We start from the raw sequence: 60,948 nt of genomic DNA on the forward strand, positions 1-60,948 counted from the left end.
CTTATGTAAATGCTTGTTTGTTCAGTATAGATAATCAGTCGCCTAGATAGCCAAAGCAAGTTCCTAGGCCCTAGTACTAGTTTTTCAAAGGCTGGATAACGCTGTCCACCGCCATCCACCTTTCAGGGGACCGCCATCGCCGGTTCGCATCTCGCACCCCTTCACTAAAATCCTACATCTGCCCCAGGCCGTAGCATTTTTCCGGGAACTAAGTGAGGCCTAACGACTTCAATAAACGCATTTAAATTTCAGGAGGAAAGGAAACGAACAGCAGTTACAAACATTACAAATAGACAACGCATGGTCTAAACTATATTAACTTGACGTTTCGTCACAAGTTCTACCTGAGGAATAACTGAAGTAAAAAAATGGGAACCAACAACAAACCTAACCCATATATGGCCTCAGGCCGGCGTCAAAATCCGGGCCACATTGGTTGGAGGGGATTGCTCTCACCACGCATTGTGCCATCCCTGCATGCTCCTGAAACGAGCTTCGTCCAAAGATATTGTTATTGAATGGAGTTTTCAGTTGACAACGGTTAACCACGAGGGGCGAACACATTTCAGTGTTTTTATGGTTACAAGTGGGAGGTGAGATGGTCTGATATTCCCTTCATCTAGGAGTATAAACGGGAACCGGCTGACAAAAAACGTTAAGATCCAACTTGGACGTGACAAGCATCCCATTAAGGTCATTAAGGGGGCTGAGGGTGAAGACATTTTCGTCTTTTTATGGTTACAAGTGGAAGGTGAGATGGCCTGATATTCTCTTCATCTGGGAGTATAAATAGGTACCGGCTGACCGCCAAAAAACGTTAAGATCCAAGCTGGGACGAGACAAGCATCCCATTAAGGTCATTAAGGGGGCTGAGGGTGAAGACATTTTCGTCTTTTTATGGTTACAAGTGGAAGGTGAGATGGCCTGATATTCTCTTCATCTGGGAGTATAAATAGGTACCAGCTGACCGCCAAAAAACGTTAAGATCCAAGCTGGGACGAGACAAGCATCCCATTAAGGTCATTAAGGGGGCTGAGGGTGAAGACATTTTCGTCTTTTTATGGTTACAAGTGGAAGGTGAGATGGCCTGATATTCTCTTCATCTGGGAGTATAAATAGGTACCGGCTGACCGCCAAAAAACGTTAAGATCCAAGCTGGGACGAGACAAGCATCCATTAAGGGGGGCAGAGGGCGTAGAAATACTCCTAGCTCATTCATGCTACGTCTCATAGGAGAAACTGGGCATTTCAGGCTATAAAATTCGGAATGAAAAGTAAATTTAACAAATTCCCAATCATGATATCTAGAATAAGTTAAGAAGTCCTGGAAACAACTGAACCTGAGCACTCGGGGCATTTGTGATAAAAGAAACAGAAGTAATAATTTGATCAGTTTTATTTTTAGAACTGGATGAAAATTCACACCAACAATGAATCCCAAGATTTAAACCCGTTGGTGTTATAACACCATTGCCCTTATTTTTCTACACCTTTTTCAATGGGATACCCGATCGCTTTGTTGAAGTCTTCCCTGGTCAAATGAACGCGCTCTTAATGATACAGGTTGTCGCGAAGTTTAAGATAAGCCGAATATTCCTCCTCTGAAATGTTGCCCTCGTCACTGAAAAACAAAGAGAGAGAGATTAAAAAATACGTGGTGAACATTTATTTTTAGATGGTTATTGTGGTGCAATTTAAGTCAAGTGTTTTTGTACGGCTGCAGAATAATTCATGAACCTAGGAGCGGGAAAATGGCACCTGTTTAAACCCGCAGCTGTTTTTTTTTTTTTAAATCAGGCTACCTCACTATATATGGTTAATACGTCTCCGGTTTGCTTGCGATAAGTTCCCCTCCCCCCCCCCCCGGTTTGCTTGGGGTTAGATCCACCCCGGCTTACTTGCGGCTAGTTCCCTCCTGGTTTGCTTGCGGTTAGTTTGCCCCGGTTTGCTTGAGATGTCCCCCGCCCCCACCAGTTTGCTTGCGATTAGTTTCTCCCAGGTTTGATTGTGGTTAGTTCCCCCGGTTTGCTTGAGGTTTGTTCTCCCTCCGGTTTGCTTGCGATTAGTTCCACCCCAGTTTGCTCGAGCTTAATTTTCATTTTGTGTTTTGGGCTTCAGTGTGTTAAATATATTTTTGCTTGCTGTATGTATAGTTGAAAAAAAATTGGGTTTTTTACAGTCAACGCTTGGATGGTGTGTAGTGGTAAACGGCTCGACTCCTAATGTCCGCAACAACATTTTTTTCTTTTTCTCTATTTAACTAAGTGTGGAGTGACCTTCGCGTGAAAATAAGTAAGTGTATAATCTGGTTCAGGTCCTTGTGAACTAAGCTTTTCCTGTTATAAGCTTTGCATACTTGAGAAGTCGAAAGGATAGTGGCAAGAGATCTGTGGTTCACTTTGCACTAGTGCCAAGTGTTCCACCAAGATTTTTCGCTGTAAACTGTGTACAACACTGTAAAATCCACGCTCTCTTTGAAAATGCACCCATGTAAGTATTTGGACGCTGGTCGCCCTGTTTGGGGATTTTGAGTGAAAGTCGGCTTATATCACCTGTGTAGCGTCCAGCTCCTGCAGCAGTGCAGACCATTGGCACAATTTAGTTTGTTATCCCCAGGGCAACTAACTGGTAAAGCGCAATGTCCCCAAGGAAATCTACTGCTACCACTAATAAGTGCACATTCTTCTCCATTATTCTTCAATCCACCTGAAGGTTTGGAAGGTTTATTTTTGTTCTTGGGTCTTTTTCCTTTACGGCCTGAATGAAATTAGACAAACATATGCTGATTAGCTGGGATCTTTAGTGACGGCATTTTAAAGCCAGGTGGGGGTGGAATGTGGGAGCAAGTCATTGGTCGCGCTCCAAGATTAGTAGATTTACGTCCAGTGTTATTTCAAATTTTCGATAGACTCGCTACAAAAGAGATATTTTAAAATCTCTTGAGACATGAATAGATCACGAATAGGTCACAAGAGTATCTGACCAATTATGGGCTGTTATCAGTTTATTTACTTACTTATTTATTTATTTATCTATTTATTTATTTATTTATTTATTTTCTTTCTTATTAAGATTACCTTCCACTCCACTACACAGTAAGATTATCAAGACAATGGAAATCAGCACTTTCAAGAAATGGCGCATGATTAAAGATTCCCTGCATAAGAGAAGGAATGGAAAATAATCAGTTATAGAAGAGCAAAGTCTGCAGCTTTCTTAAGGCTGATTGCTACAGGAAGCGTTGGCTACAAACTTAGCTATACTACGATCGATCCTAAAAAGCTATCCCTGCGATCATATCCTGGATCATATCGTACCGACACGGGTGTATTCACGCGTAAAAGTTAAGACGAAACTATGAAATTAATTTTTTAGCAGAAAAATACCAATAATAAGACATACTACAAAGAAAATAAGACTTTTGCGATGGATTGCTGTGTTGGTAGATTTTTTTTTTTTTTTTTTTTTCATTCTGTATTATGTCGCCTTGACTTGTCACAAGTCGGCCTTTGCTTAATTAATCCTTCGCTTATTTATCTCCCTCGAGCGAGAAGGCAGTTAAGGACTTTTAGCGGAAAGTCTATATGTCCCCTTGACTATTTCGACATACCTTTTGTTATTTTATGCCTCAATAACGGACAAAATTAAGGAAAAAAAAAGGTTAGAGTGGCTAGGTCGAAAAAACCTTTTACTTCATAATAAATGAAAAGTCAAAAAAGGCAGAAATACTGATAATTATAGCAATAGTTTTATGAAGCGTATTTTCTACATGTTTATGTTTGGGACATCTTGCTGATGAAAGCTAGCCCTTACCCGCAAAATGGGTTTTACTCCAGTGTTGAGTCCTCTTAGTCTTTAAAGAACTACTTATAGACAATCGGCTCTGTTATTCCATGGCCACACGGACAAGTTTTCCTTTTTTAGCTTGAGGTTTTATTGATTTTATTAATATTGTGACACTTGAGGTGGGGCAACTGTTTGCATATAATTTAAATGATATATTAGGACTAAAAAGTACTTTTAGGGACGTAAATAAAGAACACCGTGTAGTGGGGGTTGCACCATGAGTCTGCTTAAACAGCCTTTATAAGCCACAATTCTGACTAACTGTAAGAGAGGGTGTCGCAAAATGAAATTCTAATATGTCTCAACAGTGGCGCCAATTGTTAACCTCTGAATATGGTCAAATTCTTTACTAGTACAACATTACTCATGTATCTTAACAATCCAATTAAGCGAATTTATATTGCGCCTTTATTTCTTTCCTGTTTTCCAAAATGCTAAAATCATCATGTTAAGGTATATGCTCGATGTTAAAAGAAATGGTGACATAAAATGACTTATTTCAGAGAAAATGTACAGAACAGAATAGACCAGCCTAGAAAAGTGTATTTAATTATACCACCCTGCACAAGCTAGAAGCATGAAACTAGATCCTACGAATATGTATACTACTTAATCCATTGTTGCCAGTTTGCTTCCCCGATATTTTAGTTGTGCTTCGCTTGCTATTAGTAAGCCAAGTTTCGATATGTGACTGAAAAAAGAAAAAAAACTTCAAACACATTCAAGCTGAATAGATACGTAAACTAAGTTGAATTACTGTATGGTAGTTCTCAAATAGATTTTTCATTCCGAGAGGGATCGCCACTTGAGGGATGTTGCTGGTTTAAACAGAAGATGTCATCCATACGGAGATTACTAGAGAAGCGTAAAAAGAAATCGCGGCTAGCTGTTGTGGGGTCTCCGCTTATGAAAATAAAAAAAGAGGAAATCTAAAAGAAGCCATGGTCCTTTACGCTGGGCTAAGCTTACATCAAAACTGCTGTGACCGGCTAAAGTGTTGGTATACTTAATTGAGGGCTCGCTAAAATTCATAATTCTAAACGGTGTTTGACTATCTTTGATGATAACTTCAAATAGTAGCACATAGTTAGAAGAACCGAACAGCGCAATAAACTTAACACTGACAGACTCACAAACATCTAAATCAAAACCAGTGCATATGAAGTTACCTTTTAAGAGAACAATCCCTCTTGTCGACCGTTTCCCCTACAGCAGAGATGAGGAGTTAATGGGACAGTCTGTCACTAAACAGTTTTGCATTTTAAATTGTTAAGATGACACGCATTTCAACTAAACCAATATTTAATCTGCATGTGTAATTCTTTCTCACTATGGTACCTCCGGAGGAATCCTCATGTTGGATGTTTTAAAACTTGGACTGTGGGGGAGAGGGGTTGGTGGGTTTCTCTTTAAATGGAAGTTGACCAGGTATTTGAGCTTCACTAACTAGTTTATCTCATTTGTATCCACTTCAAGTTAATAAATAGCTAGGTATATGTGTACAAAATTTTCATTGCCTTGGATAGTGTAAAATAATTGCGTTTTTAAATGGTTAACAGACTCACAAATGCAAATTCAGATAACTGTCTGACCTGCCTTGTCTTAAATGAACGACTAATTGGTCTCAAACCAAATCAGGGGCATACAAGACGATCCCACCCCACCAAGGTTTAGTTTTGTGTACTGTTTTTACTTCAAGTACCTAGCAACAAAAACAATGGTTTAGCTAACTGCAAATAGTTTGTAACAAGTTGTCTGTAGCCAAGGCATTCGGCACTTAAGCAAATTTTCATTCTCCCCCACCAAGTTCGTCCGAGCAAAAAATATTTTAGCGATAGAAAATAGAAACAAGAGACAGAAAACACAAACAGAAATTAGGAAGTCGATAAAAAAATTCTTGTTTAAGGAATATAAAGCAAATAGCTCATGCAAAACTACGCTCTCCAACGAAGGAAAATTTGTTGATCTAAATCTACGTTTGAAGCCTAAACAAGGACCTCAAAGCAGTATGCCGACAAACAAGTGTTGGCAGTATGTTGACAGAGGAGAAACAACACAGACGGACTCCCTTTTCCGCCTCAATATCATTTTATGTAAACGAGTCCTAACTTGCGTTCTCTTCTTTGTTTGTTGTGTTTCAGGAGTCATCCGGCATTGTATATTGCATGCCTCACTCCTCCTCCTCCTATACAGTGAACATCCACGTATAAGAAACTGAATTTTAAGACCCTGTTGGGCCAAGATTCTTCATTTAGACCCCCCCCCCCCCCGCCCCTACATATGAACCTCTCATGCATTTGTAAATAGAACCTGTTTAGACCAACTGGAAAGATCCAGGTTTGTATACGCTGGTTTTTACTGGAACTGCCGCACATTGGCAGTGTTTAGTTGAGTAGTTCAGCGGTTTTAGTAGTAGCATGTCTTTGTGATTCAATTTCATGAAAAGAGAGCAAAACCAGTACAGCTCATGCCTTGTGTTCATGGCAAAGCATGGGGGGTTGACGTTAAATTCATTACAAATCAATCAAGCTAAACTGACAAATGCACCGTAAATATTGATTTTAGAGCGATTAATTGTTTCTTCATATTTGAATTGCCCTCCACCTTTTGTGACAAGCCGAAACAAACACCTCGAAATTCGTGAAAAATACTCCTCGGCGCGTCGTATTTTTAATTCTCTTCTCGGTTTCTGGAGATGTGGTCAAACGTAGTCACTCGTGTTCGACATAATTTTACTTGAAAAACCTTGCCTTAATTAATTAGGGATCTTGATTAAACGTAATGATAATTATGGCTCTGAGTGAGTGATGTAATATGTTTAAGCTCAAGAGCGCGTATAGTTAATTATATGGAAAAAGGCGGCGGAATTGAACTTCAACACCATCCCACGAATTGACGAAGCGGCTATAGCTATGATTATGCAACTTTGTACTTGTAACAAGTGGAACTGTAAAAAAAATCGTTGTTTTAATTTGGCCAGCCACCTTGAATCAAAGTGCTCTATGAGTAAACTCATGAATTTCACAGTGAATGATGATTGACAAGAGCTAACATTCGCTTTTATTACTCTTTTCATAAAATTATAGGTCGCATTGCGGGGATGAGTTCGTGGCTAACGGCTTATTTTAGTTATAAGAGGTAATTTATCGACTTGCTACTTTGTTGGCTATACCTGTTAAAACAGCGCAGAAATGAGGATAACCAAGTGAATCGTTCCTTGTTTTCATTCCGTTTAACTTGTATTTCAATCTCAAATGACCTTTTTCGTGCATAAAACATTTTGTATAAGAATGGGGAAGCCTCTTTGATTACACTGACATGAACTGCATTGCTCCGATGGATTTACTCATTCTCAATTGGGCCACACTAACTTGTAAGCTTCTCCTTGCTTAATTGAAACTAATAAAGTTTGCTCAAGATTTTTTTCTTGCCACCTGAAGACGAAAACTAGTCTACTTTACTCGCCTCAGCTCCGCTAGATCGAGTTCTCGCAGTCCTGCGCATGTGTGGGTGTTCGGACGATTAAACACAATAGGCTGCGAATAAGATCGAAACAACTCTGCCTTTAGGGTGGCTGCGAAAGATCTTCGAGAATTAAAGATTTTTTTTTAATTAAGCCATCAGATGCGATTTAAGGTCGACTATGTGAAACAGAAAGGTGGTGTAAAATCAAAAGGTGTGTATATGTTCTCCAGCAAAAAGAGGGTTAACTGAACAGGAAAAGATAAAGAAGAAGAGGAAAGAAGAAGAAGAAGAAGAAGAAGAAGAAGAAGACGAAAACGAAGACGAAGACGAAGACGAAGAAGAAGAAGAAGAAGAAGAAGAAGAAGAGACGAAGAAGAAAAAGAAGAAGAAGAAGAAGAAGAAGAAGAAGACGAAGAAGAAGAAGAAGAAGACGAAGAAGAAGAAGAAGAAGACGAAGAAGAAGAAAACGAAGAAGAAGAAGAAGAAGAAGAAGAGGAAGAAGAAGAAGAAGAAGAAGAAGAAGAAGAAGAAGAAGGAGCAGGTTATCAAGGAAAATCCATAGCTGTACGTTTGGAATGTTTAACTTTACTAAACGATATAGTAAATAAAAGTTACATAAGTCAACGTTCCTTGTGTCAATATTTAAAAATTAAGATATATGTTTTACTCTTTACAAAGTAAGCAAATTCTGCTACAAAGCGTTCAAGAGGCAACAGTGCTGTAAGTATTCAATCAATCAAATTTTCTTGAGACTTGTGGCAATATTGTCCAGGCTTTCAAATAATACTTCTACACGTTGCATGTTGAACTTTACGTGCGGGCAAGATACAAATGGTGCTGCACCATCTCCTGTCAAGTACGCTATGAACGCGGGTTCTGTATACTGCACATCTGCACTGTGATGCCCGCAAATATCGTTGAACTCTATCCATTCACGTTGAACGTGAGCGAAAACCTTTTCCACCCCACGTACCAGCGCAGTGACTACAGCAACAACTAATAAGATGCCAGGAAAGCGAAGGTGGTTAGTACTTTTCTCAGCTCCAGCTTGGCTGTTAACTGAGTCGTGTATAACTGTATCTTGAGAATAACCGTAGCAGTCTTGACTCTGATGGTAATGACCGGAAAATATTCTTTCGCCTGAACACTCTCGGCGATGAGGTTCTCTTGAACCTGGAGAAGCTTTCCCCGTGCTGACAAAACTTCCCTTTCTGCGGAAAACAAGTTCTTCAACTGGTGGAGGTTTCATCCGCAAATCTGGTTGTCTTCCAACCTCGCTCCTTTGCTGACAAGTCGGTGTATGTTTCTTTACTTTGCGCGCTTTCTTGTTGTTCTTCTCTCGAGTTGTTTTCTTGAGATAGCGACTTCCAACTTTTTCTGGCCCTGTCTGTTGAGAATGTGCATCAGGGTCTAGGATCTCTCCTTTTATGTACGCTATAAATGCGGGATCTGTATGCTGCTCGACCCCCGCGCTATCTTCTTGAATATCACTGAACTCCTGAAATTCACTTTGAACATAAGCGCAAATCCTCTGCGCCCAGATTGTTGCCGTCTCTGCCAAAACATTTGTTACACAAGAAATACAGAGACAACTGACAACGGACAAATTGCGCAGGACAGACTTTTGGTTTTCCATCTCTGATTCCATTAATCTTGGACTATCTGTACAAGGCTGTCTTTTCAGTTCGTTTGTGACGTTCATATTTCTTCTGTTTTGTCATTTACCGACGAGTTACGCGAGCGCATTGAAAAGCACGCGCGACCTGGTGCGCGCGCTCTTACCCCCGCAAAACAACCGGCTGAAAGTAGGATTTTTTTTTTTGTCCTATTCAGAGGTCACGACGATTTGCTTTAAAGAACGAGGAACTTAATTAATTGAGAAGAAGACCAGTCCATCGGAAGGGGAGGTAGAAACAACTTCAGCACTTGAATCGCGTTAAACCACTTTAGTATAAGTAGCGATAGTTAAAAACTGCTTTCAAACATGCATTTAAGCTTAGGACCAATAAAATTTGACAAACAAAGTCGATAAACAACCACTGAAAGAGTTCTAATTTACTCTTGTTTTTTCGCACGCGATACATAGAGTCATACAAGCGCGCGCTTAAATAAAAGGTATGCGCAGTTCAGTTCTCGTCTAAATTTGTAAAAGCCTTTGATTCAAAATTGTAAAATTTGTAAAAACCTTTGCGGATCCAAAATTGCTCGAAAACCTACCCGGTATAACCCATGATGAAATTTTCACTGTTGATATGTAGGGGTGAATCGTGTATAGAACCAAAATTTTAAAAAAAGTCTGTAAGACAGATTTGGACTGAGCTATTTTTGAAATGGTCAAAATTTCACATTGTTTCAGTTTGCGAAAAATCTGTCTAACAGATTTTTATTTTCTCTCCTTAGGCATTCGGTCGTTCATTTTGGCCATTTATTTAGGTTTAAATTGTTCAAATTTCACATAAAATGAAAAATAGCTTAAGCAAATGGTAAATATAGAGAGGAAAAACATCTTGGAACATTTTTCAAAAGAATGTGCTCTTATACTCAATCAAAACTGTAGTAAGCCACCTTAAGGGTTATAGGCAAGTTAAAGTGATTCCTCAGTATTGCTTTTTACGAAAGTCACCGTGTGTTTGAAGGCAGATAAGTACCTAAGCTTTCTCTTTCCGCGAACCGAGAACGTTCTATACCGGAAGTCAAAAGAAAGAAAACTAAATTTCCTGACGATGCCCAGTTCCTTCTTAATGATTCCCTGCCAGGACATCTCATGGCATGAACTGGGCATTTCTCTAGCTATAAAATTCGGAATAAGAAGAAAAATTAATAAATCCCCAATAATGATTCCTGAAAACTGAAGGTAAGCCCTCGTAAATGATAGAATAAGCAGGAGTAATCAATTGCTCAGTTTTATTTTTAGAAATGGATTAAAATTCACACCAACATTGCATGAATCCCAAGATTTAAACCCGTGGTCTTATAACACCATCGCCCTTTATTTTTCCAATCCTGTTTCCAAGGGAAACCAGATCGTTGAGTCGAAGGCTTGAATTTTTTACATGAACACGCTCTTGATGGTGCAGGCTATATATATCTATATATATATCGTGAAGTTTAAGTGAGAAACTGAATATTCCTCCTGACTTTATAGTGCTCTCGTCCCTGAAAAGCAAAGAGAGAGAGAGAGAGAAAAATACGTACGTAAACATTTATTCTTTAAAAAAGGGGAACTATCATGAATTGCGCATGTGCGAGCTTTCGATCCACAGTTTGAGAACGTCCCCCGACGATTTCAATCTCATATGCCAAATTTAAAATGGCGTCGACAAGCAGAGACTACTCAGTAAATGTACCACCAAATCATAATTTTCTTAAGAATCTACATTCACTTAGTTTTCTACGGACGTACTGAAGGTAGAATTTTGTGCAGATATGCTGCAAAAAGCAGGTTACTTATAACATAATATTTAAAGATGCATAGAAAGAGTTGCAATTTGATGGTAATTTTGTTGAAAAACTATACATGATGTTTTAGCTATTTAACTTATCATGGCCTGTCAATTTTAAAGTACTGCGGAACTTGCATTCACATGCTCTCAAATGGCGTATTTATCTTAAAAATCTTTGGAGATGTAATGGAGAAAAAAATTATTTACCCGAGTCGGTTAGCCCTATGAGCATTTGTGAAGTTGAAAAATAAATGGTTCGTGTTGCAATTCGACGGAAACCAGATTCAAATATACGGCATAACTATGATGATGATGATGATGATGATTTCTTGGCTGTTTCACGTATCACTGCCTCCATATCATTACATACTGCGGAATCTACATTCATCTAGCTTTCAAATGCTTTATTTCGCTTAGAAATCGGTGGTGACTTAGTGGAGAAAAAAAAAGTATTTATCTGAGTCGGTTAGTACAGTTAAGGTGAAAGATAAATGGATCGTGTTGCAATTCGTAGGAAAGTAGAGTGAGACACGGTGTGAGTTTTTAGCTGTTTAATAACATACATGAAAAAATTACTCGATTCTGATTGGCTGAGAGCAGTGCAGTTCAAGTGTAACACCAGTGCAAAAAGTGTAACACCAGTGCAAATTACACATCGTAATTCTGGATTATTAGTGGCTGAAAGGCAATAAGAAATTTTCTAAGTCAATAATATCACGTAAAATGATGACGAAAATTTTGTGCGGAAACTTTGAAAAAAGTTTCCTCGAATGAGAAAAATATCTTCCAGAAAGATCTTCTGGCACTTTCTCCACGCGAATTTTTTCATGTTTATAATATTAATAAGTAATCATACGGTTTTTCTCGTTCAGTTTGGAATTAATTTGCACTTGTGAGTTTTTCAAAACGCTGAAATTGCACTCGTCGAATCGGCTGGTGCAATTTGAGCTTTTTGAAAAACTCACTCGTACAAATTAATTCCAAATTAAACTCGAAACCGTATGATTACCTATACTAACGTATCGTGGCCTCTAAAGTATTACGTGCCGTGGAATCTGCATTCACCTTGCTTTAAATGGCGCATTTAACTTAGAAATCTTTGGAGATGTAATGGAAAAAAATTATTTACACGAGACGAGTAGCACTGGTGAATTTATGAACTTTTCATGATCACGCTGCGATCCGATCGACGGGCAAAACTCAAACAGACCTCAAGAGAACTTAGTTTTGACATGGGCTTTCCCTTAGTTACAAAATAACACATTACCTTAGCCAATATGAAAAAGAAGTTTTACACATGCGCAGCTCATGATACTGTTCCTCCAATTATCGTCTGACGCAAATTAAGTGACTTTCCACGGCGGCAAAATAATTCTAAAACCTAACTTGCAGCCGGGAATAATGGCGTCTGTTGATACCAACAACGTCTTCTTATTTTGGCATACTTGATGAACCGAAAAGACAGTGGCAAAAGATGATCTGTAGTCAATTTTGTGCTACAATCGCGGACAAAACTGTTGAGACAATTGAGTCAAATGTACACCTATGAGACATTCGCACTCTTATCACCTACTTTTCCTCGCCCTTTCCCTCTTTCAATGTTGCTTTGTGCGTAAATGGTTCGTCGCAAAAGATATTTTCCAAAAAAACAAACGGCAACATTGAGAAGGGAGGGTGAGAGGGGGCATTTCTGGGCCGGGAGTGTCGTTTTCGCATCGCCGTTTGAGGTCAGCGGCTTTGATATGCCTTTGTCTCAACAGGTTTTGTCCGCGATCGTAGTGCCCAGTATCCCACCCGAATTCGTAACAGCTGTACAGTGTGTACAGTATTATAAAATGCACGCTCCCGTTGAAAATGCGCCTATGTGAGCAGTTTAATTTGACGCTAGTCGCCCTGTTTCAAATGGGTCTTTGAGTGACTGTCTTTTTACATCACCTCTTTTAATATGGCACCCAGTCCTTGCAGCAGTGCAGATCATTGGCACAATTTAGTTGGATATCTCCAGGGCAACTAAATGCTAGTGCGCAATGTCCCCAAGGAAATGTACTCTCACCATCGACAAGTTCACATGCTTCTCCTTCGTTCTTCAATTCATCTGAAATGTTTGGAGGGTGTATTTTATTCTTTGGTCGTCTTCTTTACGGAATCAATGCAATACGAGGCCACTTCCGAGTTGCCTTTTGTCTCTGTGTCAAATCGAGTCTTCGTGCGAAACCATTCACATGGAAATGTGTTTCCCCTACAGGTTCATTTTCATGCAAATCAAAGTCATTTTCATCTGGGCATGAAAGGTTTTACCCGAGGACTCGTTTTGAAACAGAGGCACAAGGTAACTCGGAAATGGCCTACTATAAAAAACATGTTGTGATTACAATAGAGCGTATTTACTCACGTGTCCAGCAGCCATGCAAATTCCTTGGAATGAAAGAAAGTGTTTACATAAGAAAAGAGTTGAACTCCCACAGGATTGGTTTGGTACACCAACATGGCCGCTTCATTGTCTTGGAACACCAATATGGCTGCCATGACTTCATGTGCATACGCTCTATAGATGGGACCCAACATGACGGCATTTCGAAGCGAGGTGTGGAGACGGGGTGGGGGAGCAAGCTCAGCAAATATATTTTCGTCCAGTGTTATTCCAAATTTTCCATAGATGTACACTACAATAGAGATATTTTAAAAGTCTCTTCCATGAGACACGAATAGATAGAAAGAGGAGATCACAAGGTCATCTTAGTAACAACGCTGACCAATTATGGATTGTTATCAGTTAACTATTGGGTTTTTGTTGTTGTTGTTGTTGTTGTTATTGCTGTAGATTACCTTGCCCTCCACTACACAGCAGGATTATCAATGTAATGGAAATCAGTAGTTTCAAGAAATGGGCATGACTCATGATTAAAGATTCCTACACAGGAGATTGAAAGAATGGAAAAATCAGTTATAGAAGATATTAGGGCTGGTTTCCATGTGATCGCTACGAAAAAAAAAAAAAAAAAAAAAGTTGCTATCTTCGGTATGCTGCGTACGATCGCTGCAAAAAATCTTATCATTGACATCATATGGCACCGACGCGCACGTGTATTCACGCCTAAAAGTTAAAGCGAAACTATGGAATTGATTTTTTTTTTGACAGAAAAGTACTAATAAAAAGACATATACTAGAAATGGTTCTTATTCGTCAAATCCTGCGGCGGGAAAAAAATGTCACATAGATCAGAAATATGAATCTGCCATCAACAAGAAAAGCAAGTTTTCAAAACGCTCATTTGTTGGTCATTAGAGGGCAGGGTGGTCGACCGTGAAAAATGTTGACAAATTCCTCGCGCGACTTGCCTGTCCCAGAATTCAACCGAGTGGGGCGCCTTGTTGCAGCCTATTCATGCTATCGTGACGTGTTTTATCTGCGAAATATAACAGATTCTTTGCTGGGGAAAATTCTTGACAAAATAAGGGGAATGTACTCCACTTACGCTTTCCTTAATTTTGTAAATGATTGTATATTGTGACACTTCCATGCATTGGCACTCAGGGTGAGGTAACTGTGTGCATGTAATCTCTACGATATGTTACTGACAATTAAACAAACTCGAGAGGGTGTAGCAAAATGAAACTTTAGTTCCACCTGTATGTTGCAAAAGTGACTCCAGTTGTTATATTCTGAAAATGGTCAAATTCTTTAAAAACATTACTCAAGTACTGAGTGATCATCCATGGCTGTGCAACAGTCAAGGTTAGCCCGCGCGTATGTTGTCAAGGTTCTTAGTTTCCTTGCTCGTTTTGTATCTCGGAGGTTTATTTTTTTAACGATAGCTTCCAACGCTGATCATGTTTGGGTTTGTCTACTGACCTTGTTTAGGCCCTCCACTGAATCTTCTGTTTTGGCATAAGTTTTTAAACGGCTGAGCCTATGCTCGTTGTATCAAGTGCGTTGCTATTCATTTGCTGGAGTCGCCTGAGTTAGGGGTTAGTGTCCTGTGATGATGTTAAGTCCTCCAAGGTCAGTCGTCCTAGGCCTGTATGCCCACAATACACACCTTTGTTAGTCAAGAAGTGGAAGTTAGACAAAGCGGATTGGCAAGACGGTAGTCCAAGAAAGACCCATAAACAAATTCTCGGTACCGATTCTTGTAAACAGGAGCAAACCAAAACCGAAACCATGTAATTAAGCGAATTAATATTTTGCCTCTGTTTGTTCAGTCCAAAATCACCATGCTAAGGTTCATGCACGATGATAAAAGAAATGGTGAGACAAAATCGCGGATATACAAGGTACATCGCTGATTGCATGATGAATATGGCACAGAAACCGAGCAACAAATACTTATAACCTTGAAACTACCAACATAAACACAATATGATTGTGTGTTGTCATTTTGCGTACCCTTTATTCTAGTTGTGCTTTGCTTACTATTAGTGAGCCAACTTTCGACGTGTGACTGACAAAACATATTCGATCGAACACTTGTCAAGCTGAATAGATCAGTCAATCACTGATGGTCCTAATGGATTTTTATTTTGGAGATGGTTCGCAATTAAGGAATGTCGTTAGTTTCAACAGAACGTGTCATCTACGGGAATTACTAGAGAATCGTAGACAAAAAAATCGCGGCTTTTGCGAGGCCTCTGCTTATGGGAATTACTAGAGAAACTCCAAAAGTGTTATTGCTACTTTCACATCCATTCAGAATCCATAGGCCTTACCTATGGGCAGTGCTTGAGGGACATCAATACCGCCATTACTGCCTAAAGTGTTGATATACTTTGAGGACTCCCTAAAACTTGATAACAATTTCAGAGTATAACACAAAACGCCGAGCATACAGTTCATTCATGCCATTAGATAAGTAAATATCCAAATCAAGCTCGCCGGCCCCGGGTTGACAGGTGAGGCCAGGAAGCTTAAGGGAACGCTGACTGTTGCAACATTGTTTAAAACACGCCAAAATAGAAGAATCGTTCGCAGTTATAGGAACAGAGCAGCGGAGTAGGTTTAAGAATAGCAGACGCACAAATATTTGAATCATATCAAAATCAGTGTATATGTAGTTACCTTTTTAGAAGAAAAACTGCTCTTGTTGACCGTTTCCTCTATGGCCTGAGCAAAGATGAGGAGTTAATGGGATAGCCTGTCACAAAACAGTTTTGCATTTTCAACTAAAGCAATAATTAATCTCCATTTGTAATTCTTTCTTGATATAGCACCTCCGGGACGCATTCTCATATTGGGTCGTGGGACTGCGAGGGAGGGGGGAGGGTGGGACGTTAACCAGGTATTTGATCTTCACTAACTTGTTACACCGGTCACCTTATCTTTACCCACCTCAAGTTAATAAATAGCTAAGTATATGAAACATCTGTCTTATTGCCTTAGATAGCCTATAATAGTTGCGTTTTTAAATCGTTAACAGACTCACACTTTCAGGTAACTGTTTTGTCTTAAATAAACGACTAATTGTTCTCAGGCCAAGTTGGTTATGTTTTAGGAGTCTTCAGTGTATTCTGTAACCTCTGTCCTTCTCCAATACTTACATTATTAAAGTGTTGCGCTCGCAAATTGTTTTTTTACCACAAAAAGAGAGCAAAATGAGTAAGTGTCCTGTGAATTCATAGCAAAGCATGGGGAGTTATCGTTACATTCAGTTTAGCAATTAAACGAACTCAACGTACTAGTTAACAAATGCATTGTAAATAGTGTGATTAGAGAGCGCTTAAAATTGTTTCTTTCTTTTTGAATTGCACTCAACTTTCAGCGACAAAACCAAACAAATAACTCTGCGAACAGTTATACCTTTGAAATAGAAGGACGAAAGAACTATCGATAACTTTGCGTCGATCAGGAATTTCAATTCAGGTAAAGTGCAGTTCAGCTCCTAAGATAAAAACCTGTTATTACAATTACTACTTTTTAAATGATGAAAATGTTAACTATGACCATACATTTATCTATTTATTTATTTATTTATTTATTTATTCTTTGTTTAAGTGTCAAGGGAAACTTTCTTTTGGTTTTGGCATTATTTACTACGGTTTTGGAAGCATACACTATTGAAACTTCTGTTATATACAATCCTGCGATTTTTGAATAACTGGAAAGGTTATAACAGCTTATGTTTCTGACTTGGCCTATTATATTTGAATATTCGATATTAACCAAATGATTCTCTCTCCTAGTACGATGTACGTACACAAGAGACGTTATTTTCCTAGCAAACTAATCTTTCCACAAAGTATGTTTTCATTTGGTTACCTTGACCGTTTTGTACATATTTTCCTGGAAATTATCTTACGTTGTAATTTCAATTCGCGTAAATATTTAGTATTGCAAATCGTAAGTATCGTAATTAGATAGATACTCTTGTAGAAATGTGCGTCTATCTGAGTGTTTCTTTGTGAGAATCGTACTCTTGCCTTGATTGATATCCCCTCGGGTGTAATGAAAGTAAACTAAGGTCATGTTTAGGAAAGTGCTCTTTCTGGAAAAAAGTAGTTTTGGTATCTGTGATTTGTTAAAATATTACTATAATTATTTTCATTCAAACTGTGTCCATTTAGGTCCCGTCCACACGTATCCGGATATTTTTGAATCCGCAACTTTTTCTTTCCGGATACGGCTTCCGTCCACACACATCCCGCGAATTCGGCAGCGAATCCGGATATTTTTTAATTCGCTCTCCGGAGTAGGCTCGATTTCCAGGCTTTTTGGGAGTCCGGTTGTTTATCCTTCTCCCGTGGTGTGGGGCAGGGAACGCCGGCTCAGAGTGGAAAAAAAATAAATCCGCAACGAATCCGATAACGTGTGGTCGGCGAATCCGAGATTTTTTCGATTTTTTCTATTTTCCGGGCGCCATATTATACTCATATTAGTGTACAACGGTGGTACACCAATATGGCGTTTTCATACTGGGTTCTGTAAATTTCTACGAAGCATTTGGACGAATATCTGAAGTTCGGTGAAACGCACAGACCTAGAAGTGTCTTCTTTATTTATTTTCTATAACATTAAAAGTTTTTGACTTTCTCCACTGGATGGTTTTCGATGCAACTTTGAACTTGCAACCAGTGAATGTGTAAAATCGTTCTTTTCCTTCGGCTAAAAAGATAGTGAGATTTGATAAAGTAAAGTACTTCGTCACTGCGTATAATATAGATTTTTGTTTTTGTTTTTTTTTTCCCAGACGCATTGAATCTTCATGCGAACTGCGCAGGGCATTACGAAAGCATAGATGACCAAAAATCAATCCCTGAACGTACAAGGCGGGTGCAATCTCCGATTTGGAGAAAAATAGGGCGTGTTAAAAACACCATAATATTAACGAATTCTGTTATCTGATATCTACGGTTAAGAGAATGATAATGTGATTCGTAAGTATGGGAGTAGGACGGGGGAGGGGGAAATTAAAGCTATTTGAAGCTATTTTTCGTTCCCCATGCACTCGCAGAGACAGCATTTTGATGCTCTCTTTGACCAGAAATTCCTCAGATAAGTCATCTCCACAAGAACACATTTTATACCCCCCCCCTTTCCCCACTCCTCACAGGCGTACAGCTCCTGACTCCGTTCGATTATCAACAAAACCGAATCCATTCTCTATTTTCCAATTGCCCATAATCCACTCTGTTTGCCCCTCAAAATTTGCATAAACTTTTGTCGTGAAATGCTCTTGGGAGGTCTGCATATTCCCAAGAGCACTTCACAACAATAGTTTATGCAAAATTAGGGGGGAGGGGGGCAAACAGAGGGGATTATGGGCGATTGGAAAATAGAGAATGGCAAGTAATAAACAAACGTTCCAAAGGTCAGCGTTTCGCGTCCTTTATTGTGAAACATAAACTAACATGCAAACATTGTTAATGTATTTAGCCAAATTCTCTTGACACCTCTGACAGTACTGTCACTTTCATGCCTTACATATTGAACTTCATGTGCGGTTAGGATATGTAAGGTGCTGTACCTTCCCCTTTGAGGTACGCTATAAACGCGGGCTCTGTATACTCCACGTCTACACTTTCATGCCCGTAAATATGATTGAACTCTGTCCATTCGCGCTGAACGTAAGCACAAAACTTCTCCACCACACGTACCAATGCATTAAGTACAGCAACAACTAATAATATGCCAGGAAAGCGAAGGTGATTAGTAACTTCCTCAGCTCTAATGTGCTTGTTAACTGAGTCGCGTGTAGCTGACTCTTGAGAATAATTCTCGTGGCAGTCGACATGACTCTGATGTTCACCAGCAAAATTTCTTTTGCCAGAAGACTTTCGGCGTGGAGATTCTGTTGAACCTGGAGAAACTTTCTCTGTGCTGATATAACTTCTCTTTCTACGGAAAACCGATGGAGGCTTCATCCGCAAATTTGGCCTACCTGTAACCTCGCTCCTTTGCTGGCAAGTTGGTGTGTGTTTGTTTACTTTGCGCGCTTTGTTGTTGATCCTCTCTCGAGTTGTTTTCTTGAGACGGTGACTTTCAGCTTTTTCTGTTGCTGTTTGTTGACAATGTGGAGCAGGGTCTTGGATCTCGCCTTTTATGTACGCTATAAATGCGGGATCTGGATGCTGCCCGAGCGTCGAATTATCCTCTTCAATATCTCTAAACTCCTGAAACTCACTTTGAACGTAATTGTACATCTTCTGCGCCCAGAGTGTTGCCGTCTTCGCTAAAACATTTGTTACACGAGGAATACAGGGACAACTGACAATGGACAAATTACGCGGGACAGACCTTTCGTTTTTCATCTCCGAAGCCATTAATCTTGGACTATCTGAAGAAATTTGTCCTTTCAGTTCGTTTGTGATGTTTCATATCTCTTCTGTTTCGTCATTTACCGACAGCTTGCGCGCGCGCACATTCAAAAGCACGCGCGTCTTTTCGCGCGCTCCGTCTTCACCGGAAATTTTTTACCTCTTTCGTCAGGAATCACGACTTTTTGCTTAAAAGGACGAGAAACATAATTTACTGATAAGAAAGTCGTGCAGTTCTTATGATAAAGGCGACAGCGCAGACAACTGAAGGAGACCGCGTTTTTCCCGAGTTAACCTGGGGAAGTGGCTCGTTAAACCTCTAATCTGCAGCAGAGCATAAGATTTATATCATATTTGAATTTTTTGCAAGGAATCTTAGCCTGTAGTTCACGCAAGCCGGGTACTTTATCATTATTAAAGAGTTGAGAAAAGTTCCCGGTTTAAAACATTATAATCGCTAGACGAACTAACGAAAAGGTATGAAAAATAGTTAATGGGGAATACACAGACTCGTACTAATAGCTTTTCGATTCAGACAAGTCGCTTCAGGCGTCATGTTACGCCTAAGTTCCGTTAAGGGCCGAGCACCGGCAGATTGACTGGCTGTGAACAGACTTTGCCCTGCTACTTCATCGACATTCCATATAGTACTGGTGTGGTCTCATGCTATTTTTATGTGACTCTCTGATTTTCTGCCCCAGATGCCATACCTCGATAGGCCAAGTGTTAAAAACCTTACTGAAATCCCTGGTTTAATACGGAAACCTTCTCATGACTTGTTTCCTTGAGATGGTGACTTTGAACATTTTCTGTTGCTGTCTGCTGATACTGTGCTTCAGGATGGAGGTCCTCGCCTTTTATGTATGCTATAAATGCGAAATCTGTATTCTGCTCGACCGCCGCCCTATATCCTTGAATTTCATTTAACTCCTGAAACTCACTTCAAATGAAACGTAAGTGCAAATCTTCTGCACCCAGAGTGTCGCCGTCTTCGCCAAAGCAATTGTTACAGGAGGAATACAAGGACAACTGACAAAAAACAAATTGCGTGGGACAAACCTTTCGCTTTTCAACTCTGGATCCAACATTCCAGAACTATATGAACTAATCTGTCCTTTAAGTTTGTGTAGGGCGTTTTATATTTCTTCTGTTTCGTCATTTACAGACAACTTGCGCGCGCGTATATTCAAAAGCACGCGCGACTTTACGCGTACTTCGAATTCGTCTTAACCGTGCAAAACTACCGAAGCGTTTTTCCTCTTAATTCGTCCTTGTCCTATTCAGAAATCACCTTGCTTTAAAAGAACGAGAAACATAATTTACTGATAAGAAAGTCATGCACGTTATTGTGACAGAGGTGGCAGTGTAGAACACTGAAAGATAACGCGTTTCTCTCGGGCTAACTTGGGGGAGTGATTCGTTAATCTTCTAATCTGCAGCAAGGCATAAGATTTCTAACATGTTTGAATCCTTTTGTTAGAAATATTAAGCCGTTGTACGTTCATGCGAGTCGAGAACCTCATCGTTAGTTGAGAAAAGTTTCTTGTTTAAAACCATATTATTTCTAGACGAATTAACGAAACGCCGTATGATAAACTGTAAAGGAGAGTACTGATAAGAGAGGGGTGAATAGGTTTTCGGATCGACGGATTTGGCCTTAAAAAGCGCACGGATTGTGGATTTTTGCGGTAAATCGAGCGGATTCGCGGATTTTGAAAACACAGTGTATCGTGGATCAGCTGTGAATTTTGGCGCGGATTCCAGATTGTGCTTGTTTTGATGTTCAGATCTTGGGTCCTAAACGAAATTTGGATCATAGATATTTCTTCAGTCTTGGTCGTTTTGCTAATGAGTTCATCCGAATTATTTCTTTTTTCGAACGAAGCTCATTTAAACTCAGGTGTGAGACTTTTATTGGAACTGTACCGTGTTAAAGTCATCAAGCATGTTGCCTTCTTTACTATTTGTGCGCAATTAACACTGGCATTCACATTCACCAGTTTACCTTTGAACTTTTAAGGCCTGTCCAAACGGGAAATGTTTGGCGACCAAACATCATCAAACGTTGTTTGGTGACCAAACACAGATCAAACACAGATCAAACTATGGATACAAGATGCTGAGCACGCGTGGTGGTGGTGGCCAAACGGTAAAATGTTTGGTCACCAAACAATGTTTGATGATGTTTGGTAGCCAAACATTTCCCGTTTGGACAGGCCTTTACACTTCTGTTTCCGGATGTGGTTGTGATTTCGGATTTGAACAAAAATAGCTGATCGACGGATTTGGCGAAAAAAAAAAGGCACAGATCGAAGGATTTGCATACCCCTCTTCAACACCCCCCCCCCCCCCCCCCGCCCCCCGTAGCAAAGTACTGTAAGTCGCTTCAGGCGTCTGTTACGGGAACCAGTAAAAGGTGAGGTTGTACATGAGTAGGGGTACATTTTTGTTCGAGGGCAGTCTTTATCTGTAACGTTCTTATATTTAACTGGTATGATATAAGTCACACAAATACGTATAACGGGGTGCGAGGCGAAACTTATGAAGTTTTTTTCTCTGAGATAACAGTAGATGGACGGAGTTTGCACCAGCATGTTTTCCAGAAGGCGCTTAATGTTTCCCGTTTCCCATTAATTAATACTTATTGTTAACAAGAGGGACTAAGACACTGAAGAGTTCTTCCCAACTCGCCTCAAAACTCGTTTGATAATGTGATATTTGATCCACCACTGGATCGCCAAGGCTCCCCGTTCCATGACATATTAGCCACACCTATTCGAGTCTATGCGCGCCAAAATGTTTTTCTTGATTTAAAAGGAGCTACGTCACGGTTTTTGCATCTTGAAAAGTTTAGCCTAAATTATTCAAGTCTTGTCGTTTGTAATCCGTGTTTAACTTTTCCATCCTTGACCATTCTTGTTCTTTTATGGTTTATTATCATCCCTTTGGTGTTGTTCTACCTTTAGTCAACTATTATTTTCAGGTTTCCCTCAGTTTAAAGGTAATTTTTAAACGTGGCGCCCAAAATAACTCAAAATACGTGATTGAGCTCCTTTAAACTTTTTACTCTGTGCAGTTAAATTGAATAAACTTCTCCATGGTTGCTTGGAATATTTAATTATACTAAACCATGTAATGAGCAAAAGTTACAAACGTCAGTGTAGGGGGAAGGGTAGTGGGATACCAATATACCCGATTTTTTCCCTCATAAGATAGCATTCTTCCTCAAAATTGTAAAATGCGTGATACTAAATACCTACAAAAATCTTGTACATCTAATTCTGAATACCTAAAATCCAGTTAAGTTAGATATTAACACTAGATACTTTAAACCTGAAATATGACAAAAAAAATATCATGCACTTGAATTAAAGTGGCTCTGGATACCATATACCCAAAAACCTTCACCAGGGATGAAGATTATTTAGTAGGTTTTGCAATTCTCTTTACAGGGCTCCAAGCTTCTGCTGGGTTATGAAAGTATGACAGTTTGACAATAATAAACAAAATTATTCTAATTCCACAATATACTGATATTTCTATGAACATGTTTTAAATAGGTATCTGCTCTCTGCACGCATTGCGCATGTAGGCCCATAATCATAGAGAATAATGTACCTACATGTAGCTCTCTGCACGCATTGCAGGCCTATGATGGTAGAGACTATTGTAACGTAATATTGTGAGAACGTTTAAGTGCATCAATATATCGCACAGAGTACACAGTCATAATAATTTTTTATTTATCTCAAGTCCATTGATAATTGATAACTTCCTATATCATAATTATTACACCTTAGGGAAATTCTCTTACTGATTCAAAGTCTTAAATAAGATCTAATAAGTACACATAAACATACAACATTTATGAATGGATTATCATTTACTGGTAGAAATGGCCGTCATACTATTTTTCAAACACTGAAATTTAAGACTGACCAATAAATCTCTGCACGTTGCATTGTAATAAAAAAAAAGCAATTTTCCTTCTTTTATTCAAAAACATGGCAGTTGCATCTTTGCATGTGGTTTAAATGTCTGCACGGTATCAAACTATTATCTTGTTACGTGTATGTGATCACTACAGTGGAACCTCTACTTTCAAGAGGGACTTTCATTCAAGGGACACGTCCTTACGGTGTACATGGAACAAACTTTTGTCCTTGCAAAACGAATGCTAGCTAATGCTCATGTAAGTCTTTGAATTTACTCCATCTTTTAAAGGGTCACCCGTATTAACCATACCCCTTGAGAGAGGTTCCACTGTTCTCCCACTCTCTTGTTCAGCAATATCATTGAGCTGTATACTCACACAAAGTTTGAATCTAAAACCTTGTAACATTACCAAGCAAACGTTACCAAACAAATACGAGAATAAATAAAAATGCGAATCACTCCACAGGTTTTGTAAATAATCAGCAATAAAAAATGTATGGAAATATTAAAGTAAAGAATATGTGAAGTATGGAAATAAGTAAAGTCAAGAATTTGATATTTTGACCCTAAAAGTAAGAGTTAACTGAAACCTAAAGTTAACCAAATGTTCATGATACAACTCTTTTTTTTTTTTTTTTTTTCACTACCAGATATATTGGCGACCCTGAAGTCTAGACAAAGAAAATCACATTCAGATTGTATTTTAAGATAATAAGTGTGCATGTGATTGCAGACATAGTGGGAAATAAAAATACAAGGTGGCGAGTAAAGGCCAGGACCTAAATTGAAAAAGTAACAAAGCAAGATTTTTCTCAGGTCTTCAGGCTTCATTTCATTCCCTTCAGGGTACCTGCCTGGAGGCAACAAAATAGTACATGTACCTGGAAATTTGCAAGCTATAGCCATGTACATGTACATTGGCTAAAACACACAAAATAATACTCATCCGGAACTGAATGCTCACTTGGGGTACAATGAGGTTAATCCACGATAAAGGTAAATGTCAACTTCAGTTTTGTAAATTCCCAGGATTTGGGGCCAATTATGTACAGGGGCAGATCCAGGATTTTTCTTAGGAGGAAGTGCACCGCTAAGGAATGGCATAACTGACTGGTGAGGTAAACAAATTTTAAAAGTGAATATGAAGAAGAAGGCTTCATCTTGGGGAGGAGGGGGGGGGGGTGCACCCCCTGCACCCTCCCCCTAGATCTGCCCCTGGTGTAAATGACTAGCAAAGGAGGCAATATTTCTCATTAGAATATCTTCTGATTGTATATTCTGACTTCAGTCAAAAAACACCTAGAAATACTTATCAACCTCATGCATCTCAGTAATCACAGATGATACAACTTGTGAATCAAAGCAGGATGACTGAGGCCCAGATTTCAAGGAAGATGTCAATGGACTGACAAACTCTGAAATGTTTCACTTGACTTTTAGTGTTAACCAACAAATGTATTCTTTAGCCTGAAGAATTCTTCCTGGATATGCTCAAGTTATCTACATGTACATAGTTGAGTCCAATTGGTTAAATTGCAAACAAGAGAAGTGATGGGGCTCATGTAATAACTTACACAAATACATCAAACTAAGAACCTTTCCGTTAATATAACAATGTAATGTAGCATTAGCAGACCATAGCGATGGTCTTAGAGAGGCCAGTAGTGAAGAAAAACCATTCTGCTCCCTAGGGGGATGAACAGAAGAACTTTTTCAGTCTGTTGGGTCTTATGTCTAATTACAAGGAGAGTAAGGGTCCATATCTTGGAATATCCACCACTGCATAAAGGAACAAAGGTGAACTTACACATGTACATTAGGACCAATTTACTGAAGAACTACTGAAACACAGTTAAAGTGCGAATGCCACAATTACATGTATGAAACAGCACCACTGTTCACCCACCTAACATGTCCAGAAGTACAGTTGCTGACACACTAGGTGACATGGTAACAGGGCAAGTGTTTCAGTTGACAGTTGATGTTGTTTGACAATACAGTGTACACTGGTTGGACCAAATTCGATGCCTTACCTAAAGACAAAACTAGGGGAGGTAAATGGTACCTAGAAATTTGTGGGTCTACTCTTGGAAACTTTAGACCCGATCTCAAAATCTTGGAATCATTTGTGATAAGTCACAAAGTCTTGTTTTTGTGTGCTTTGTTCTGTTTAGGAGTCTAAACTAACTCAGGTCTCAGTCCCGTCGCACATTTTACCATTCTATGGGCGGCCGTCACCACCAAAAATACAAGATTATTAAATGACACAGACCAAACATAAATGGTTTAGTGATGGTTAGCGAAATGGAATAAATGATTGACAAATGATACTGTCTAAATACAAATAGTTAGGTGTTCTTATGTTAAACGGTCTACTGAAACAGTAAATAATTTAGACGATTTAGAAATAGTTCAGTCACCGATATCAAAATGGAACAAACTAATAAGAATCAGTTTATTTAAATGAGAATCAATCTGATTATGATATGTAGAATGATCAGGTCTGACAACAAACGGTCAAGTGTTCTGTTTCGAAACGGTGTAATTAATGGTGGGACAGTTGAAGTAATTGACAAATCTTTTAATTCACCAAGAAGTGGTTCAACTCACCGACCAATGGTTTAGTGTAGTGCCAACTGATTTAATGCAGACACAAATAGTGCGGTACGAAGTCAAATCATTTGTGCAAACAGCAAATAGCTTAACTTAATGTTGAACTGTTCAGTCATAGAAGGAATGGTCCAGTATGATTAGAAATGATTAAACGAAATTAAAAGTGATTTAGCATGGCATGAAATGAAACGGCCTTCTTTGCGCGCCGAACCGCAAAACATACAACAGTGAAGTGGACAAGTCGGATCATGTGTATTTTGTACACCCCTGGACCGATATATCGGAAAAAAACAGAGACAGGCCTGCACAGACTGCCAATGTGGTTTTTGTGGTTGCGTCGCATTATCAAAAGCCTTCAGACTATAGCTTTGCTCTTACAAGCATGTCTTTTAGAGATTTACCTCTTTTGTAAGATATGATCAGAGACTTTTTAAAAGTTGTTTTCAGCAGAGGCTGATTTTCTATAGAACTCCAGTTTTCCATCACGATTTTGTTAAGTTTCTTTACTGCAGGGTGGTATGTAGTGACAAAAGGCAATAGTCTCTCTGCCGTTTTTTGTTTTTGTGGTTTAAGAGCCGATTGTCTCGAGTTAAAGATGACCTCTGACAGGGACCTTTCTACATATTTCCTCGGATACCTGCGTGCTTCGAGGCGTCGTTTGAAGTTTGCAAGGCACTCTTCAAATGTTGTTTTTGAAGAGTTTGTTCTAACCAGTCTTATTGTTTCGCCTTTGATAAAGCCTCTTTTTACTCCCAGGGGGTGGCACGAGGTAAAATGGGTATATTGAAAGGTTTCGGCTGGCTTGTAGTGAGTCTTGATGTCCAGGATGGATTTTTCTATGAATCTCTCTCCTTTGAACACCACTGTATCAAGGAAAGTTATTTTGTTCTCTGATATTTCGGCCGTGAATTTTATTGTTGGGTGGAATGTGTTAGCTTGTTCAATGAAATGATCCACTTCATTTCTTTTACAGTCCCAAAGGGAGAAAAGGTCATCAATGTAACATTTCCATTCTCTTGGCTTGGTATTGTTTTGTTAGATTATTTTTTTTATTGGATTATTTTGTTGGATTAAGTCTGAAACAAGACAAAGAACAAAGGTGAGTAAACGGGAGGTGTCACCATTTCCTTTGAGTTCAGGCTTGTGACGTTAACCTTCTTTGACCTTGATATAATATCCTATCTGATCTCATAAATATTGTCATAATTTCTAGGTTCCCTCTGGCACTCTCAAAGACATATCTTCTGGACAGAAACGCATTGCAAAATGAAATAAAAAGAAGCAAACTTGCCGAAGTTGTCCGCAACACGCTTGGCCAAGCTCGCCGAGTCGGTGTGACCTGTGTCACGGTCATTCACTCGGCTAGTTTGGCGCCAAATATGATGGTATTACGTCAGACCCCACATTGACTGATCTATTTCAATTTTGACTTGTCCACCTCACTGTTGTATTTTTTGCGGTTCGGTGCACAAAGTAGGCTCTTTCGTTTTGTGCCACGCTAAATCACTTTTAATTTTGTTCAGTCATATCTAATTACACTGGACCATTCCTTCTACATGTATGACTGAACAGTTCAACATTAAGTTAAGCTATTTGCTGTTTGCACAAATGATTTGACTTCGTACTGCACTATTTGTGTCTGCATTAAATCAGTTGGCACTACACTAAACCATCGGTCGGTGAGTTGAACCACTTCTTGGTGAATTAAATGATTTGTCGATTACTTCAACCATCCCACCATTAATTACACCGCTTTGAAACAGAACACTTGACCGTTTGTTGTCAGACCTGATCATCCTACGTATCGTAGTCAGATGGATTCTCATTTAAATAAACTGATTCTTATTAGTTTGTTCCATTTTGATATCAGTGACTGAACCATTTCTAAATCGTCTAAATCATTTACTGTTTCAGTAGACCGTTTAACATAAGAACACCTAACTATTTGTATTTAGACAGTATCATTTGTCAATCATTTATTCCATTTTGCAAACCATCACTAAACCATTTATGTTTGGTCTGTGCCATTTAATAATCTTGTACTTTTGGTGGTGATGGCCGCCCATACCATTCAACACCTCTAGAGCTGCTTATTTCAATCTAGCTGAGTTAGAATAATGCTTATTGGTCAATGCATAGTTTTATAACAGATTGCTTAATCATTGCCTACTTTTTGGAAACTTGCTGGAGCTTCATCTCAAGTTCAGTAATTTTCATGTCTTTTTCTAAGAGCAAAGCTTGCTGTTTTTCAACCTTCTGCTGCAATGAACCTCTTTCCTCCTGAAGTTCAGCAACCATTTTTCCATAGTACTTTTTACACATATCCAACATTGTCCTGTAACTATTAGCATCCATGTCCTCGTTTGACTCTCCTGATTTGTCATTCTGCTGTTCGCAGATAAGTTCTTTTAGATTAAACCTTCTTTGTTCTTCGTTGAGTCGAATCTCTTCCAGATCAAAGACTACCGTTTGTGTCATTGTTTCAATGGTTCCTCTCAGTACCTCATTTTCTTCTCGTAACTTCTCAAGTTTCGGTTCGGATTCTTCACTGTTGCTAGAGGTAACACTAGCTCTGTCCTCGTTAGAATCTGTTGATAGCGGACCATTCATTTTAACCTTCGCCCCAAGTTCGCCCGCCAGCTCCAAAGCCTTGTCTCTTTCATCCTCCAAAGCCCTGATTTGTTCCAGTAAAGTCATTATCAGAGATTCGTTGCTTGAATTCGCCATTTCTCTTGTCTCGTTTGCTGGAGCAAGTCGTATAAACAGGAAGACAACGCCTGGAAATAAGACGCGTAAAATAACACAACACTCTTGAACTTTTCGTCCTAGTTAACAATTAAACAAAATAAACTTCACGTATCGCCAATTACCTTTCAAGTTTTGAAATTTCTAACAGATTTTTCGTCGATACACGTCTTAAATGTTTCGAAGATTAAAATATTTCGCGTTAGTTTAAGTTTCTAATAACTTTCAAGCACGCAACGCACTAGAAAGCACCTTGAGGCGGCCATATTGGAAATGAGTCACGCAATGCATTTTGGGTAAATTGCGTTCAGCGGTTTTTCGCACGAGAATACAAAAGCGAAGCAAAAACTCAAGCAAAAACAGAGCACAAAGATGGAAAATATAATTTTAACTTGCAAGGCGAAATAATACGGAAAAATTGGGGATTATCTAAGCTTACTGTACCAGGAAGAATGTTCGATAACTTTAGAGATCGTTTGCAGACGGTACAGCATGATCTGAGCCAAGGGTAAGAGTTAATTAATTAAATAATAACAGGACCTCGTCTCTTTAAGACACCTCGTCTTGTGGTAGAAAGTTCACGTACACTTTAGTAATGTTGCATCATAGCTGCCTTGTTCGTGCGTTTTTTAAACTATTGTCATTCTCACATTTTCTTTCCTTTTAGCTGGAAATCGATCGCAGATAAGGCCAAGGCCGTTAACAAGAAAATAGTTCGGTTAGTAATGTTTGTGAATTAAATACTCATGACGACTGAACTATAAATGATCAACACTGTAGATTGAGGGAGGGTTGGCAAGCTAAAGCAGTTTAACTGAGGTTGAAAAGCTTAAAAAGAGTCATTTTGTTTGACTGATATAGAAAGACGACTTTTATAACGGATGAAATCATCGAAAGGTAGGTAGATCAATACCCTGAATTTTGTAAAAATTCCCATGCATTTTGCTCAGCTCGGAATCCCCAAATTTCGTATCCTTAAAAATAGATTTTTGAGAGTGTGTAAGTTAATTTTAATAATACTTTGCCACATATACAAAAACAAAAATATGGTGGGATAATGCCAGGGGGAAATTTTTAAAGTAAAAACCCAACTGTATAGATAATTACTTTTTTTTTTAATTGAGACAACAACTATAACCGGAATAAGTTACTGTGAAAATTGCTGGTAGGTGTTTTAATCCTGGCTGCCTCAAAATTTTCCAAAAGTCACTTACGGGTATATTCCATGCAGTCCTTCAATTATAATTTAATAAATCAGTTATTGAAACATACAGTATTACTGTATAACTACCTGTACAATTGTTAAAGAATTATTACAGCTGTAGTGTGACTGTTAAAAGAAAGTTTTGATTGGAAGTCTGAAGAAATTGTGTATATCTACATGCAACTGCATACATACATGTATACACTCACTCTTCTTAATTCCGATTTAAATCTCCTCTCTTAGGTTGCCTGTGCTCGAAGTAGCACTAGTCTAAATTATTATGATTTTTTTTTGTATTTTACCATTTTTAAAATCTCATTTTTATCTCATCTCTCTCATTTTTAAATCTCCTCCCTTAGGTTGCCTGTGCTCGAAGTAGCACTAGTCTAAATTATTATGATTTTTTTTTGTATTTTACCATTTTTAAAATTTGTTTCAATGGTAATTCACATTAGTACTAGTTCTTTTTAGACAAAAATGAAGATGAGAGTAAACTGTATAAACCGCTGGGAGGTATTTAAATACTGGTCACCTCAACGTTTTCCAAAAGTCAGTTACGTTGCACCTAGGGCGTTATTCCACTCACCCCTTCAATTAGAGATTTGCAGGGAAGTGTCTACCCACTAGTTGATCTTTTGTGCTTCTTATTCTCCTGGGTATCTATTTATATGTAAATCTGTCCTAAGCTTTGGGTCACCAAAAAGGTCTTTCAGTGTTTGATGGACAATTTCAATGTTTTTTCAGTGGTGACCAGTGTTTCAGTTGTGATCTTGAGGCAGGCTCTGAAATCCTAAACAAGTAAGTACTCAAGTACTTGTCCAGCCATTTGATGCTATCAATCAAAATGAATTGTAAATACAGTCTAGCACAGTTAACCATTAAAAATACAGTCAGGTAGTCAGACTGTGAAGAAAAATGCATATTAAATAGTTGCATATGCAGAAGACTAGATGGCAAGTCTGCACACGAGCCAAGTGACCCATCAGGTCAGAGCTTATACCAGTTTCTGTTGCATGAAGTGACTAAGAGTACTTCTACTCCCTCCTGGATGGGATGTTAGTACATGGCAGGGTTACACCCAGCATTACACTGTATGTTTGCTGGTACCCATATATACACTGGGGTGGAGAGAGGCACTGTGAGAATAAGTGTCTCACACAATGAATGCAATGCAATGTCCCTGGCCAGGACTGCACAATCCAGAGACGAGTGCACCAATCATGAGGCCACCGCACTTCCCCTTAAGTTTATTAAGTTGCCATGCAAGTTAATTGCTTATACCCAAGACAAGAGTGGTTGAAATGATCTGGTCCTGGACATGTCACCAATTCATATATCTAGAGTACAACTGTAAGGGCCTGTTCACATGGAGGTAGGGGACCCTGGGAAGGTGAGGTACCCTGCCTACATGTTGTATCCATAGTCAAAAAAGCTACAGTGCAGCCTTCACCTGCAATCCCAGGGTCCTGGGATGAGGTGTAAAATGCTATTGTGTGGCACTAAGCAGTATACAAACAAAGATGGTGGATGGAGGACACTTTGTGGCAGTGAATGCAGTAAATGCAATTTTCCTTTCATTGGCATGTTGAGCTTATCAAATTCTGCCATAATTTTGTACAAATGGCTTGCTTTGATTATCATAAAATATTTTATGTTTAGTTTTACTGATCATTAGTGATGAAGTTCCCTTGTACAATGGTTGCAATACATGTACATTTTATTATCAATTCCATCAATTTTCTGATGTGACCACGTACATTGTACTAGGTTTCAGAAAGAATGGGCAGAGCTTCATGAAGCATCAAGGGAATGTGCAGCTAAAGCTCAGGTTTGTAATCTTGATTGCTTGTGTACTGTACATGTACATCTTTCTTGTAAAATGTCTCTATCTCATTCTTTGGGGGGGAAATGACCACATTCTAAGGATGTGTGGGACAAGTTATTCTGGACTCTCAGTCTTTTTCCAAGCTGGGTTCAAATACTATGGGCCGGGAAAGGAAGGATTTGAACAGTGCCTGGACTAATGGCACCTCTACACTTCTGTGGCTTCATACATTTCATTTACATGCTTAATTGTACTGTTTTGAGAGGGTCTGAGTTGTGGGAACAATTGGCTAGATCTGAAGTAAACATACACACATGTAAGTTAGAGTTTATACATTTTTGACAAATTTCTAATTTGACATTTAAAATAAACATTTTTACAATCATTGCAGCAGAAATTCTTGCAGGCTCATTTGGCTAATTTGCATCGTCAATAAGTAGACAGATGCATGAATTTATAATCTATGCGATGTTGACGTGTCGGGGATAATTTGACAATTTGTTATTGTAAAAAACAAATTGACATCACTTTTTGATGCGTCTGTCTTGTTATTGACAATGAATTTCCTCATAACATTGCCAAAAGTAGTCTGCAGATCCACTCGGCTATCACCTCGTGGATCCACAGCTACTTTGACAATGTTACGACGAAATTCATGATCAATAACAGGACAGATGCATGAAAAACTGAGGTCAATTTAAGTTTATTTTCTGTTCTAGAGGGCAGACCAGATTATTTCCGAGTTTTCCAAGAAATGTTCTGAACTCCATACCACAATGAGTGTTTTCCAGAGTGAACTGACTCTACTACCAGAAGTAATAAAAAATATTGAAACAGCTAAGGCAGATATAGGTAGGTTATAATACTAACAATACTTTGTAATGTGCTGTTTCAGAAAATATCCATACTCCCCCCACAGAAGGGATTGCAATTTCCTGGGGGATGGGGGGTTCTGGAAGACCAAAAAATTTAAATGAATTTCCAGGGAGGTGGGGAGGTGTTAGAAAAAAAAAAATCCCTTCTGTGGGGGACTGGTATGGATAATTTTCTGGAACTGCACAATATATATATTATAAATACAATTAAGTTGTAATGTGATTCTGACCTATGCTTTTACCTTGGCCAAACTAAATTGAAATGGTGGTCAATGCACTTAGTACAGGAATGTCAATCAAACCAGTGTCTGATCTAGGATTTCACTTTGGGGGAACATTCTGTCCCAGCCAACAATTTTCTAGGGGACATTCCAGTTTTTTGGGGACACGCTGTTTTTTGTATCGCAACCACTTGAATTTTTCCAACCAGGTACGTGTACATGTAGATTGAAAATTTCTCCTTCGTGCTTTGGCTTTCAGTTCAGCAAAAGGTTCACTTTCATCAGTATCACTCAATTTATCTTCCTCAACGTCATCGATTCTGCTGGTTTCCGTTTGCAGTCTGTGTTCTTCTCTTTTGTTTTCTCAACCAAAGAATGATAATATTCTTTTCTGCTTTGACATGACAATAATATAGCAGAACGACAAAGAAAACAACTGAAATAACACGTCACGTTTCATCAATCAAACGTGAAAAGTAAGGGGTTCGCAATGAGCATGTGCATTTTTTATAAATTGACCCCCCTATAAGAATTATTCTACTTGTTCCCAGGAATTTCATCTCAGCCTCTGGTAGCCATTTTTATTTGTCCGTGTTGTAAACATTCATAAAGCGCACACTGTTTTATATTGTCAATTCTATGAAACTTTAAATCACACAAAGGTTTCGAAAAACTTAGGAAACGAAGGAAAATTACACGTCAGTAGCTGCAGATGTTTGCTGCGCCAAAATGACCCACGTGACGAATATTTGGGGGACATCTTCTATCGAACTGCACCAATCCCGCAATGGCACGCTCTAGATCAGACACTGTAAACTGAAAGAAACAAATATTTCAAATAAACCTATAATAATATAACTGGGTTGAGGCAGACTAGTTGGCTAATTTACAAGTATGGCTGAGGAGTTGAACTACACATGTACATTCTACTGAGAAACAATTCCTGCCCTGAGCTTAGTGGCCAGAATGGGATTTCAACCCATGACCTCCAGATTTCAAACCTAGCGGCCTAACCACTTGACCACACTGCCTCCTTATTAATAAGTAACCTTTAGTTAACACCTTAATAATATTACATGGGCAAGTTTTAAATTGATCTTCTTTAAAATTGCAATAAGCCCATACATTCATGTAGTGATTCAAAACAGGGATACTCAGTGCCCATCCATGAGATTTTACTTGCAGCATCATTTATGTTTTGTTTCAATATCAGGCTATTATTTCATAAGTTGCCTAGCTTAATCTGAAGGGTGGTTTTTGAAATGTAATTGTTTTATTATTATTTTTTTTGTTTGTTTCTATAGATGCCTTTGGAGGTCAGATAGAAGTTTTAGACAACTTGTTTGTGGATTTGGAAGAAGTTTGCGAACAGCTGGACTTGGAAAGAAGAAAAACTGCTCAAGGCCTGAAGCTTAACATGCTTAGACATAACAGAGAGTAAGTCTAACAATATGCTGTCAGTTTAACAAATTGACGTCAGTTTTTCATGCGTCTGTCCTGACTTACTGATCATGAATTTCATCATAACATTCTCAACGTAGCTGTGGATCCACGAGGCTATAGACGAGTGGATCTGCAAACTACTTTGACAATATTATGACGAAATTCATTGTCTATAACAGAACAGACGGGTGAAAAACTGACATCAATTTGTTTTTTACAATACATTGCGTAAATTTTAAGTTCATGTGTTTGTCCTCTTATTGACAATAAAACTTAGCCAATGGATGCGCGAGAATTTCTGCAGTTATTGTAAAAAGGGAAATACTGTACAATGAAACTCAGTCTTTCACTGCACGGGCTATGGCTACAGTATACATGTACATGTATTTCCCTGCTGAAGGTGAATTGTCAAAACAGAATTTACACAATCATACTCTGCCACTGGGCCAATATTAAATCAAGGGGTAAAATGTCTGCAACTTAAAGTACAGACCTCAAACACAGTTAGTAAGAAGTAAATATTACTAATAATTATACACTTTAAAATTATTTTATTTGGAGAATCTTCATTGTTGTAATGAGCTTTTGACCTGTCCGGTAATGCATCCTAATTCCATTTTTCAGGGATGACTTAGATGCCTTGAAAGGTAGGAGAACACCCTGTAGTACATGGTGTACACAGTCAAATTAAAGTACCTCCCACGATAGCCACATACATGTACCTCTCCACAATGGCCAGGTTTCTTTGCTTGTCCGACTTTTTATTCCAACTCTCTACAACAACCACTTTTTGTAACAATATCTAACCCAGTTAATTCTGACTCCAAGCAGGTGGCCTTTCTTTTTTTAGAGAGATTCAACTGCAATTCTGAAGTACTTTAATTCATATTCCATGCTTGCCACTGCTACATACTCTGACTATATGTGCAGTAGCTAAAAGCCAACAAGACACAGCTGTTCAGTTGTTGCTCAACACTGCACAGTGTTGTCGTGTTTTACAATGTGTGGTTTAGTTAGTATTACTAATTAGACATGCCATCTGACAGGCCATCTGGTAGTGTACGATCACTCATCAAATCAGATTGCAACATTTTCATTAGTGTTCTAGTAGAATTCTGCTAATGGCTGTTAGTACACCTGTAAGAGTTACATTTCAACCTGACTTCAAGTTTATATTTTATTTAACAAACTGCATTTGATTATTCTTTCAGAGGAACTTCAATCAGCAAGAGAAAGAAATGATGTCAAACTTCAGCAACTGGAGAGACAGGCCTCTATAGAGAAACAACAAGTGTATGAAGATGCATTTCTTGAACAAATGAACTACTACATACAACATGGCAAGACAGAAGGTATTCAACTTTTATGTGGCTTAAAATTTCATGAGTTTTATTGCACTTGAGAGCAAATTTGTAAATAGTGGTCACCCAATAGGGTTTTAGTCACAAGTAACTCAGGGACAGGTGCGCTGTGGAGCAAGAAACAAACATTCCGACAAACATGCAAAGAATTTAGAACTTTTAAATTAATGAAAGCCAGGCATATCCAGGATGTTTGACAAAGAAAAGTTACCCATTTACCCAATGTTGCCATTTACAGTATATATTTAACCGGTTACCAGTATATGTAATATTATAAATTTTTTGCCTTTTTCATTCATGTGCCAGCTACATTTAGAATCCGCTGCTGTTGACTCAACCTTGTTCCCAGGGTCTCTCTCTTTCCCCTACTCCAGTGGGCAGGAAAAAGACAGACAGGGCTGGGAACAAGGTTACTGTAGACTATGTCAAGTTCAGCATGTAATTTAAGTGGACAGAAACTTTAAAATATAATTTGTTTTGCATTATACATGATTTTAGTATCCAACTGCAGCAAATGCCGTCCAAATAACAGTACAAATATACAGCAATATTGTACAGTTACTTGTACAGTAGTAAACCTGTTTGCCATACAGGTCAGTGTGTGCACACAAAACTGTCACTCTCCCTCTTTCATTGATAAATTTATTGACTACAGCAGTTGGATAACAAATCTCTTATTAGATGTTTTGGTGTGTGGCATCACTTTATATCTTTACTTGTTGTTTGCATTTTGACTCGCCCTACGGGCTCATCAAAATATGGCACAGCTCATAAAATATACAGTGATACTACACACCAAAACATCTTATAAGATATATGTTTATCACCCTTCAGAGCCAATAAGCTTACTTCATGGTCGAAACAGTGGATCATTGGATGATATCATGCTGGAGGATGACACAGACCTGCACAAGGAACTGGATGATTTTTTTGGCCCCGAAGCTGAGGTCAGTGAACAATTTTTGTGGATAAATTATGATGAAAAAACAAAAACAAAAACAAAAACTGTTTAATTAATTTATAGAGACATGTCCCTGCTGCAGGTGGTTATATTAAAAGCTTGTCATGTAATGGACTAGCCTGCTAGTAGTTTCTCTTTTCCTCAAAAATCCATGGGGAAGAATGCAAAACAAGTAAGGATGCAAACGTGACTCTGAGCGTGACATGCGAGCTTGCTCGAAAATCTGAGGGGAAGAACGCAAAACAAGAAAGCATGTGAGCGTGACATGCAAGCTAAGTGACATTAAAGTGCCACTGAAACGAAATTTTCGTATTCTCTTTTATTACCCCAATTTGTAGTTTCAAACGTGCTTAAAATAATGGTGAACTTTATTTCTGTCAAATCCTAACGGAAAGTGCTTTTTTTAGCTGCTGAAATCGACTTTTTGGAGCAAAACTGTGTCCGGGCTCTGGAACCGAATTTAAGGACCTTGTGACGTCACTGGTTGTATTCACGCAAGAAGCGCTATAGATTCTCTCTTGTTTTCACTTGATTTATTCAAGTCTATTTTTCATATTGTCGATACCTGCTAGTTTTCTACCTTGTAATTTCTGTCCAGTCTTGACAGGAAATACATATTATGAACGTTGGAGGGCGCCAAAGAGTGTAGATTCACCAAAATAAATGCTACAGATTAGAACAGCTCAGTTACTTTTCGAACATTTTGAGTACTCGATTGGAGATTTCGAAGACGAGTGTGGCAACTTTTATATCACGTCCTAAAGCCTAAACACGATATTTAGTCGTCTGTTTTCAGCCTGGTTCTGAAATTTGGATTCTCACGTTTATCTAAGTTCTATTACACAAGGTTCGAATATATCCTCGGCAACTTTACTGCAGTAAAAGCCGTAAGCGCATCAGCCATCCGCATAATCACGAAGTTATTAACGGTCCACAAGCTTTGAGTCGAGTACTTCTTTGTACACAGAGGGCATCTTTTTATGATACTAATAAGTGAGAGTTCTTGTGGTAGACAAAATGTGTCTTTGAAAATTGTGATCCGCAGCAGGGTTTGCTTTATCGTCGCATACGTATCAGTGTAAACAAAGCGCGAATTTCGCTTCTCTTTTACACGTATCTCCCAATTGCAATATTTCACGGTCGATGGATTACTTTGAGTTCTTTAGCACATACTTATGTCTATGATCTTCATTTAATGGTATCCAAATTCAGAGCAATTCGTTAAAACGTCACTAGTTTACACTCCTTTCGAAGGTTTATTAAACAGAATTTGAACTAATTTGCATTATTACCTTTCGCCGTCGACATTGTCACGCTTTCTCTCGTTTCCTGAAAACATACCTGTAGGGTCATGGCAGCTTAGTTTACCTTTATAGTTTAAATTCGCTCCCTCACATAAAAGAAGAGGGTTTCTTAAATTGTTGCTGATTTGATAACTTGTAGGATGTAACAGATGCAACTGGACTAAAGGTCACTCTAGCACAATCTCGTCCGCGGTGAAACTCACAAAGCGTCCGGTTTCCTCGAAGCGAAGCGACTCGAAACTCGAAGCGTTGTTGCTGCGATTCGTGCAGCAGCAGTCCGGATAATAATTTCAAAAGCCGCTTTCTCTTGTTTTCATGTCTTTTTTACTTTATGAGTGTAGGTTTTGTTTAATTGAGTGGTGGCCATTTCACCAAGAGTCCCGATCATTTTGCGATCTAAGAACTCCCACTCGTTTGCTTGCTTACATAAAATATCCTGCAAATATCCAATTAAATAGACTGAAAAGCCCCAGGATCGACTCTCCACCTCTTCTTGTCTAAGGCTACTGTGATTATCTGCTTTACAGCTCTGAGATGTCCTTAAGGTGTTTTTTGGGGGGCTTCGAACAGTATTCTCTTCTCCCATAATCACTCTAAATTTTCAGCGCAGCATGAGAGTAATACAACCAGTGACGTCACTAGGCTGTTTTGGCCGCGCCAAGATGGCCGCCAATTTTGGGCTTAACCAGCCAACTTCGAACGGCTGAAAAAGCAGTTTTCGCTTACCGTATGCGAAAAAAAAGTCCGCAGTGTTTCCAAGTAAGGTTGAAACTTTATTACTAAGCAAAAATCTCACATACGAAAATTTCGTTTCAGTGGCACTTTAAACGGTGATGCTCACAGTTGCCCACTTCAATGTTGAGTTCCCACCTACAGACCTTTCGCCAGGAGAATTGCAAAGAGTCATCAATGTTAGCCAAAAATGTGTGGGAGTAAGGTTCCCTACTGTAATTGTTAGAATAATGTGCTGCCCAGACTCCAGATTTTGGAGTCCAGGTTTTAGCCCCAGCTGGGCCAGGGGTTTTGTGTTGTGTCCTTGGGCAAGAAACTGTACTTTTACAGTCAACTTCCTGTCCACCCTGCAGTATATACATGTAAAGGTACTGGGAAACTATCAACCTTCAGTAAATACTGCAACAAAAACAAAAATCCACCGTAAATCCATGTCTACTGTAGGTGCCAGTTATTGCCTAGGGTTTTACTGCTTTCAATACATGTAAATTATTCATAATACAGTCTTCAGGTTGGCAAATAATGTGCCACCCTTGTTGTTGTCTAAGAAAAATTTTTCTAATTTATTTTTAGCCCAGTGGAGAGCTTTCTGGAGTGGATAAAGAACAAAGTAATATAATCTTATCTTCTGAGGATGAAGAACTGTTAAACCAGAAGTTAGCCAGTGAAAGTACAGAGTCAACAGTGCAGGATGTTGGAGAAAAAGAGAAAACAGACACAGTTGAGGTGACATTACCTTTTTGATTGTTTAAAAATGTGTACAAGTGACACATGCATTTTCTGAAAATTTTCTGATTAGAAAATTAACTTTTGAACTTCTCGTAATGATGGAAAATTTGTTTGCTTATAGGAAAATGATGTTAATGAACAGCCTTAAGAGGAGTGTGCCAAACATTGTGTTGTTCATGCTGACCAACTGCGTGCTGGTAAAAGATTTACAAGAAATTATCAACAAACATGAACTGGAAAAAAAACTTGGCCGAGAAGAGGAACATTGCATTTGCAATACCAGTATTGATGAAATCCCAGATATTGTGAACTGGTTAACAGAAATAATATTATGTACATGTACTAGTAATATTTAATGTGAATTTGTATTTTTCAAGTGTACACATTAGAAGCTTAATATTGATATCACAATAGGGCATAAGTTATCACTAATTAAATTATGAAGAGAAAAATTATCTCATTCGTGCTTCTCCAAGCCTGGTTATCATACAAGGTCAAACAAATAAAAATTTTGTTGGCTGGATTTTTCCCCCAACAGAGCACAACTCAGTGCCACGTGACATCCGACAACAAGACTGTTTACAAGTCTCTCAGTGTAGTCCTCAGTGTACAGTATACCTGTAACATTTAAAACTTAATCACTGGCCCCTTAAACTTAATCACTTTAAGTTTTAGTCTATGATATGTAACATTTTCAGGAAAATTTTGGTCATGTGATGCCAGCTGCAAAGGGCTTATGTTGCCTGCTTACAGAGTTTTGGTGGGAAATAGTTTTTTGTTGGATGTCATGTGACCTCAAAGAGGCCAATGAGAGCACAGTCATGCTGTTGGGAAAAAATTTCCAGCTGTACAACAATACAAAATCTATGGCATCAGAGGGTTAAACAGCGCACTGTTACTTTTAAATGTTGACCAACAACTGCTGAGAACAAAATAATGTTGAGAACCTTGGGAAATAAAATTTAACTTTGTCCCAGTGTTGAGCATTAAATGTTCTAATGCAACAACTTTGAGAAATACATTTATGAAACATACAGTAGGTTCAGTCGCCTGTCAACAATTTTGTCCGGAAGCTGCAGGCCCACCTTTGAGTCCCGCACAGGCTAAGAGCGAGTCAGTGAGCACTTAGCAATCTGGTGGGATTAGATTTTGACCATAACCCTAAGTGGGTATAGGGCCAGGATCTGGTGGGAAGGGATCTGTTTGTGCATGTGCTTCGATTCCCAAACTTGAACCTGCTCACATCAATAATTATTAGTAACCAATAGTTTTGGACAGTGGCGTGGTAAATTAATAAGGACACAGTCAGCTATGTTTCATTATCAATGGGAATAAAATAGCAAATTTACAACAATCACGCAAGTATCTCAAGTGCTAGACAGACTTTGTGTGCTCTAGCTCTCTACTGCTGTAGTACATAGCATGTACAAGTAGAGTAAATTCAGTATAATACAGTATACTGTATTTGTGTTTACATTTACAAGTTTCACATATGTAATCAAACATACATGCTGTGAATTACCAATTTTAGGAAATGCTTATAAATGAATCAACATGTACATGGATGTCTCATTAATAAAAGCAATATTTACAATGTTTGTTGTCAGGTGCCTGTTATTTAGATCACATTTTTAGTGACAGAAGTTTGAAATTGGGGATGTCACACTGAATTCTTTTTCCTTTGACTAGTGTGAAGGTAATTCATTATTATGTACTGTAAATTACTGTACACATTTAACAAATAAAGAAGCCTAAGCCATGTATTACACTGTGATAAAACATGACAGGCATTTGAGAACACGAGGGAAATGTAGAAAACATGAGCTGCAGGTGAGTGTTTTCTACATTTCTCATAACAAATTTCTACATTTCCCATAACAAGTTTGTTACTTTGTGGGTGAATTATTTCAATAATGGTTACATCAAGCACCCAACAGTCATACTCGACTGTAACAAGTGTTACAGGTTACTACCCTTAATAACACCCCTGTACATTACATGCTTAGACACTATGGCAAGGTGTGACAATTATGCATAATATAATGCATTCAAAGGGCTACGCAGTGATGTCTTACATCACATGCCTATCATACTATTATAAAGTATGACAGGCATGTAATACACGCAAATGCCTATGTTGCAATATCTTCTGCATACATTACATGCCTATCTTACTATTATAAAGTATGACAGGCATGTAATGCATACAAATGCCTATAAAAACAGCCCACATTTGGCACAAAAACATTTTCAGATATGTGTCTGCATACACTATCTATTGCAGGAGGCAAACAGTTTTCCGAGTGAAATTCAAGGAAAACTGAGCTTTGAGGAACAGATGTCAAAGAACAAATATCTGAGAATTAATTTTTGAGCCAAATGGAGGCTCTTGTGTTTATTATCCTTGAAATATTTTTTTCAGCATGCACCGTTTTTAAAATTTGTGATATTCCCCAGTTTTAGCTGGGCATATTTAGTCATGATGCATTTATACCAATCGCGTGTGAGCGAAAGTATTTGATGGATTATAAGTGGCAATATCTTCTGTATACATTACATGCCTACCATGCAATCATAAAGTATGAGAGGCATGAAATGCATGCAAATGACCATGTCACAATATCTTCTGTATACACTACATGCCCATCAATGATCCTAGGCATGATATGTGTGGAGAGGGAAATGTAGCTTTACATTCTGACTAGGAATTGCTTGCCCATGATACCATTGTATAACATCGTAGGCATGTAATAAATAGAGAGGGTTATGAAGCTATACCTTCTGCAAGCATTATGTGTTTCTGAGTATAGCAATAAAGGCATAAAATGCTTTGCTTGTTTTACACATTATGATATCTGGAGTTGACAAGCAATGTTACTACGATTATCAGTTGAGTAAGGCGGACGAAAGTTTGGTCACCAAGTTTTAACGTAAAATCGTGTTGTTGTCACGGGCAACTTATCTCGTTTCCGTTGGTAACAATATCAACAGCCGTTGGTCGCCTGTCACGTCGCCTACAATTTCGCGCGCTTTGCTGTCAATTGACGTCAAAGGCCGACAAGTTGCCAATGGATACGGAGCCAGTCGCTCGTGACAACAACACGATTTTTACGTTAAAACTTGGTGACCAAACTTTTTCTGATAATCGTAGTAATGGGACTTTTTCCTTCCTTCCAGTTTATCATGTACAGTCAGGACCGTAGAAAACAGTTCCACAAACTTCGTGTGGTTGGTGCCAGAGATATTGATGTGGGCCAGTGTGAAAATGCTCTTCTGCAAAAACATATCAGTAGCCCCACACCCCTTGGGTCTGGGAACCTGGATTGGCCTCGCAAGTGTCTGTGCATGACTACCAGCAGTCTACCCTGGGCAGTGATATAAACATAACAAAATAATGGGAACCCATTGTGACCAACCAGTGTTTTGCCATAGATACTATTACAGTTCAAGTGATAAAGCTCAAAAAACCTTTTGACTGACCGAAGCACAAAGCTCTGCTAGTATTTGAACTTTCAACTCTCTCAAAACCTTCAATTAACAAATGCTTGTTGCTTTTTTTTTCTATCAAGATATTGGTTAGAACATCAACAATATTCAATGAATATCAATAAACAATTCATAAATTTTGAAGTTTCTGATAAATTTTATACTGTGTAAAAACCATTAACAATAAATTAAATGCTGAAGATATCGATACTGACAACAGCTTTTTTGTTTATTAAAAGTGCTTATTTATAAATATCTTTCCTTTCTATCTTCCACCTCCCTTTCATGTCTTTCGTGAGCCATTTTTCATTGTGCTTCAGGTTTTCGGCGTCCTCAGAAAAGAAATCCGACTCGCATAGTGCTTGAGAGAGTATTTTCAATGCATCAATGAGCTGACTAGATGCAATCACATCCTTGTATTGTCTTTTGACCTTAATTTCCTTCGCATTAGCGAACAACCTCTCTATAACACCTGTAAAGTGGGGGCCGCTTTCAACGTTATTCTTTCGCACATCGGAAGGGCATCTATCGTAGCATCGTAGTCGCCATATTGGACACTCGTGATCATGAACTGGCAAAACTGCAGATTTACCGGTTTCTTCAAATTCTGGGAAACGCTCCATTTGTTGCCATAAGTCCTTGTTTTCAGAGTAGGTGTTCACAATGAATTCTCCCGGTTCCAGAGGCACTTCAGGGGCGTTTGTCGACAAAACAGCCAAAGTCCCAGCGTCCACATTTTGGCGATCAACAAGCTCGATGCCTGTTCGGTGTTGCCATAAATATCGAAATTCGTACACGTCAACTTTTCTCTCTTCCTCGTCGATTGTCAAGCTACATGTTCCTAGAAGTTGACGCTGTTCTTGGCTACTCATTGCACTTTCAGTACGGGAAAAGGTTAGTGAAACAGCCCGACCTCCACAAACCTGTTTCAAACATGGCGGTTGCCGACGGTTGGAAATCGTCCCAACCTCGTCCCCAGGGTCTTCTCCACTTCTCAAAGGGTAGTGCCCTGGAGACAAGGTTGGTTATCGGTCCCGTTGCGGGTTTCCCGCTGCCCGCTGCATGGGAGGCTCGATTTCCAGCCGTTTTGTGAGCCCGCGAACAACCGGCTGGAAAAAAAGAACCGGCTCGAAAGCTGCATGGCGGCGGAAAAGAAACCTGTACTTGCAGACATTCGACAGAAGACCATTACCATCCATTAACGGCATCGATGTGTTGCAAATGACGATTTTACAGCATATTGCACTTTTCAGCTGACTTGTTCTGCCGAATTGCTAGATTTTAATTTCTTGTTTGCAAGTAAAATCAGGGCCGGAATTCAAATAATTTGCAAGATTACTTGAATCAACGATCACTACGAATGAAAACAAAACAGTGTAGATATTCAGTGTGATAACTAATTGTTTGATCACAAGATTGCAGAGTTGGACTTTCCAAGGGGCCCGCAAAGCTACTGATATTTCGACCGGTAAAAAATGCTTGTTGTTCAACAATGGCACAGTGAGTTCTAAGACGCTCTCTTATATTTTACGCCGTCGGCTAAATGAGTTCTTGCGTGACTGCAAATGCTGATCATGAATATCTTCGCCTTTGCGCTCCTCAGAAGACTGAATATGCTCATAGTTACGGTGAAATATCGGGATGTTTCTTGGGTACTTTGTTTATCAGTGATATTTCTACATCATTTGCTTTCACGGCCAAAAGAAAATAGCGATAAATAATAAAAGACTTTTTCACAATAAAAATCTTGTGTTATGGCTTTCTTGTGGCTTTCACAGAATGGCCCATTGCATCTATTACTGTATACTGAAGAAACTTCTACTGTATGTAATACTTTATTTAGGCAAGTCACGTCTAGGAGCTACACAAGGAACGTGTAAATATATGTTTGGTAATATAACGAAAAAGACGTGACTATCAGTTGAATCTGAAATCTGCAGATTCTTTGGCTTCTTTACACGGAAAAGCAGCGAAAAGACTGATGAAGTGTACTTTCTGAAGGCGGAACGTGGCACTGAATCAAAGGAGGAATCGAAGACCACATCCTATTGGACAAATCAATGACTAAACAAACCGTTTCGGCCAATAAGAATGTATCTTAGAATGGAAATTAAAATCAAACATGTCAGTTGTTAAACAAACCTATTTTAACGAGGATTTTAATATTAACAAACAGCAGTTTGCCTATGAAACTAAAGTTTGAATTACTAGGAAGAAACATCGTCATCTCAGTTGTGGAAAGAAACAAGCTTCGTAAGTGTGAATTTGATTATTTTGATCAGTTTTAAATCCTTACATTTGATTCTATTTTCTGTTTTGCTCGATTTAGCTTCTTCATTTCCTCTCAAACTCCACAGGCGCAGCTGACTCTTACTTCAAAGGTAAGCGATTTTTATTTTTGATAATTAAGTGAACCTAATTCGTGAAACGAGAGGTATAAAATGGATGCCCAGAAAAGGAAAATCTTCGCTGGTTTTCTTTTTTAACAGAAAAACTTAAATTTCACTACCAGAGGTTTGTGCAGACTTCAGACTGGTGAAAATCGAAAACCTTAACTGGGGCCATAAAAAAAATGAAGATCATCATTTTTCGATTTTCTTGTTTTTCGCTTAATCAGCTTTTCAAGTTTCAAATTGTTTTTATGTGAATCCCATCAAATTAAAGTATAAGAGAACAAATTCATCCCGAAAGGTTTCACACTACTTGAAAACTGGAAAAACCAACATGTGCAAATAAAAAAAGCTACTCGACTGTTCTAGTATCAGACTATTTGTGTAGGAAATAGCACGGTTTCTAGTCTGGTTCAGGCTTGGGTTCTGTTAAGGATAAATACCGCGAGTGATATTTCAAAATTCTCAACACTGTTGTCACGAGCCTCGAAGCGGCTAGTTGTAATCTAAGAGTTGTGAAATATCCTTAGACGATATTTATTCCAACTTCCCCCCAGAAACCGTGTTTATACTACAAAGCAAAGAAATTTCACAATTTATGCAACACATACATGTATTTGTATATTTATTTACTCACGCGCAACATGTGATTTAACACCCGGCCCTGCAAGCAAGGCCTTTTCGTTACGGTACATGCTATTTTTCCGTGCAAAAAAGAGATAAAAGAGGCTCTGCTCTGCTTAAAAATGTGATTGTGATCAAACTGATGACTGTGATGAAAACTGTACTTTGCTTAATTTTGAGATGTTACACTGAAGCATCTGCCATCGATTCTGTGGGACATATCACTCCTCGGCTCCGGAAACGTTTGGCTAAGCTCGTGAGTAGTTCATGGTCACTTGATTGACAGCCGTGGAAGCTGTTGATAGTCACCATCCGTTTCTTGCACATCATCAGCGTGTTTGCCCCAGCAGGAGTACCCAACGACAGTTTTGAAGAAAATCCACCGTACGGTCCGCTTAACATTACCCGAGTGTCGCTACGTCAATCTTGTTTAATATTTAACTTTCCTGGGAAAAAAATACCCGCTCTTCACCGCCAGCAAGCAGGTTTTCGAAGTTCTCGGACTCCCAGCCAGCGCTCGACGTTGAGGTCGTCAACGAGCCAGCATGCTTTAAATTTGTCACCTAGCTAGCCAGCATAAGAAAAGTTTGCCAAAAGTTTGCCAGCATGTTCGGATATACCATTTTTTGCCAGTCAGCGAGCGAGTAATTTCAATATACCATAGCGAGGTACATTTCCTTAAAACTATTAATATAACAACGGATTTAGTATTGCGTACCATGAACGCAAATAGTACGTTAATGGTTTCATTTTTACATTTGACTGGAAAGTTTTTGTAACACTTAAGAGATTACACTTACCAAACAACAGTAAACAAAAGGGAAAGATAAAATGTGCTTAAAGTGTCCTGATTATCCTTCAGGGATCCAAGCTTCACTCTGAAAATAAATCGTTAATTCCCTCCAAAAGAAGCGTGAAGTATAAACAATGTCCATTCAGTTAACAGACGTAATCTAGATATTGATGAAGATCTATCATTGTTATTATAAGCACAACAAGCAACCTATCAATCAGTTTCAAACGCTTACATACGACAAACTTTCACATTCATTTTATTTCCCACAGTTATTGTTCCAAAAATTCAACGAACATCCATGCAAAGAAAAATTTTTTAGCTTATGAAGTAAAAGCAAGACAAGATTACAAAGCCCTCACTAGGCTTTGGCTACCCAGTGTCTGTCATTTTAAATTTCAAATGAACCTACGATACAAACAGACGTCAGTTACCTTTGTCAATATGACATTTCGTTGGCGAGAGGTTCAATACAGAACCCGGAAGGATTTGCAGCAAAAGCAATCGTCGGTTGTTCGTCAGGCGATCACCGCAAAAGACTCACGACAGGAGCCGCAAGGATTCGCAATAAAAGCAATCGTCGGTTGTTCGTCAGGCGATCACCGCAAAAGACTCACGACAGAAGCCGCAAGGATTCGCAGCAAAAGCAATCGTCGGTTCTTCGTCAGGCGATCACCGCAAAAGACTCACGACAGAAGCCGCAAGGATTCGCAGCAAAAGCAATCGTTGGTTGTTCGTCAGGCGATCACCGCAAAAGACTCACGACAGAAGCCGCAAGGATTCGCAGCAAAAGCAATCGTTACTTGTTCGTCAGGCGATCACCGCAAAAGACTCACGACAGAAGCCGCAAGGATTCGCAGCAAAAGCAATCGTTACTTGTTCGTCAGGCGATCACCGCAAAAGACTCACGACAGAAGCCGCAAGGATTCGCAGCAAAAGCAATCGTTACTTGTTCGTCAGGCGATCACCGCAAAAGACTCACGACAGAAGCCGCAAGGATTCGCAGCAAAAGCAATCGTTGGTTGTTCGTCAGGCGATCACCGCAAAAGACTCACGACAGAAGCCGCAAGGATTCGCAGCAAAAGCAATCGTTGGTTGTTCGTCAGGCGATCACCGCAAAAGACTCACTACAGAAGCCGCAAGGATTCGCAGCAAAAGCAATCGTCGGTTCTTCGTCAGGCGATCACCGCAAAAGACTCACGACAGAAGCCGCAAGGATTCGCAGCAAAAGCAATCGTCGGTTCTTCGTCAGGCGATCACCGCAAAAGACTCACGACAGAAGCCGCAAGGATTCGCAGCAAAAGCAATCGTTACTTGTTCGTCAGGCAATCAGTGCAAAAGACTCACGACAGAAGCCGCAAAGATTCGCAGCAAAAGCAATCGTTGGTTGTTCGTGAGGCGATCACTGCAAAAGACTCACGACAGAAGCCGCAAGGATGCACAGCAAAAGCAATCGTTAGTCGTTCGTCAGGCGATCACCGCAAAAGACTCACGACAGAAGCCGCAAGAATTCGCAGCAAAAGCAATCGTTAGTTGTTCGTCCAGACGTGCGCTCTTTGGTCAAAAAATTTTAAACTGGCAGAAGTGTACATTTTGATATACAGTTCATCGATAGATCATTCATTTCACGACTCTAGTTAATTCAGGGCACTAGCTTGCAGAATGAAACCGTTGCCTCAACTGGTAGGTCAACGATGAGTTGAAATGAAAGCTGCTTTGGATCGCGTTTATTACCGGAAATTCACTTGCTTGGCGCAGTCAAACACATCGCGCGTTACGCCTGTCAAATTGTACTTTGGCAATATTTTCCGGACACTTGCTTAGTAGTTAGCTTTTCACAATTCTAAAGCAGTGTTTTCAAAATGACAAACGATCGCGAGTTCTGTAATTCTTCGCTGATTTCTGTCTTCTTTAGGCTTCGAAAGATCCTTCGGTTCCTGGTACGGAAATTCAATTATTACATGGTTACACGCAGAACCTACAGGTCCGACCAGTTAGCCTTGTGAAACACTACCAAAGGCGACAAATGATATATTTTTGCTCAAAGAAAGCCGCACAGAAAGACGAAAGTTGTTTCCTTCTCAACTACAAACTGAAGGAAATTTTAAGAAGGTAAAATCTTGAGTTTTGTTAAATGACAAAGATTTTAATAACATAGACAATTTTAACATTTTACTTATTATGCCAAATAAAATACATTTCATGATTTAACTACCATTTCCGGTGAGCAACGCGCGATAGTCCCTTGTACCCAATAAGACTGAAAAAGAGGGCAAACAATTGACCCTTGTCGTCCGGCAACTTTCGGAAAATTCCATCACGCAAAGTTGCACTGATTTAAAGCAATACAAAAGTACTATGAGCGAGGCGTTGATTGTATGGCACAATGATCCCTTTATCTTGACTCAGAGAGGATAGTTGTATGTCCAACATTGCAGTCCGAGCTAGCGCATATAAACAAATATGCCTACCCTTTATCCACAAGGCAGCTGCTTTGTCTCTTTGGTAAGTCCTTTTCTCAGCGGAACTTAGATCTGGCAGAGGTCTCTTTTCTTTTTTTCTCTCCAGCCTTTGAAATGACTCAGAATGACTGCAAATGTAAATTAACTCCCGGCAATCTTGAATCATGATCACCGATACATTAATAAGTTTAGGGTCTCAAAATGAAAGCATTTCTCTCAAAGAGACAGCGAACAGTGCGGAATGAGTTCACCAAAAGCATTTCTCTCAAAGAGACAGCGAACAGTGTGGAATGAATTCACCCGACGGCCATTTCTGGTGAACAACGCGCGATAGTCCCTTGTTTTCCATAGGACAAACATTAACTCGTTATGCTAGTACTGAACCACGATTAAGGCATTTAATGTACCCAATAAGACTGAAAAAGAGGGGAAACCATTGTCCCTCGTCTTCCGGGAACTTTCGGGAAATTTTCGATTAAGCAAATTTGCAGATTTATAGCAACCCAAAAATGCTATGAGCGAAACGATGAGTGTATGGTACAATGAGATCACTTTACTTGAATACTTTAGCATCAAGAGAGAAAAGCTGACCACCGATGGAGACGACTAGCGCATATAAACACAACATTATGCCTACCCTTTATCCAGCTGCTTTGTTTGTCTGCGCCAAGTCCCTTTCACAGCAGATCTCGTTTCTTTCCTTTACCAGCGGAGCCCTCGAAATAACTCAGAATGACTGCAAACGAGGAATGTAAATGAACACCTTAGAGTCTAGGTTCTCATGCCGCCGATACCTTTTTAAATTTAGTTGTCTATAAATGAAAGAATTAATGCAAAACATACAGCGAAGAGTGTCACTGATTCCAGTACAATGTACCATCACTGCCCCGTGTGCAAGCAAGAGAATTATAGGAATGAATTTACTAACCTGCTAGTTGCTTTCCACCGTTTCTTTATAACTGCCGACTGCTTGCAGCACAATAGCGCCAGCAGCGGTTTTCTGAAGTGACGGCTTCTTCAGGCCTTTGGAACGACAAACGAGCGGAGATCCTGTTCCATTGAAAAGAACGTTTTTAACGGATTTGGCCATTCGAGATACTAGTGTTATTACGTCATTGAAAATGACAGCTGCTGATGTTATGCAATTTTTACTGGTTGAGAGATATCCGTTTGCGTTTGTGCATCTATTTTTTTCGAACACGAAGGAAAAGGTTGTGGCGAAGGTTGTGGCGAAGGTTGTGCCGAAGGCTGTTGTATCGTAGACAAAAACAAAGATTGACTGGCTGTGATTACCATCTGACTTCGTTCGAACTCTTCGAATGAGCTCAGCAATCGTTCCATCATCAAAAGGTTACCCATTGGTGTACGACTGGTTATACGTAAGGCACTTTTAACACGTTGAATTTTAGCTTTCAATCCCTCCAAACGCTCCTCCATACCCGCTTCAACCTCAAGCTGTATGCTGTACCTAATCCGTTGTGCACGAGGAGGCATTAGTTTGGGCTTCTTGGAGAAAGATTCCGCCATGAAAAATCCAAAGCACCGAAAAATAGTTGATAAGATAAAATAGCGCCTAAGAAGCAAAGACAATGCGTGCAAACTAGCTCGATTCAAAGTGGAAGTTGTGGCACCACAGCACGACAGCTTCCGCCATGAACCGAACCGTCATTCCCAAAAACGCATATATTACATCATGCCCTTTTTTTGAGCATGCCAAATATTGCATAGAAGATGACATAGGCATATTGAAGGCTCAACAAAGCAACGAATCGTCTGCGAGGAGTCTGTGAGCGGGTGCGTATGTTCAGGAATTGACAGGGACGGTTACAGGCGGGAAATTCAAATTTCCTTCGCTAAATTCTTCAATTAGCGTTAGAAGGATCAGGATTTTAGTACATTTCTGACTTAAATTCACAATTTGGGTGGTTCTACACTCGCATTAAGTTCTTAATGTGTAGGTTTTTATTTGTTCCATTGCAGAGTGGGTTTACCGCATCTTCCTCACTGAGTCCGCCATCTTTGATTAGGACTACGAACAAAGATTGCGTGACAAAGAGGGGGAGGAGCTATGCCTTTTATAGCGCGGGTCCTTGTAATCAGCATCAAGCTAGTAGCTATGGTCTGTTTTAGTCTCTGTGATAAGGAAAGGTAGTTCTTGTTTTCCTTTTCCTTAATAAAGGTGGGAAGGGTGTCAAGAAGGCCATCAAAAAGGTTGCCAGTGGGCTTGTTAGGGACTCAGAGAGATCATGGTTTGCAGAGTTGTCTGACAAAGGTAATTCTCCATTGTAGGATACAAACTGAAACTAACATAAGCTCTGCAAAGGCCCTCTTTGCATTCGAAGTGGCTTGTTTGTATGTCATATTCATCTTTGCTTAAATTGTGTGGTGCAAATCCTATGAATTACAGTACCGTTACTTGAAGTTAAAAAACCTTCTAAAAATGCCATTGTTTTGACAGTGAAGTGCACGAAGACGCATATCTATTATGCAATGAAGAATTGCAATGGTGATGCTGATGAGCTGAGGCGATACATAGTAAACATTGTAGACCATTACCAGGTAAAAGGGTTCACTAGGAACTTGTACATTTGAATTGCTATCTTAATTTTCTGACAACAAGAGATTATTTCCAAGGACACAAGTAGATATGAGTGGTTAGTGGCTGTTGTGACAATGTAAGTTTCTATTACCCTCACCCCACAGGTGAGCCCTTTACACCTTGTCATTAGCAAGGTTGTACAAGTTACTGATTCAGAATCCATGACTCTACATACTAAAAATTGTATAGATGATTGAATGGTTCTTCTATTCATTTTATCTGTGTGGTATAGGGGGATCATTCAAATTGCCATCAGGAGTCTCGGTGTCATCAAGAAGGTTATGTATGCAGCAAAAAACCTCTTGTTACTGAGCAGGCTATTGCAGCATACCGGAAGGCTATAGTGGGTACCAACATCTACAAATTTGCTGAAGATTATGCCTTGGTAATAATAATTCATACATCAATATCTATGGTATGGAATTGTATTTTTACTTCACAGATCTACAAATAACCACTACATTTCATACTGAATGTGGGAAGTCCACGAGTAGGCAGCAACATTACTCCCACCTAAGAAAGAGAGATTGGCTCTATACATGTTTTATTTACAATACAAAAGCTTTCTTCAATGGCATAACTTTGAACTTATTACCTCTATTTACTGTAGTGCCGAGATACTTTCTGGATAGAATCACTGCATATGGTGATGCTTATTTATGCACAGAAGCGCATCCATTTCAGTCGTAAAGACACCTATGAAATGAGAATGCAGCTTGCAGTTCTTGACTGGGTATGTACCACAACACTTTTATTTGTATTCATGTATCTTCACAAAAAGTGGAAAAACATAGACAGAGGATAACGAACGTCCACACAAGGACACTTATTCTTTTCACTGTTATAGAAATTGCACTATAGACCAGTAATTGTTAATTATAACTATTATTCAAATTATTATCATTATCTTTACCATCAACTTTCTGGTGGGGGGGGGGGGGGAATTCCCATATGAAAAGGTCAGGAGTGCTAGCCGAAAATTTTGCATAAAAAGAAACCCTAACAGTTACCAAGACCCTATGTCGTGGGCGTGGCTTGCAATTCTTTTCACCCTCAAGAAGTACCAATTGTAAGACAACACATTGTGTCCTGTCAAATTTTTTTTGGCTCATTAACCTAAAAGGTAGTGCAAAAGTTCCCGATGTGGACCTTTTGAGGCTGAACACCCTAAGATGAACCGAAACTACTATTTTAACCCCAAAAAGGTATGATGAGCACCCCCATCCTTTTTACATGGGAGTCCCTTCCCCCCCCCCCCCCCCACCCCAGGTTAGCTCCCTTTATTGAAAAATAGAAATTAAAGCTAACTGAAGAAAGCAGCAATGGACAGTTGCATATGAAGTACATGACCTGTCCTTGGTTGCTGTGGTATGTATTATTTTCCTGTTCTATTTCAATTTTTTAGAATGAGAATGTGCTGCGTGAAGCCACATCTGAACAGTACTATCAGACCAGTCGCCAACCGGACAGAATTGCCCCACACAGGGTACTGTCAGATAAAACCTACGAGTTCAAGGATGGCATATGGACAACTTTTTATAATTCATTGTAACTCAGTCCGTTGCTTGAAGGCTGACGAGTGTAAAATTAGAATGCTGTAGTTTTAGATGCCGTGCAAAACTGTGTATCAAGAAAAAAAGAAGTACTCTTGCAGAAGTTGTTGACACTGTACTGAAAAACAAAAAAGGTTCACCATGTCAACTAACTGTTAAACTGCGTTGATTTATTGGGCTGGAAGCGAAAAGTGAGGTCTATCCATGATGAAACTGACGCTCACAAGAAAGAGCTTGCTAGCTAATGTCGCTTCTCACGAGCGACGATGCCCTTGATAGGGGACGTTAGGGGGGTTAGGCCACCTATCACGAACGTCCTTTATCACGCAATGTGGCATAACCTCTCTAACGTCGTCAATAAGGCAACCCAGTTGTTGTTTTTTTTCAAGATACGTTGGGTTGTCCCAAAGCCCGTTGTCCTTGAGGGTCTTCCAATACCACTTATAGTCTTTTCGCCTTTTTGTGTGGTTGGTTATGCGTGCATCACATCTTCCGTTTGGTTTGAATTCAGAAGATGTGATGCACGGAGCTCGGAGACAGAAGTCACAGGTTGACTCTGGAACTTGGGGCGGCGCAGCTACGCTGGACTCATTGTTGGCGAAAATAGCAACGGCCTCGTCGTTTTTTCGAGGAAAGAGACGAACAGGTGATGGCCGTAGTGGTTCTTCATCGATTGGTACGGCAAAGCGCTTCCTCGCTGTAAAAAAAAAAAAGTTTAGAATAAAAATTCGGATGGAAGTGAACAGGGGCAACTCAAGGGTAAGTACAATGAGTCATACACACAACCTCTTATGATAATCCCAAATTGTTACAGGGAAATCAACTTACATGAAGGGAATTGTTCAAGATTGCATATCAGTCCTGGAAATATCCACTTGATCATATGTAGTTTATGTGATACATATCAATGGTACAACTCTATGACAACTGGAGACCATGTCATAATCTTTGGGAAACTAAACCAAAAATTTGGAAGCTGTTCCCTTGCTATAAACAATTCCGCCCGAGCAGAGATTCCCACTACTCTAATAAAAATACATGAACGGATACAAATCCACATTGAATGTTTTAGGTGTCGCCGGAAGCAGGATGATGTAACCTTCGACACCGAGGAATCAAGTTCCATTTGTTATCACTGAGAAAAGGCGCGCAATTCGAAAACTGTTGCTCCATCAAAACGGTCAAATTATTATCAAACAGTTTTTCTGCTTTTTGTCGCTGGCTGAAGTCTTTCCTGCAATCTTCGAGAAGCCGAGTTTGTGAAGGTTGTAAATAATAAGTTATAAGTTGTAAATGGTGCGTTAGAACTGTAGTCTACTAACCGTTTCCACTTTGGATGCTTCGTACGGACACAACTTCGCAGGCCACCTCTGGAATTTCTTGAAGGAGACGAAAAAACTGGTCCTTTTTACTTTCGTCAATCTCAAGAGTTACCTACGTATGAAGGTAACAAAGACATTCGTGAAATACAGCTCTAGAGGCTAACAAACGATACAGAGAGAATCGATGTAACAGAAAAAAAATATTTACTTACCTGCACCCGTTTTCCATTGGCATTATTTTCAGCTGCACGCAACATTGTACAGACTCGTTCCACGCGTCAGATATTTCGATTTAAAAAAAATAGTTACGGAATGACAGCCTTTATTAGTCTTGTAAGCACTGTGCGCAGCACTAGTAGCAGATATGAGACCTCCGTGCGTATCGCGCGACCCGGAGATGTTGACAGCTCCGTGTCTAGAGTGAAATGACTGACTGCTCGCCCAGTCCAAGGCTCCTTATATAGCGCGGGTCCTTGTTTAAGAGCTCACTCACGCGTTTTTTATGTCCCAGGACGGAAGCAGTTTAATTGATTGCTTTTTCGAAGAAGTCACAGCCAGGAAAAACAAACAAGTCACGTTTTTTCCGGTTAGGGACAGTGCTTTAAATCAGTTTTTAGCAAGCGAGACGCTGAACGAAAATCCCAGCCAGTAAATGATCTAATGCTAATATTTCCCAGCCAGCGTAACTACAGCCTGTCGAGCGGGTTTTCTGTCGAGCGGCTCCGTCGGGTACTCCTGCCCCAGTAGAGGAAACCTCAACATATTCAAGTGACGACCTTGGTTGGACTTTATTAGCTGAATGTCTTCATACTTATTGAAAAATCTTCCACTTACATGTCGCTCGAGTGCTACTGACATCCTATTCATCCGAAGTGCTGCTTAAATAAAATCGACACGGTCGCTGTTAGGAACTTCGATGACTGGTTGTCAAAGAGCCCTTGCAATCACAGCACTCGGCCGTTGGGACCATGCCTATGACGCATGAGAACGCTTGAAGTAGCCCTGTTCACTGAGGAAGCGAGGTTTCCCTTCAAATACTTTACGACTGTTCGCAGTCTCTTTGTCCTTGGCAATGGAAATGCTATATCCTGCTTCCTTGAAATGACGGTCCAGTGACGCTATCATTACCCGCAAACTGTCAGTCTCGCTCTCCAAACCATCCTTCTTTCTCACCTCGGCAAAAACACTTTTTCTGGTTTCTCATCAACTTCCTCGGCTTTAATTCGTAGCTTTCAATATCTCGACCGTATTATTTTTTTTGTTTAGCCTATATATATTGTCGCAATAGTACTTAACCCAGGTCTTGGATTTTTTTCTTTTTGTTTTCCTTTTAAGAAGCATTCAATTTTCCTACGTTATCCTTGTAGTTGTCAGGCATCACACTAGAAAATCTATTCGCCATAGTTGTAAAATTCAAAACAATAAAATTTCGGTTTCATGGAAATTGTAATTTTTACATGTAAGTATTTCAAATTCTCACACTTTAGGAATTTCTCTTCATTTAGTGGTTCAGTGTAACATTACACGTAATTAGCTGCCGATATAGCAGATAATATAATAATAATAATAATAATAACAATAATAATAATAATAATAAAGTTTTTTGGGCGCATTTAAAAAACTCAATGCGCTTACTGGAACTGGAAAGAATGTACCTGGAAAAGGTATGACGTCAAAGACTCAGGTTTAATCCAGGCAAGTGATATGCAGCACAAGCGTACATGTATTCAACAAAGTTCTGTCAACAGATGTCCTCTGTTGTCTACCCAACAGATGACATTGTTATTATAATTAGTTTGGGATAGCATTTTATTGCCGGTTTTCATCAAAGATAAAAATCGTTACCATTACTGAAAAAAATGAAATTTAGATCACAGAGCTTTGTATGGAGACACCATGTTAGTGCCCATTGGAGGGGCAAAAAACGTGGTGACCGTAAAGTAATAGAAACATATGTCATTGAGTCTTGCTGTTGAAACGGCTCATTGAATTTAATAGCAGAGCTCCTGCGCGCCTAAGACGTGCGAGCGGAGTCCCATAAGCGCCCTGCCCATGGTAACCCATCGATCTAAAACATTTTTGTTGTCACATGGCTGTCCGTACGTACGTCCGCACGTCCGTCCGTTCGTCCGTACGCCAGTACCTTCAAAAATAACTAAAGAGTAGCACCGTAACCATAGGTGCATCTTTGATATTGGACATCCATGTTATGGTTAATTGACAGCTTTCAAAACAAGATATCAACTGACCAGCATCATGTGACCATATCGCGGGCTCTAGTTTAGAGCTTATTCACCCCTGGCGTGTTGTTGACTTTTCTTCTGATATATTCCTTGCACAATCGTCTTCTGGGAAGTCCCTGCTATATTGCGTACGTAACTTCAACAGTCTTGGTTACGTTTATTGGCAAAGTTTTTTAAAATGCTACTGAAAAAAGTAGCGAAACCACACGCTGAAGAAACAAATGCTACAACTGATCATTTTGTGAGTTTCTGATCCAAGAAAAACATATCCTCTTTTTTCTTTATGGTTCATTACTGCAATTAGGAGCTCAGCCTTAGGCTTCGCTAAATGTATATACTACTTCCTCTAGTACAGGAACTGTTTAAAGTGAAGAATGATCATCGCAGTAAATTTTCCAATTTATGCAATTGGAAAGAAGAAGCCTGAAAAAAATCAGGACTTCAACGGGATTCGAACCCGTGACCTCCGCGATACTGGGGCGATGCTCTACCAACTGAGCTATGAAGCCACACATTGGGAGCGAGGTCAATTAATTGAGTTCACGGGAAGATATGAACTCAATTAATTGACCTCGCTCCCAATGTGTGGCTTCATAGCTCAGTTGGTAGAGCATCGCACCGGTATCGCGGAGGTCACGGGTTCGAATCGCGTTGAAGCCCTGATTTTTTTCAGGCTTCTTCTTTCCAATTGCATAAATTGGAAAATTCACTGCGATGATCATTCTTCACTTTCATCTACTACCGCAGTTCAAATATGAATTATTTCATATATACTTCACACCATTTCACTCCTCACGGGAAGATATGAACTCAATTAATTGACCTCGCTCCCAATGTGTGGCTTCATAGCTCAGTTGGTAGAGCATCGCACCGGTATCGCGGAGGTCAGGGGTTCGAATCCCGTTGAAGCCCTGATTTTTTTCAGGCTTCTTCTTTCCGATTGCATAAATTGGAAAATTCACTGCGATGATCATTCTTCACTTTCATCTACTACAGCAGTTCAAATATGAATTATTTCATATATACTTCACATCAGGAACTGTTTAGTTAGTAAAAACGTAAGTGATAGCCTCTTGCAGGCGTTAAGTTAGTTGGGGCGCAGTGCGGAAAAAGGCGCAAGAAAAAATAATGATAAAAAAAAAGCGCGGCGAGGAGAACCGAAAGAACGCCTGTGGGAAAACTTAACAAAAGGTCGTTCCGGAATACCAGGATCTGGTATACCCTCTGATTGGTCAATTTTGACAGGGTTTTTTTAACAATCGAGCGCTACTGACGCATATCAGAAATGCGATATGGCAACGAGTGACGCGGCGTTTCTCCTCTCGCGGCAATAATGACCAAGACCAAGTGGACAGATGAACAAAATTGGAGTTGCAGCAACGGCAGTAGGTATTGAGGAGATATGGACGAAGAAGCCGCAAAGCACGGAAAGTGCGAGATTATGTCTAAAATGACGTTGACGGGCCTACACAACTCCTACAGTCCATGACATTTGTACATTTGCGATTCTCTTTTCGACCTTTTCGGTCTCTCGACCTTTCGCTTCGCGGAGTTTGACACCTCTGTAATTTTCTATGTGCTAATACTTTGTTTATGCTCATTTCCAATGCAAGACATGTTTTAAAGTCTCTAAGTATTGGTTTTCGAGAAACATGCTGCTAAGTTTCGTTTTATATTGTTGACAACTGTAAATCACGAGCTGGCGGTCATGTTACGGACGGGCCCCTGCAGGCGGTCTATAAGTGGGCGGAAGGAGTTTTTGTAAGTTTGCCACAGGCGTTCTTTCGCTTTTTCTAGCCGCGCTCCCCCCTTATTTTTTCGCTCGTCGTTTTTCGCACTGTGCCCCAACTAATTGAAACCCCTTGAAGAGACTACTTAAGCGATAACTCATCCACTGAAGTACGCGACAGCCCTCTCGGGCTGCCATTCCATTGCTCTATTCCAAATATAGAATCAGGTTATTTTGATTTATAATCAGCGGATTATTTCTGTAGAACTGTGACTTTATGAAGAACTTCACAGACACTTCCCTCCATGTTTACTTTGCTGGTAACCTCAGGATTAATAATTGCGACGGCTGCTGTAGTCGTTGGTATTTCACCTTCAATGACGCCGAGTGCAGCTCTCCTGGCCCCATTGACGGTGCGTTCTACATGCAAACCGGCAATAACCACAATCTTCACCGTCACCGCCATATTGAAGGTCACTGTAATAACATCCACAAGGGAAAGGTGCGAGTGGGATTCTGGGTTGGAAAGTGTGCCACTGGCCATGACAGTGCTGACGCAAGCACAGGCTGGGCGACGATGTCCCGGATCTTCGTTGACGAAGTGGCCAAAGCTCAGCAGTAAACACGTTGCAGATGATCAATTGGACTTTCTAGAAAAACTTTCGTATAGAATGGATAAATAAACCGTTCTGCTGTCTTCGGCAGGGTTTGTACCAGGAGTTGAAACTTTCAATTCAAATTAACTGAGAAATAAAGTCCAGGAACATTACTAAAAGGATGTCTTCTTTCAGACACAAGTTTCTTTATCATTACCTTGTGAATTTCCAACACGGATTGAACAAAAAGTATGCCCCAGTTACATACTTGGAGGTACACACCAGTGAAAGAAGATACAAATTAATGTTTCGACGATTTACCCGACAGTCTCACAAAATTCTTAACAATCGATTTAAGCGGCTCCAAAACTCCAAGATAATAATCCACTCCAATTCGACTCAAGAAAAAAAAACCCAAATCGTTTATTCATAAAAGTCGCAATAGCTAATATACAAATTTTCTTAATTAGGCTCAAAATATGAACACGTGCGTTTCAGTAATTGGGCCAGTAATATAAACACCAACTCCAGTGTACTTTACATTATTCACGGTTTAAAACCAACGTTTTACTCACCCGTGTTTTGAATGTAGTCTATATGTCTTACCCGCTTTATTTCTTATTTAATTTGTCAATCCTTAATAGCTATGCTGATATAAAATAAACAATCCGTCCAATAAATCCTGATTCATGACAAAAACTAATCACGATTCTGCTCGATGATTCCTTCCTTCGTTTCTCTAAGTCCCCTTACAAATTAAAAGAGAAATTTAAAATCGCGCAGTTATTATCACTACGACGGTTAAAGAGACCAAATTTCATTTCTAAGTGTTTGTGTAATGAAATCGACGAACGAAATATGGCGAGGTATTGTAACTCTGTCAACATTTTTTATTCACAAAATAAAGTCATGGCTTCAACCAATAAAATGTTTTGCTTACTGACTGAAAGCCACTGTCGTAGGTCCCACTCTTGTCATATTGGTTTTCCGCTCTTTTTTGTTATATCAGTAGAATTTAGAAATAACAGGCCGGGCAGACAAAACGGACCGAGTTTGATGTGTACTTCCGCTACCGTTTAGCGCTAACACAACTCGGTCATCCAGAACGCAACGTGCACAAATATTCAACCAAAATTAACTTAATGGCTGCCACGAGTGCATACATTGAGTTATATAACTTATGAGACAGAAGTAAGTCACAGTCCGTTTTGAAAACCGATGTTAAGCAGACAGAAAAAGATGACCAGGGGAAAACAAAAGTTTTAATCTAACACGTTAGGATCAATTCGGATGGTGAAGTTTGTATGAGTATGTATTATACATAGAGCCATGTTTTGAAATTCATTATCTAATCACTGAATTAAATAAATTAAGGTGTTCTCGCCGAGTAAGACTCAAATTATAGAGACTCTATTTGTCAGTTTTTTCTTACTTTAACTATACCCTGGAGTCATTTTATTTTCGTTTTTTTTTCAGATCGCAAATCGCACCGATATAGTTATATTACAGGTAGCTACAATGTTTGAATGAAACGTGTCACAAACAAACTGTCAATGAAAGACTTGATTCTATTGGACTAACCAGACTTAGAAAGCGTTCTAGCGAATAGCATTGCACGTTAGAATGAACATTTTAATACAATTAAATATGTATGCCGTTTCACTTTTCTTGTCCTTACGAGAAGGTATCTAAACAGTCTA

General features: G+C 39.4%; 6 protein-coding genes across 8 annotated transcripts; 2 read left to right on the top strand and 4 right to left on the bottom strand.

The window, feature by feature from the left end:
• Positions 1-1,114: 1,114 nt before the first annotated feature.
• Positions 1,115-6,102, bottom strand: LOC145466533 (uncharacterized). 2 transcript variants are annotated; one of them, XM_081450257.1, is made up of 4 exons: positions 5,016-6,102; positions 3,078-3,157; positions 2,553-2,757; positions 1,115-1,621 (listed from the first exon to the last, which is right to left on the bottom strand). In XM_081450257.1, exons 2-4 carry the CDS (start codon positions 3,142-3,144, stop codon positions 1,552-1,554), a joined length of 342 nt encoding a protein of 113 aa, XP_081306383.1. In that variant the 5' UTR covers positions 3,145-3,157; positions 5,016-6,102; the 3' UTR covers positions 1,115-1,551. The 2 variants fall into 2 exon arrangements, with proteins under 2 accessions (XP_081306383.1, XP_081306384.1); XM_081450258.1 differs by lacking the exon at positions 5,016-6,102 and adding an exon at positions 4,604-4,658.
• Positions 6,103-23,223: 17,121 nt separating this feature from the next.
• LOC145466527 (uncharacterized) lies at positions 23,224-29,038 on the bottom strand. 2 transcript variants are annotated; one of them, XM_081450250.1, is made up of 3 exons: positions 28,922-29,037; positions 28,222-28,828; positions 23,224-24,292 (listed from the first exon to the last, which is right to left on the bottom strand). In XM_081450250.1, exons 2-3 carry the CDS (start codon positions 28,776-28,778, stop codon positions 24,280-24,282), a joined length of 570 nt encoding a protein of 189 aa, XP_081306376.1. In that variant the 5' UTR covers positions 28,779-28,828; positions 28,922-29,037; the 3' UTR covers positions 23,224-24,279. The 2 variants fall into 2 exon arrangements, with proteins under 2 accessions (XP_081306376.1, XP_081306377.1); XM_081450251.1 differs by having other exon boundaries at positions 28,222-29,038.
• A 106-nt stretch (positions 29,039-29,144) lies between these two features.
• Positions 29,145-40,425, top strand: LOC145466471 (dysbindin-like). The gene is made up of 12 exons (XM_081450192.1): positions 29,145-29,304; positions 29,464-29,514; positions 29,658-29,693; positions 30,745-30,798; positions 31,768-31,828; positions 32,545-32,677; positions 34,226-34,358; positions 34,989-35,011; positions 35,576-35,716; positions 36,560-36,672; positions 39,296-39,448; positions 39,573-40,425. The coding sequence occupies exons 1-12, from the start codon at positions 29,249-29,251 to the stop codon at positions 39,597-39,599; spliced, it is 981 nt and encodes a 326-aa protein (XP_081306318.1). The 5' UTR covers positions 29,145-29,248; the 3' UTR covers positions 39,600-40,425.
• Positions 40,426-42,148: 1,723 nt separating this feature from the next.
• On the bottom strand, positions 42,149-44,590 carry LOC145466524 (uncharacterized). Its single transcript, XM_081450248.1, has one exon. It carries the CDS (start codon positions 43,807-43,809, stop codon positions 43,180-43,182), a length of 630 nt encoding a protein of 209 aa, XP_081306374.1. The 5' UTR covers positions 43,810-44,590; the 3' UTR covers positions 42,149-43,179.
• Positions 44,591-51,376: 6,786 nt separating this feature from the next.
• Positions 51,377-53,358, top strand: LOC145466530 (uncharacterized). Its single transcript, XM_081450253.1, has 5 exons — positions 51,377-51,478; positions 51,665-51,765; positions 52,038-52,190; positions 52,416-52,538; positions 53,211-53,358. The coding sequence occupies exons 2-5, from the start codon at positions 51,697-51,699 to the stop codon at positions 53,355-53,357; spliced, it is 492 nt and encodes a 163-aa protein (XP_081306379.1). The 5' UTR covers positions 51,377-51,478; positions 51,665-51,696; the 3' UTR covers position 53,358.
• A 247-nt stretch (positions 53,359-53,605) lies between these two features.
• LOC145466526 (uncharacterized) lies at positions 53,606-55,177 on the bottom strand. Its single transcript, XM_081450249.1, has 3 exons — positions 54,893-55,177; positions 54,681-54,792; positions 53,606-54,055 (listed from the first exon to the last, which is right to left on the bottom strand). The coding sequence occupies exons 1-3, from the start codon at positions 54,935-54,937 to the stop codon at positions 53,613-53,615; spliced, it is 600 nt and encodes a 199-aa protein (XP_081306375.1). The 5' UTR covers positions 54,938-55,177; the 3' UTR covers positions 53,606-53,612.
• Positions 55,178-60,948: the final 5,771 nt, after the last annotated feature.

The sequence above is a fragment of the Orbicella franksi genome, chromosome 13 (genome assembly GCF_964199315.1).
Source record: "Orbicella franksi chromosome 13, jaOrbFran1.1, whole genome shotgun sequence".
NCBI classification, from domain to species: domain Eukaryota; kingdom Metazoa; phylum Cnidaria; class Anthozoa; order Scleractinia; family Merulinidae; genus Orbicella; species Orbicella franksi.

What these genes read in the sequence shown, in the direction of transcription:
- LOC145466471 (XM_081450192.1), top strand. Translation starts at nt 29,249, where the DNA reads ATGTTCGATAACTTTAGAGATCGTTTGCAGACGGTACAGCATGATCTG. An exon ending in CAGCATGATCTGAGCCAAGG is followed by an intron (nt 29,305 to 29,463) that starts GTAAGAGTTAAT and finishes CTTTCCTTTTAG; the next exon opens with CTGGAAATCGATCGCAGATA. An exon ending in ATGCTTAGACATAACAGAGA is followed by an intron (nt 34,359 to 34,988) that starts GTAAGTCTAACA and finishes TCCATTTTTCAG; the next exon opens with GGATGACTTAGATGCCTTGA.
- LOC145466524 (XM_081450248.1), bottom strand. Translation starts at nt 43,809, where the DNA reads ATGAGTAGCCAAGAACAGCGTCAACTTCTAGGAACATGTAGCTTGACA.
- LOC145466527 (XM_081450251.1), bottom strand. Translation starts at nt 28,778, where the DNA reads ATGGCGAATTCAAGCAACGAATCTCTGATAATGACTTTACTGGAACAA.
- LOC145466530 (XM_081450253.1), top strand. Translation starts at nt 51,697, where the DNA reads ATGAAGAATTGCAATGGTGATGCTGATGAGCTGAGGCGATACATAGTA. An exon ending in TTGCTGAAGATTATGCCTTG is followed by an intron (nt 52,191 to 52,415) that starts GTAATAATAATT and finishes TATTTACTGTAG; the next exon opens with TGCCGAGATACTTTCTGGAT. An exon ending in AGCTTGCAGTTCTTGACTGG is followed by an intron (nt 52,539 to 53,210) that starts GTATGTACCACA and finishes TCAATTTTTTAG; the next exon opens with AATGAGAATGTGCTGCGTGA.
- LOC145466526 (XM_081450249.1), bottom strand. Translation starts at nt 54,937, where the DNA reads ATGTTGCGTGCAGCTGAAAATAATGCCAATGGAAAACGGGTGCAG. An exon ending in CCAATGGAAAACGGGTGCAG is followed by an intron (nt 54,793 to 54,892) that starts GTAAGTAAATAT and finishes CTTCATACGTAG; the next exon opens with GTAACTCTTGAGATTGACGA. An exon ending in AAGCATCCAAAGTGGAAACG is followed by an intron (nt 54,056 to 54,680) that starts GTTAGTAGACTA and finishes TTTTTTTTACAG; the next exon opens with CGAGGAAGCGCTTTGCCGTA.
- LOC145466533 (XM_081450257.1), bottom strand. Translation starts at nt 3,144, where the DNA reads ATGCGCCATTTCTTGAAAGTGCTGATTTCCATTGTCTTGATAATCTTA. An exon ending in ACTGTGTAGTGGAGTGGAAG is followed by an intron (nt 2,758 to 3,077) that starts GTAATCTTAATA and finishes AATTTCATTCAG; the next exon opens with GCCGTAAAGGAAAAAGACCC. An exon ending in AGGAGCTGGACGCTACACAG is followed by an intron (nt 1,622 to 2,552) that starts GTGATATAAGCC and finishes TTTGTTTTTCAG; the next exon opens with TGACGAGGGCAACATTTCAG.